This window comes from Tauraco erythrolophus, chromosome 14, assembly GCF_009769465.1.
Source record: "Tauraco erythrolophus isolate bTauEry1 chromosome 14, bTauEry1.pri, whole genome shotgun sequence".
Classification (NCBI taxonomy): domain Eukaryota; kingdom Metazoa; phylum Chordata; class Aves; order Musophagiformes; family Musophagidae; genus Tauraco; species Tauraco erythrolophus.
In genome coordinates, this window is record NC_141478.1 from 23,915,205 (window position 1) to 23,986,341 (window position 71,137).

General features: G+C 48.1%; 4 protein-coding genes across 4 annotated transcripts; 2 read left to right on the forward strand and 2 right to left on the reverse strand.

Annotated features, from left to right (window-relative positions):
• Positions 1-28,045: 28,045 nt before the first annotated feature.
• On the forward strand, positions 28,046-28,984 carry LOC104370098 (olfactory receptor 11L1). The gene has a single exon (XM_009987335.2). The coding sequence runs from the start codon at positions 28,046-28,048 to the stop codon at positions 28,982-28,984; it is 939 nt and encodes a 312-aa protein (XP_009985637.1).
• Positions 28,985-37,724: 8,740 nt separating this feature from the next.
• LOC104378822 (protein VCF1-like) lies at positions 37,725-38,124 on the reverse strand. The gene is given in 2 exon segments (XM_086620593.1): positions 37,725-37,896; positions 37,898-38,124. Coding segments are annotated over 2 exon segments (399 nt in total).
• A 3,098-nt stretch (positions 38,125-41,222) lies between these two features.
• Positions 41,223-41,800, forward strand: LOC147527894 (testis-specific serine/threonine-protein kinase 6-like). Its single transcript, XM_086620594.1, is given in 2 exon segments — positions 41,223-41,583; positions 41,586-41,800. Coding segments are annotated over 2 exon segments (576 nt in total).
• Positions 41,801-57,750: 15,950 nt separating this feature from the next.
• Positions 57,751-60,174, reverse strand: LOC147527895 (acrosin-like). Its single transcript, XM_086620228.1, has 5 exons — positions 60,104-60,174; positions 59,596-59,793; positions 58,990-59,255; positions 58,566-58,711; positions 57,751-58,098 (listed from the first exon to the last, which is right to left on the reverse strand). Exons 1-5 carry the CDS (start codon positions 60,172-60,174, stop codon positions 57,751-57,753), a joined length of 1,029 nt encoding a protein of 342 aa, XP_086476354.1.
• Positions 60,175-71,137: the final 10,963 nt, after the last annotated feature.

Here is a 71,137-nt window from a genome sequence, read left to right on the forward strand (position 1 = left end):
TGGAGGAGGTGAAGGCACTCAACAACATCTTTGCCTCCATCCTCACCAGCAAGTGCCCCAGCCACGCCGCCCAATTCACAAAATCCAAAGGCAGCGACTGGGAGAATGACCTGATGAGACACATCCGGGGGTCCTGAAGGAACTGCCAGACGAAGTTGCTAAGCCACCGTCCATCAAATTTGAAAAGTTGTGGCAAACTGGTGAAGTTACCAGTGACTGCAAAAAGGGAAACATAACCCCCGTTTTTAACGTGTGAAAAAAGAGGACATGAGCAACTGCAGGCTACTCAATGCAGTCGCCTTTGTTCCTCAGAGAGATCATGGAGCAAGTGCTCCTGGAAACCACGCGAAGAAAGAGGGAAAACAGCGAGGTGATTGATGACAGCCACCATGACTTCTCTATGGGCAAATTGTGCCTGACAAACTTAGTGGCCTTCTGCGACAGAGTGGATAAGGGAAGAATGACCGACATCGTCTACTTGTGCAAAGCATTTGACACTGTCCCGCACAACATCCTTGACTATAAAATGGAGCGACGTGGATTTAACGGGTGGACCACTTGCTGGATAAGGAATTGGCTGGATGGTCACGCTGAAAGAGTTGTGATCAACGGCTCGATGAGGTGGGCCCGTGCGAACTTGGTGAAGTTCGGCAAGGCCAAGTGCAAGGTCCTGCACCTGGGCTGGAGCAATCCCGAACACGAACAGAGGCTGGAGGATGAGTGGATTGAGAGCCGGGACAACAGTTTTAAACTGAAGGAGAGGAGATTTACAATAGAGCTAAAGAAGAAATTTGTTCCTGTGAGGATGGTGAGACACTGGAACAGGTCGTCCAGAGAAGTTGTAGATGCGCCCTCCCTGGAAGTGTTCAAGGCCAGGTTGTTCGGACCTTTGAGCAACCTGATCTAGTGGAAGGTATCCCTGCCCATGCAGCGGGGTTGGAGCTAGGTGGAGTTTACAGTCTCTTCCAACCCAAACTGTTCTATGATTCTGTGTGGCCTCTTGCAGCTGTTCACGGGCTGCTAAACGTTCTGATGACTCAAAAAAATCTTATTCCTGTGAGACTTCTGAGTCATGTGCGGTAGCAACGGAAGCTGGAAAACAACGTGCAGGAGGTGACTGTTTAATACAGTATTTGACTCTGATGGTCTGTGCCACAGGCAATGAAGAGAATGAGAAGAATGGTGACTGTGTGTCTGTCTGAGTGCTTCTGTATGTATGAACAGTAACGCGTCCAGCAGAAAGAAGAGCATAGGCACAGAATCGTAGAATCAAGGAATAGCTTGAGTTGGAATATCAAGGAATAATAATAATAATCAAGGAATAATAATAATAATCAAGGAATAGCTGGAGTTGGGTCCCCCATAAGGATCATCAAGTCAAACTCCCTGCTCCTCGCAGGACTACCTAACGCTAAACCACATGATTAAGAGTGTCGTCCAGACGCTCCTTAAACACTGGCAGTCCCCTCCAAAATTTTTCTCTCTAAATTGGACAACTATGGGTAGTTCTCCAATTTCTCTATTGGTAGTTCTCTACCCAAAGATGGGTAGACTGTTTGGTGGCCTGTTCTGTGCCCCCTCCCAGTTCTGGGAGTACTTTGCTGTGAAAAGTTAACTGTATCCCAGCCAAAGCCGGGAAACCCGGCCACTACCCATGGTGCTGACCATCTTCCTCTTCAGTGGCTAGTCTGATTTCAGACTTTTCTCTCTTGACTTCTGTCCTCTTCTTTGTTGGCAGTTACATGAGAGGGGAGAAGAGAAAAGGCATATGAACAGGAAAGAAGCAAGCACACAACTTCCCATTAAAGCTATGTGCTTTCCAGTTGGACAGTGGTAGAGAACAAGACAGAGAGACAAGGAACGCTTTCTGAACCGTAGGCAAACAAGGAACGCTTTCTGAACCGTAGGCAAACACGCCAGGTTCTCAAACCATGACTGCCTGCCCTGCCACTCGACATCCCTGCTGCTATCTGCCACCGTGCCCCCTGCCTTGTGGAGTACAGGGTGAGGTCACAGTGCTTGCCCGGGGCTGTGACACTTGCGGCTTCCTCTGTGTGACAACCCCTCCAACTACCTCTGCTCCACATCCACCCTTGCCAGTACCACTGCCACGATCTCACACAGGACTGGCGTCTACAGACGCACCGGGACCCATTCAGGACTGCTTGTGGCAACTCAGGTCCCTGGCTTCCACTTCCACAAGCCCCATGGAAAGGCGAGGTCACAAGTAGAGCCAGTCTAAAAGGAGATGGAGAGAGGAGTCCCACTTTAAAAAGTCCCAGGGTGCACCTGGGAGCAAAGGGACTGTTGGCAGCTACTTCTCCCGCCTCTGTTAGTCATGAGGCAAGGGAGGCAGTGAATGAATGGGGAAGTGCTCCTGTCTCAACCTGGGATGGTCTCCTTCCTTGCAGCCTGTTCCCAAGGGAGCAGAGAACCTGCTGCAGAAATCCACCGGAAAGATGCCCCCTGTCTTAGGAAACATCTAAAGGCTCGGTTTGCGGGCTGACCAAGAAGTCCTCTGGGCTCAGCAGCTGCAGGATCTGCTCACACATTCGGAGGCATTCACGAAGGCCTCTGCATCTTTGCCTGTGACCAACTCCTGAAGCAATGAGGCTCCGTGGGTGAGCTGCTGGGAGTGCGCAGACACTGGGCAGGGTGTAGAGGGCAGAACGTGTAAGAATCTGCTGCACCTTCCCCGCCTCCACCTGCTGATGGGGGCCCCAAGGAAAGCGGCCACTCTACAAGGCTGCTGAAGGACAAACATTGTCATACATATAGACAAGACTGAGAGTGGTGGGAGATTCAGTCCTATTGACCACAGACTTCCGAGCAAGATGGGATTCCTGGGCTGAGGCGTAATGACGATGCCTGAAATCAGTATCCGCGGAACAGGCAACTGGATATGGAGGTCGCAAGGACTTTGCAGCTGCCGTGTTCTTGCCAGTGTGCAGGAGCACAACAGGATAGCGGGGAGCATAGCCGGGACAGAGGGTCCATGACTCTCCTTATGATTTGTACTTAGGATTGAGGGCCAAACTGGCCAATTAGTATTCCATATCATGCAGCATCATGTCCAGTATAAAAGTGAGGGTCAGCTGGAAAGAAGGGCCTTTGCTCTTCTTGGGCTATCACTTTCGGAGTCTCAGAGAGCTCTCTCTGTCTCGCTCTCTATTTTCGGGCCTCTTGCTCGTCTGGGATTGCGGTATCGGGATTCATCTGTTTCAGGATCGTTAATTTGGGATGAGAAGGGCCTCGGTCAAGGAGTAGTGAGCAATTACATGGTACATCATTCGTTCGTATATATTTATCATTTCACATATCTGTATATATTTATGTGTTAGTAGCAGTAGTAGTAAATTGTTCTTATCTCAACCCACGGGTCTTTTTTCCTTTTCTCCTTAAATTCTCTTCCTCATTCCAAGGCGGGGGGGCGGGGGTGAGCGGCTGTGAGGAGTTTAGTCGCCGGATCGGCCGAAACCACAGCAACCACCATATCCCGGGCTGCATCAAAAGAAGTATGGCCAGCAGGTCAAGGATAGTGATTCTTTCTCTCTACTCCGCTCTGGTGAAACCCAACCTGCAGTACTGCGTCCAGCTCTGGAGTCCTCAGCACAGGAAGGACATGGACCTGTTGGAGCAGGTCCAGAGGAGGGCCACAAAAATGATCAGCGGGATGGAACACCTCTCCTATGAAGACAGGCTGAGAGTTGGGGTTGTTCAGCCCGGAGAAGAGAAGGCTCTGAGGAGAACTTCTTGCAGCCTTTCAGCACTTGAAGGGGGCTTATAAGAAAGATGAGGATAAAGATTTTAGCAGGGCCTGTTGTGACAGCACAAAGGGTAGTGGTTTTAAACTAAAAGAGAGTAGATTTACACTAGATACAAGGAAGAAACTTGTTATGATGAGGATTGCAACAGGTTGCCCAGAGAGGTGGTAGATTCCTCATCCCTTGAAACTTTCAAGGTCAGGTTGGACGGGGCTCTGAGCAACCCGATCTAGTTGAACACATCCCTGCTCATTTCAGGGGTGGCTGGAATAGATGACCATTAACGAACCCTTCCGACTAAAACTGTTCTATGATTCTACGGATTTGGAGGATACTGAGCTTATCGCTGTCCTCTTCCAAGTCTCTGACAGGATTACAACCTTGTATGTGGCGGAGGTAGCTGTGTAGCCCAGGGGTTGATTGATGCTGGGTCCAATGCTATTTAACACCTTCAGGAATGACCTGGATCATGAGCAGAGCGCACCTTCAGCAAGTTTGCAGATGATACAAAACTAGGGAGAGGGGTCGATGGACCGAGCGGGTGGCTGTTGCACTGCAATTCAGCTGGACTTCAACAGACTGCAGAACGCTTTGCTCTGTGGCTGCAGAGCGTACCACAGGAGACAGGTGGATGGGCCTGTATCATAGCCCAAAGCGCCGGCTCTTTTGGGAACACAATGAGAAAGACATGAACATTTTCAAGGGAGAGAATGATTTTATTACTAACATAGCAGTGGTGAGAGCCAATCATAGAATCCGTCATCCCGTCTGATGCTGGGAACGCCAAGATGGTGCAGCCATCGGTCGGGGCATGGCATGCTGAACCGATGCCGTCTGTGGTGATGTTCACCAGCTCTGTATTCACTTGCACTCTTGCAGAGCCTTGATTACAGCACAACTCCAGTGTGTTATCAGTCGCTGATAGCCATCAGGCCTAGAACGTGGACTTAGCTCTGAAGGCTCCCTTGGGTGGCAGATCAAAATATTCTTAACCTATTAATAAAGCTAGAGTTCTGGGAACAGTGCACACAGTTGGTGCTAGAAGCCACTGCATGGGGAGTCTTGCAGTAGACATTGTCGCGCTGGTGGATGTCACGACAGAGGCAACCTGCCAGGAGAAGGCACACGATTCTGTTCGTTGCACAAAATAAAAGGCCCCATGGCATGGCAGGCAGGAGGAACCTCGCCACGGATTGGATCCACGCAGCATGCCGTGGGAAATTCCTCCTGGGGTGCATCCAATGCTGCAAGGCAGCAAGGAGCCCAGCATCTAAAGGGACATAAGATTTACTCACTGTCTGTTGGCCTCTTCTTATTAAAAGGCCTGTGGTATTAAACCACCTTTTTATCAAGCCATTTGTTGTTGGGCCTTTCTGACTGAGATCCAGAAAAGAAACCTGTCCCTGTCTGTCACATCCCTCCCCAACCTGCCTGGTGCAGAACAGCCCCATAACACTTCAAGTGGAAAGAACAAAACGGTACACGCGTGCTCATGATTAAATACAGGCGCTGTCTAAACCTACACCCGTGAGGAGCAAGCAGCGGTCACACAGCGCTCATGATACCGATTGGCTGCAATGCGATCACTGGCTCCACGTGCGATAGCCTTCCAGGCTGATGACTGCATGGCCATGCCTGGGCGAAGCAGAGGCCTCTCCCTGGGGGTTTCTCCCAACCCTTTCACTCTGTCAAAAACAAGATCAGCGCGCCCAAGAAACTCCATTGGTAGCACCTGTGGGAAAATGACTGAAATTGGAGGGGAATGGGAGAATATTGCTCCCCAGAATTCAGCTACATCCCAGCATAAACTGTAATATTAGAGCAGCTCTGAGATGAAGCACAGCTGCTGCTCCCAGGAACAAACAAGGCCTACCAGTACCCTTGAAATGGGGAGTAGAGTGGTACGGAGGTATCATGGCTCATCCCCGTTATCAGGGATGAGAGGCGCCTGGTAAAGATAACCATAAAATGCCCTCGAGGGAAATGAATCACAACTGCTGCCTCAGCAGTGATGGCGAAATTGTGTCCTTCAGCTACCAAATCACACCTCCACCTGCCTCCGAGCTGTGACCACCCCTCACGAGAGCAATTTACACCAATCCTAATAAAAGTTACGTATGACTAAAGTCACTCGAGCTCCACCTAAAAGATATGAAAAAAGGTATAAAATGGCAGCAGAACAAAGGGGATGCTAGGGAGAAGCCCCTCCATCGAAACGTCTGGGATCAGTCGATGGGCTGAACGTCTCTTCTCCCCCCCATAGGGACGCCTATTGGGTAAGAACTCTGTGTTATGTGCACTTACTTAATTACTTACTAGCATCTTGCTAGCTATTTAGTATTATCACCGATCAGGAATTGTTTTCTATTATCACTGCAGTATTTCAATTAAAGTTGTTTTTGTAGTCAGTCACTATCACCGGCTATCTACGAGTCTATACTCTGTCACGAATAAAATATATATTTATATTCAAAAGTCCTGGAGATTTCTTGCCCTTATTATTATGAGGACATCAGTACCAAAACTGATGTACTCTCCCAGTTGCAGACTGGTCGTTTCGACCGCTTAACGTGACAGCACCTCAGATCACACTTTGTACTGGCAGGACTTCTCACTGCACGAAAACGTCACCTGTCATGTGGCTCACCTCGTGCCTGTAGCCTGCCTGATACTCTTAGGACGGCTCACTGACCATGGGTGAGCACCACCCTCCTCAAAGCAGTCACAGCGGCGCCACTTGGACGGGCTCTTTCCTGGGCCCGGCTGTCCCTTCGCTGGCTCGACCAAAACTGCATGCACTGGTTCTGCCTGATGACTGAACACAGAGCTGGTCACAGGGCGGGTGGCAGGAGAAAGAGGTTCCCACAGTCGCCATCGACACGCCTCCAGACGCCCTTCTCTGCCTTTCCCCAGTGGGCCTCGCCACTTCCATCCTCTTTTGCTTATCACAAACGCTTGCTGGGAGACCAAGTGAACGTCCATTTCAAAGCGACCAGCCTGCGTATGGCCAGGGATGAGGCAAGGGCAGTGTGGAACGGCTGAACAGGAGTCTGTGCATCGGCCTGTAGATAAAATCACCAGCCCCACAGCACGCCTTGCCCAGGTGAAAGTTGCCATTTCAGGGGAAAGGAACACGAGGAGACTCAGGACGAGATGCAGCTTTTCTTTATTAAGGACGGAAAGTGTGCCTTTAGAGGGGAGGGGGAGGAGCGCTGACCATGAGAGGTCGAGGGGTCCACGGGGCAAGAGGACATCACCCTTTGCAGTGGGATGCAGAGCACCTGCAAGGTGCTCCTTTCTCCCCGTTGCAGCCGCAGCCAGTGAAAATCTTCTGCCATCTACAGCAAGGGCGGGTGAAGCGTGTTGCCTTGGTCAACGGCAAAAGATATGAGGCCTGAGGGGGAGCACAAGGGGACTACCTGGCAGTAGCAAGGAAAGCAGAGGAAGAATAAGAGCAAGAAGGGCACGACGTCAAGGGATGACACACAACTCCCTTCCCTTCAGGGGTGGAGGCAGGTGTCCCATGCACTGGGAAAACACAGGCATCTCCCCGGTCCCGGGTCCAGATCTTGGTTCTGCGTTCCTGGTTCTTCTTTCCAAGGTGGGTGATTCGCTGGCCCTACCAGTAGAGATTGCACGAACGCAGGGGCCCACACAGACCGCTCCCGAGGCCTGTGAATCTCCCAAAGCCAAGGGTGCCCCCGGAAGAGACGGGGACCCCCCCAGCACTGAGGGAGCTCCCAACAGCAGCAGACAGAGAGGATCCCACGGCTGTGCTCTGAGGGAAAGAGGTGAGGATGGGGCCCGGCAGGGTCACCACGACCGGGGAGGGTTCGATCACAGTGGTGGAGTCAGCGCACCGCAGAACACAAGGCTCGTTGCAGCTGTTTGCAAGGGGCGCGGGTCCGCAGGGGAAAGGGAGGCAGGGTCTGTAGCAAGACATCTCTCGGCGAGGGAGGCAGAGCTGAAACACAGAGCACGGCATGAGCACGAGACGGAAGCTGAGGGAAGAGGACGGGCCAGAACCACAAGCGCGCCTACAGGAAGAGCACGGGTGGGTTCAGACTTACCTAGACGACTGAGGAGACGGCAGCAAGGGCAGTGGATGGCAGGCCTGGAGACGAGTGGACTTTTATTCCCTGTCTCCAAGCCTCGGGGGACCTGAAGCATTCTTTGCGCATGAAGCACTTTGCTAACAAGCAGTGTTTCTTGCAAAGCTCTCCTAGATGGTTACGTGTTTTCCCCTTTCATGTGGGAGGTTTCGCTCCCGTCCAACAAGTGGGCGAGACTGAAATGTGCCCTTTGAGGTGCAGCAGTCGTTCTGTTGCTCCCGGAGGCCACAGGGCGTTGTTGTCCATCTCGTCTCAGCTGCTCGTAGAGACGCTAAGCGGCACGCTGGCCACGCGCGTTCCTGGAGCACGGCCTCCAACACCACCCCTCCACACCGCACACTTCCCTTCAGGCACAGAGGAATTCACCACCTGAAGTCACCTTGCCATTGTTTCCAGCTCAGGGCCTCGACCTGAATAGCAGAGACTCACACGCTTAGCAGGTATGTTTAGATACTCGGGCAAGGGCTGGCCAGCCTCTTTTTGGCTCATCCTCTGCCCGGTTCTTGCAGTCTTCAACTTTCCTGGAGCCAGTAAGGGAACTGTTTCACTCTGACCTTGACCCCACAAAAACACCTGGGAGCTGCGGTTCCCTGCCTTTACCACAGCCCACAGAGGCTGTTAGCCTCCAGGATGAGCACAAGGAGAAAAACAAATCCATTTTGGCTTGGATCACCCTCAGGCAAGGAGTCACTAGGCTCGCTGAACATCTGCCCATGTCATTTCATTTGGTAGACTTCTTATTAAGTAAACAATAAACCTTCTGGGCTGAACTCACATGCCCGATGGGAAGAAGAAAAGCAATGGTGACGTCCTGTAGGAACATCGCCATTCACATCCAGGAGTGAAACAGCTGGACCTTCCTGGAGAGAGTGACCAGCTCAGCTCTTTGGCCTCCCCTTTGATGTAGTGCTGACATCTGTGTATGACTTGGGTAGAGGGTGAGCCACAAGGACTGCTGAACAGTGTGATCATCACAGGCTTCATTGAACATGTACGCCAAGAGATACGCGCTCATGCACACCCGCTGCACACGCAGAGACGCACACAAAGGCCATCGTCCCTGTTGGGAAACCAAGCCAAACCTAACCCAACCCGACCCGGCTCAGCTGCCTCCAAGCCAGCACGGTGCTACATGACCCAAGCTTCCCAAGCAAACCAAACCCAAATTCAAACAATACCATTCCAAAGTCAATCAAATCAAATCGCTTCAGACAAATTGCGTCTATCCTTTGCAGCTCTCCTCTAGAAAGAGGTATTCTGCTCTTTGATGTAAAAAGGCCAGGCGTTGAGTCCTGAGTGAGCCTCTGACGTGCCCTGGGCTGCAGCTATCGTGCTCTGGTAGAATTCTCAAGCTTGAGCGGTGCAAGATGGGTGAAAAGTAGAGTCAGGGCCCTAAACCTCAGAAAGGCAAACTTTTGGCTGTTTAGGGCACTAGTGTTTGGGATCCCTTGGGAAACTGCTCTCAAAGAGAAAGGAGCAAACGAGAGCTGGGAGATATTGAAAGACATTTTTCTTAGGGCTCTAGAGCTATCAGTCCCGACGCGCAAGAAGTCAGGCAGGGGAGGCAGGACGTTGGCTTGGCTAAGTCAAGACCTCTTAGCCAAACTAAAACATAAAACCAAAATGCATAGGCAGTGGAGGCCAGGAGGATACACATCTTCAAGAGATTATAAGGAAGTGGCCCAGGAGTGCAAGGAGGGGGAGTCAGAAAAGCCAAAGCACAGATGGAGCTGAACTTGGCTAGGGACATGAAAAATAACAAGAACGGTTTCTCCAGGTGCATAGGACAACAAAGGAGGATGAAAGAAACTGTACTCACTCCGATAAGCAAAAGGGGAGGCCTGGCAACAACCGACATGGAGGAGGTGAAGGCACTCAACAACATCTTTGCCTCCATCCTCACCAGCAAGTGCCCCAGCCACGCCGCCCAATTCACAAAATCCAAAGGCAGCGACTGGGAGAATGACCTGATGAGACACATCCGGGGGTCCTGAAGGAACTGCCAGACGAAGTTGCTAAGCCACCGTCCATCAAATTTGAAAAGTTGTGGCAAACTGGTGAAGTTACCAGTGACTGCAAAAAGGGAAACATAACCCCCGTTTTTAACGTGTGAAAAAAGAGGACATGAGCAACTGCAGGCTACTCAATGCAGTCGCCTTTGTTCCTCAGAGAGATCATGGAGCAAGTGCTCCTGGAAACCACGCGAAGAAAGAGGGAAAACAGCGAGGTGATTGATGACAGCCACCATGACTTCTCTATGGGCAAATTGTGCCTGACAAACTTAGTGGCCTTCTGCGACAGAGTGGATAAGGGAAGAATGACCGACATCGTCTACTTGTGCAAAGCATTTGACACTGTCCCGCACAACATCCTTGACTATAAAATGGAGCGACGTGGATTTAACGGGTGGACCACTTGCTGGATAAGGAATTGGCTGGATGGTCACGCTGAAAGAGTTGTGATCAACGGCTCGATGAGGTGGGCCCGTGCGAACTTGGTGAAGTTCGGCAAGGCCAAGTGCAAGGTCCTGCACCTGGGCTGGAGCAATCCCGAACACGAACAGAGGCTGGAGGATGAGTGGATTGAGAGCCGGGACAACAGTTTTAAACTGAAGGAGAGGAGATTTACAATAGAGCTAAAGAAGAAATTTGTTCCTGTGAGGATGGTGAGACACTGGAACAGGTCGTCCAGAGAAGTTGTAGATGCGCCCTCCCTGGAAGTGTTCAAGGCCAGGTTGTTCGGACCTTTGAGCAACCTGATCTAGTGGAAGGTATCCCTGCCCATGCAGCGGGGTTGGAGCTAGGTGGAGTTTACAGTCTCTTCCAACCCAAACTGTTCTATGATTCTGTGTGGCCTCTTGCAGCTGTTCACGGGCTGCTAAACGTTCTGATGACTCAAAAAAATCTTATTCCTGTGAGACTTCTGAGTCATGTGCGGTAGCAACGGAAGCTGGAAAACAACGTGCAGGAGGTGACTGTTTAATACAGTATTTTGACTCTGATGGTCTGTGCCACAGGCAATGAAGAGAATGAGAAGAATGGTGACTGTGTGTCTGTCTGAGTGCTTCTGTATGTATGAACAGTAACGCGTCCAGCAGAAAGAAGAGCATAGGCACAGAATCGTAGAATCAAGGAATAGCTTGAGTTGGAATATCAAGGAATAATAATAATAATCAAGGAATAATAATAATAATCAAGGAATAGCTGGAGTTGGGTCCCCCATAAGGATCATCAAGTCAAACTCCCTGCTCCTCGCAGGACTACCTAACGCTAAACCACATGATTAAGAGTGTCGTCCAGACGCTCCTTAAACACTGGCAGTCCCCTCCAAAATTTTTCTCTCTAAATTGGACAACTATGGGTAGTTCTCCAATTTCTCTATTGGTAGTTCTCTACCCAAAGATGGGTAGACTGTTTGGTGGCCTGTTCTGTGCCCCCTCCCAGTTCTGGGAGTACTTTGCTGTGAAAAGTTAACTGTATCCCAGCCAAAGCCGGGAAACCCGGCCACTACCCATGGTGCTGACCATCTTCCTCTTCAGTGGCTAGTCTGATTTCAGACTTTTCTGTCTTGACTTCTGTCCTCTTCTTTTTTGGCAGTTACATGAGAGGGGAGAAGAGAAAAGGCATATGAACAGGAAAGAAGCAAGCACACAACTTCCCATTAAAGCTATGTGCTTTCCAGTTGGACAGTGGTAGAGAACAAGACAGAGAGACAAGGAACGCTTTCTGAACCGTAGGCAAACAAGGAACGCTTTCTGAACCGTAGGCAAACACGCCAGGTTCTCAAACCATGACTGCCTGCCCTGCCACTCGACATCCCTGCTGCTATCTGCCACCGTGCCCCCTGCCTTGTGGAGTACAGGGTGAGGTCACAGTGCTTGCCCGGGGCTGTGACACTTGCGGCTTCCTCTGTGTGACAACCCCTCCAACTACCTCTGCTCCACATCCACCCTTGCCAGTACCACTGCCACGATCTCACACAGGACTGGCGTCTACAGACGCACCGGGACCCATTCAGGACTGCTTGTGGCAACTCAGGTCCCTGGCTTCCACTTCCACAAGCCCCATGGAAAGGCGAGGTCACAAGTAGAGCCAGTCTAAAAGGAGATGGAGAGAGGAGTCCCACTTTAAAAAGTCCCAGGGTGCACCTGGGAGCAAAGGGACTGTTGGCAGCTACTTCTCCCGCCTCTGTTAGTCATGAGGCAAGGGAGGCAGTGAATGAATGGGGAAGTGCTCCTGTCTCAACCTGGGATGGTCTCCTTCCTTGCAGCCTGTTCCCAAGGGAGCAGAGAACCTGCTGCAGAAATCCACCGGAAAGATGCCCCCTGTCTTAGGAAACATCTAAAGGCTCGGTTTGCGGGCTGACCAAGAAGTCCTCTGGGCTTAGCAGCTGCAGGATCTGCTCACACATTCGGAGGCATTCACGAAGGCCTCTGCATCTTTGCCTGTGACCAACTCCTGAAGCAATGAGGCTCCGTGGGTGGGCTGCTGGGAGTGCGCAGACACTGGGCAGGGTGTAGAGGGCAGAACGTGTAAGAATCTGCTGCACCTTCCCCGCCTCCACCTGCTGATGGGGGCCCCAAGGAAAGCGGCCACTCTACAAGGCTGCTGAAGGACAAACATTGTCATACATATAGACAAGACTGAGAGTGGTGGGAGATTCAGTCCTATTGACCACAGGCTTCCGAGCAAGATGGGATTCCTGGGCTGAGGCGTAATGACGATGCCTGAAATCAGTATCCGCGGAACAGGCAACTGGATATGGAGGTCGCAAGGACTTTGCAGCTGCCGTGTTCTTGCCAGTGTGCAGGAGCACAACAGGATAGCGGGGAGCATAGCCAGGACAGAGGGTCCATGACTCTCCTTATGATTTGTACTTAGGATTGAGGGCCAAACTGGCCAATTAGTATTCCATATCATGCAGCATCATGTCCAGTATAAAAGTGAGGGTCAGCTGGAAAGAAGGGCCTTTGCTCTTCTTGGGCTCTCACTTTCGGAGTCTCAGAGAGCTCTCTCTGTCTCGCTCTCTATTTTCGGGCCTCTTGCTCGTCTGGGATTGCGGTATCGGGATTCATCTGTTTCAGGATCGTTAATTTGGGATGAGAAGGGCCTCGGTCAAGGAGTAGTGAGCAATTACATGGTACATCATTCGTTCGTATATATTTATCATTTCACATATCTGTATATATTTATGTGTTAGTAGCAGTAGTAGTAAATTGTTCTTATCTCAACCCACGGGTCTTTTTTCCTTTTCTCCTTAAATTCTCTTCCTCATTCCAAGGCGGGGGGGGCGGGGGTGAGCGGCTGTGAGGAGTTTAGTCGCCGGATCGGCCGAAACCACAGCAACCACCATATCCCGGGCTGCATCAAAAGAAGTATGGCCAGCAGGTCAAGGATAGTGATTCTTTCTCTCTACTCCGCTCTGGTGAAACCCAACCTGCAGTACTGCGTCCAGCTCTGGAGTCCTCAGCACAGGAAGGACATGGACCTGTTGGAGCAGGTCCAGAGGAGGGCCACAAAAATGATCAGCGGGATGGAACACCTCTCCTATGAAGACAGGCTGAGAGTTGGGGTTGTTCAGCCCGGAGAAGAGAAGGCTCTGAGGAGAACTTCTTGCAGCCTTTCAGCACTTGAAGGGGGCTTATAAGAAAGATGAGGATAAAGATTTTAGCAGGGCCTGTTGTGACAGCACAAAGGGTAGCGGTTTTAAACTAAAAGAGAGTAGATTTACACTAGATACAAGGAAGAAACTTGTTATGATGAGGATTGCAACAGGTTGCCCAGAGAGGTGGTAGATTCCTCATCCCTTGAAACTTTCAAGGTCAGGTTGGACGGGGCTCTGAGCAACCCGATCTAGTTGAACACATCCCTGCTCATTTCAGGGGTGGCTGGAATAGATGACCATTAACGAACCCTTCCGACTAAAACTGTTCTATGATTCTACGGATTTGGAGGATACTGAGCTTATCGCTGTCCTCTTCCAAGTCTCTGACAGGATTACAACCTTGTATGTGGCGGAGGTAGCTGTGTAGCCCAGGGGTTGATTGATGCTGGGTCCAATGCTATTTAACACCTTCAGGAATGACCTGGATCATGAGCAGAGCGCACCTTCAGCAAGTTTGCAGATGATACAAAACTAGGGAGAGGGGTCGATGGACCGAGCGGGTGGCTGTTGCACTGCAATTCAGCTGGACTTCAACAGACTGCAGAACGCTTTGCTCTGTGGCTGCAGAGCGTACCACAGGAGACAGGTGGATGGGCCTGTATCATAGCCCAAAGCGCCGGCTCTTTTGGGAACACAATGAGAAAGACATGAACATTTTCAAGGGAGAGAATGATTTTATTACTAACATAGCAGTGGTGAGAGCCAATCATAGAATCCGTCATCCCGTCTGATGCTGGGAACGCCAAGATGGTGCAGCCGTCGGTCGGGGCATGGCATGCTGAACCGATGCCGTCTGTGGTGATGTTCACCAGCTCTGTATTCACTTGCACTCTTGCAGAGCCTTGATTACAGCACAACTCCAGTGTGTTATCAGTCGCTGATAGCCATCAGGCCTAGAACGTGGACTTAGCTCTGAAGGCTCCCTTGGGTGGCAGATCAAAATATTCTTAACCTATTAATAAAGCTAGAGTTCTGGGAACAGTGCACACAGTTGGTGCTAGAAGCCACTGCATGGGGAGTCTTGCAGTAGACATTGTCGCGCTGGTGGATGTCACGACAGAGGCAACCTGCCAGGAGAAGGCACACGATTCTGTTCGTTGCACAAAATAAAAGGCCCCATGGCATGGCAGGCAGGAGGAACCTCGCCACGGATTGGATCCACGCAGCATGCCGTGGGAAATTCCTCCTGGGGTGCATCCAATGCTGCAAGGCAGCAAGGAGCCCAGCATCTAAAGGGACATAAGATTTACTCACTGTCTGTTGGCCTCTTCTTATTAAAAGGCCTGTGGTATTAAACCACCTTTTTATCAAGCCATTTGTTGTTGGGCCTTTCTGACTGAGATCCAGAAAAGAAACCTGTCCCTGTCTGTCACATCCCTCCCCAACCTGCCTGGTGCAGAACAGCCCCATAACACTTCAAGTGGAAAGAACAAAACGGTACACGCGTGCTCATGATTAAATACAGGCGCTGTCTAAACCTACACCCGTGAGGAGCAAGCAGCGGTCACACAGCGCTCATGATACCGATTGGCTGCGATGCGATCACTGGCTCCACGTGCGATAGCCTTCCAGGCTGATGACTGCATGGCCATGCCTGGGCGAAGCAGAGGCCTCTCCCTGGGGGTTTCTCCCAACCCTTTCACTCTGTCAAAAACAAGATCAGCGCGCCCAAGAAACTCCATTGGTAGCACCTGTGGGAAAATGACTGAAATTGGAGGGGAATGGGAGAATATTGCTCCCCAGAATTCAGCTACATCCCAGCATAAACTGTAATATTAGAGCAGCTCTGAGATGAAGCACAGCTGCTGCTCCCAGGAACAAACAAGGCCTACCAGTACCCTTGAAATGGGGAGTAGAGTGGTACGGAGGTATCATGGCTCATCCCCGTTATCAGGGATGAGAGGCGCCTGGTAAAGATAACCATAAAATGCCCTCGAGGGAAATGAATCACAACTGCTGCCTCAGCAGTGATGGCGAAATTGTGTCCTTCAGCTACCAAATCACACCTCCACCTGCCTCCGAGCTGTGACCACCCCTCACGAGAGCAATTTACACCAATCCTAATAAAAGTTACGTATGACTAAAGTCACTCGAGCTCCACCTAAAAGATATGAAAAAAGGTATAAAATGGCAGCAGAACAAAGGGGATGCTAGGGAGAAGCCCCTCCATCGAAACGTCTGGGATCAGTCGACGGGCTGAACGTCTCTTCTCCCCCCATAGGGACGCCTATTGGGTAAGAACTCTGTGTTTTGTGCACTTACTTAATTACTTACTAGCATCTTGCTAGCTATTTAGTATTATCACCGATCAGGAATTGTTTTCTATTATCACTGCAGTATTTCAATTAAAGTTGTTTTTGTAGTCAGTCACTATCACCGGCTATCTACGAGTCTATACTCTGTCACGAATAAAATATATATTTATATTCAAAAGTCCTGGAGATTTCTTGCCCTTATTATTATGAGGACATCAGTACCAAAACTGATGTACTCTCCCAGTTGCAGACTGGTCGTTTCGACCGCTTAACGTGACAGCACCTCAGATCACACTTTGTACTGGCAGGACTTCTCACTGCACGAAAACGTCACCTGTCATGTGGCTCACCTCGTGCCTGTAGCCTGCCTGATACTCTTAGGACGGCTCACTGACCATGGGTGAGCACCACCCTCCTCAAAGCAGTCACAGCGGCGCCACTTGGACGGGCTCTTTCCTGGGCCCGGCTGTCCCTTCGCTGGCTCGACCAAAACTGCATGCACTGGTTCTGCCTGATGACTGAACACAGAGCTGGTCACAGGGCGGGTGTCAGGAGAAAGAGGTTCCCACAGTCGCCATCGACACGCCTCCAGACGCCCTTCTCTGCCTTTCCCCAGTGGGCCTCGCCACTTCCATCCTCTTTTGCTTATCACAAACGCTTGCTGGGAGACCAAGTGAACGTCCATTTCAAAGCGACCAGCCTGCGTATGGCCAGGGATGAGGCAAGGGCAGTGTGGAACGGCTGAACAGGAGTCTGTGCATCGGCCTGTAGATAAAATCACCAGCCCCACAGCACGCCTTGCCCAGGTGAAAGTTGCCATTTCAGGGGAAAGGAACACGAGGAGACTCAGGACGAGATGCAGCTTTTCTTTATTAAGGACGGAAAGTGTGCCTTTAGAGGGGAGGGGGAGGAGCGCTGACCATGAGAGGTCGAGGGGTCCACGGGGCAAGAGGACATCACCCTTTGCAGTGGGATGCAGAGCACCTGCAAGGTGCTCCTTTCTCCCCGTTGCAGCCGCAGCCAGTGAAAATCTTCTGCCATCTACAGCAAGGGCGGGTGAAGCGTGTTGCCTTGGTCAACGGCAAAAGATATGAAGCCTGAGGGGGAGCACAAGGGGACTACCTGGCAGTAGCAAGGAAAGCAGAGGAAGAATAAGAGCAAGAAGGGCACGACGTCAAGGGATGACACACAACTCCCTTCCCTTCAGGAGTGGAGGCAGGTGTCCCATACACTGGGAAAACACAGGCATCTCCCCGGTCCCGGGTCCAGATCTTGGTTCTGCGTTCCTGGTTCTTCTTTCCAAGGTGGGTGATTCGCTGGCCCTACCAGTAGAGATTGCACGAACGCAGGGGCCCACACAGACCGCTCCCGAGGCCTGTGAATCTCCCAAAGCCAAGGGTGCCCCCGGAAGAGACGGGGACCCCCCCAGCACTGAGGGAGCTCCCAACAGCAGCAGACAGAGAGGATCCCACGGCTGTGCTCTGAGGGAAAGAGGTGAGGATGGGGCCCGGCAGGGTCACCACGACCGGGGAGGGTTCGATCACAGTGGTGGAGTCAGCGCACCGCAGAACACAAGGCTCGTTGCAGCTGTTTGCAAGGGGCGCGGGTCCGCAGGGGAAAGGGAGGCAGGGTCTGTAGCAAGACATCTCTCGGCGAGGGAGGCAGAGCTGAAACACAGAGCACGGCATGAGCACGAGACGGAAGCTGAGGGAAGAGGACGGGCCAGAACCACAAGCGCGCCTACAGGAAGAGCACGGGTGGGTTCAGACTTACCTAGACGACTGAGGAGACGGCAGCAAGGGCAGTGGATGGCAGGCCTGGAGACGAGTGGACTTTTATTCCCTGTCTCCAAGCCTCGGGGGACCTGAAGCATTCTTTGCGCATGAAGCACTTTGCTAACAAGCAGTGTTTCTTGCAAAGCTCTCCTAGATGGTTACGTGTTTTCCCCTTTCATGTGGGAGGTTTCGCTCCCGTCCAACAAGTGGGCGAGACTGAAATGTGCCCTTTGAGGTGCAGCAGTCGTTCTGTTGCTCCCGGAGGCCACAGGGCGTTGTTGTCCATCTCGTCTCAGCTGCTCGTAGAGACGCTAAGCGGCACGCTGGCCACGCGCGTTCCTGGAGCACGGCCTCCAACACCACCCCTCCACACCGCACACTTCCCTTCAGGCACAGAGGAATTCACCACCTGAAGTCACCTTGCCATTGTTTCCAGCTCAGGGCCTCGACCTGAATAGCAGAGACTCACACGCTTAGCAGGTATGTTTAGATACTCGGGCAAGGGCTGGCCAGCCTCTTTTTGGCTCATCCTCTGCCCGGTTCTTGCAGTCTTCAACTTTCCTGGAGCCAGTAAGGGAACTGTTTCACTCTGACCTTGACCCCACAAAAACACCTGGGAGCTGCGGTTCCCTGCCTTTACCACAGCCCACAGAGGCTGTTAGCCTCCAGGATGAGCACAAGGAGAAAAACAAATCCATTTTGGCTTGGATCACCCTCAGGCAAGGAGTCACTAGGCTCGCTGAACATCTGCCCATGTCATTTCATTTGGTAGACTTAAGTAAACAATAAACTTTACTTAAGTAAACAATAAGCCTTCTGGGCTGAACTCACATGCCCAGCATGTAGGAACATCACCATTCACATCCAGGAGTGAAACAGGTTTGACTTTGATTTGCTGATTAAGCAGGGAGTTTGACTTGATGATCCTTATGGGGGACCCAACTCCTGCTATTCCTTGATTATTATTATTATTCCTTGATATTCCAACTCAAGCTATTCCTTGATTCTATGATTCTGTGCCTATGCTCTTCTTTCTGCTGGACGCGTTACTGTTCATACATACAGAAGCACTCAGACAGATACACAGTCACCATTCTTCTCATCCTCTTCATTGCCTGTGGCACAGACCATCAGAGTCAAAATACTGTATTAAACAGTCACCTCCTGCACGTTGTTTTCCAGCTTCCGTTGCTACCGCACATGACTCAGAAGTCTCACAGGAATAAGATTTTTTTTGAGTCATCAGAACGTTTAGCAGCCCGTGAACAGCTGCAAGAGGCCACACAGAATCATAGAACAGTTTGGGTTGGAAGAGACTGTAAACTCCACCTAGCTCCAACCCCGCTGCATGGGCAGGGATACCTTCCACTAGATCAGGTTGCTCAAAGGTCCAAACAACCTGGCCTTGAACACTTCCAGGGAGGGCGCATCTACAACTTCTCTGGACGACCTGTTCCAGTGTCTCACCATCCTCACAGGAACAAATTTCTTCTTTAGCTCTATTGTAAATCTCCTCTCCTTCAGTTTAAAACTGTTGTCCCGGCTCTCAATCCACTCATCCTCCAGCCTCTGTTCGTGTTCGGGATTGCTCCAGCCCAGGTGCAGGACCTTGCACTTGGCCTTGCCGAACTTCACCAAGTTCGCACGGGCCCACCTCATCGAGCCATTGATCACAACTCTTTGAGCGTGACCATCCAGCCAATTCCTTATCCAGCAAGTGGTCCACCCGTTAAATCCACGTCGCTCCATTTTATAGTCAAGGATGTTGTGCGGGACAGTGTCAAATGCTTTGCACAAGTAGACGATGTCAGTCATTCTTCCCTTATCCACTCTGTCGCAGAAGGCCACTAAGGCTGGATGCTGTAGAACATCTCCAATAGCATAGACATCTTCTACTAGGTGCATGGGTTGGGCCATGGTCAGAGCAGTCTACAAAGTGATACATCATTTTCTGGACTTCAGTGACTCACTGTTTGTCTACTCTCATACAGACATGCCATTTGAAATACCATAAGTTTAGGAACTGAACTCCTGATTATAATTTTGGATGTCATGCATATGCCATAGTGTCATCTATGCGCTATCACTAATATCTGTGTCATCTCTGATAGACCCACAAGGAAATCCTGGACGTCTCAAGTAGCAGTAAACACGCATGTTCAAGTAAACAAATCAAATTCTACATCTCCTTTCATTCTAATAGGAGCTTAGACACCTAACTTACTTGGCGACACCTATTTAAATGTGATTGGAAAAAGCATCACATTCCACCCCTGCATTGTAGGGACTTACACACAGATGTAATTAACCACGAATGTGGTAGGGAGACAAAAGCAACCTTCAGTCCATCCTCTAATGTGGCAAGACAACATTTCATGCTATCAAACTCCACTTCGCAAATCCTACTTTTTGGTGAGTTTCTTTATCAACGTGTTTCTTTTTCAAAAATGGTATGTTGCATGACATTACCAGTTCAACCAACTGTCCAACCCAAACCATTCTATGATTCTATAAGCATAGAGGGCATTGATCTCCATAAAAATTTGTACTGAGATAGCTAAGATGTCTTGTCTTTGCGTAATATTTTATAGACTGTTTTAAGAAACAAAGAAATCATAGAATCATATAAAATGGTTTGGGTTGGAAGGGACCATCAAGATCATCTTGTTCCAACCCCCCTGCCATAGGCAGGGACACCTTCCACTACATCAAGTTGCTCAAAGCCTCAGACTTCTCACCATGCAGAATACGGCACTCAGCCCAAAGCAAGTCCCCTACCCCAGCTAGCTCCCCCATTATATTCTCTGAGCATGATGTCACATAGTATTTAATAGCCCACTGGGTCAACTGCCTGCTTCAGTGTTCCCTCTCAGCTTCCCATGAAAAAGTTATCTCTTTCCCAGCCAAACCCAGGACACCTGTGCTGATATTCAAAGAGTCTTTCAATGGGGAAAGGAGTTCTTGTGATAAATGACGACAGTGTGAGCGCATGCACCTGTTTGCTAGTGAACATTAAAACTGGACTAGTTGACAATTAAGTGAAGATCCACGTAACAAGTGAGATAGTCCAGTATGTGGGCATGTGTATGAGATGAACTGAGAGTCCATGCTTGTATACAAGGGATCCACAAATGTAGGTATGCTGGTAAATCTAGAGAGTAAATGTTTGGGTGGTTTTGCTACTGAACTGCAATCTCAGTCAGCCAGAGAGGAGGAACCAGACTTGGATGTCTAGACTAATTTTCCTTATGCGTTTTGGTAGTGTTATAAGTAGGTGCTGTTAACGTCAGTGGTAGTTTGCATATTTGACGTGTTAGTGTCCTGTGTGTGTATGCATGTGTGTGGCTTTCTAAGATACAGGCCCTCTAATGAATGAACACGTAAATGGGAAAATAGCAGCTGCATCTATCGGGCTGGTACAGAGAGACCTCTGGATCTCAGAGTGCAGTGGCCAGGAAGAACACATCTCTTGTTTTGGCAGCCTTACAACAACTCTTAACACTGTGATCTGTTTTCCAGAACAGGTCACATCCATTTCACTTGCAGTTACATCCTACTGCCTACAGAGGGATTTTAACTCCTGGCTGAGTTTGTCTCCATTATATCCATTACAAACTGGATAGATTCCCTACCATGCTCTCAAGAAGTATGCATGAAACAGGAGTGTACACTGAAGGCATGGTGAACTGGAACAGTACGTGTATCGGTCTCTATTGGTAAAGAATCATTTCTCCTCAGCAACATTTCTAGTATTTTTGCTCTAGTAACAAAAGCGTGGGTGGGTTTGGGACATTCTTACAGCTGCAACAAATATTCTGTTGCATGCAAAGGGATGACAGAGGTTCAATTTCATCATGGCTTCACTGATCATTTGGGGGGTAAAAAATTTGCATTAGTAATGCACAGTCCATAACAGATTTTACCTCATGCTTGTCTGCTCCCTTATGATCTCATTTCAATGTGAGACACCAATACTAATTTACAGCATGTATGAAAAAGCCATACACATGTCCTGTCTCCATGCACAATTAATACTGGATCCAACTTCATCTTCAGGGATGCCTCATTACTCCTGTTACGTTAGAGGAGGCTACCAACTTTCTTTAAGTAACAGAAACAGCCCTGAGTCTTAAAAGACTAATCCCAGTTACAAAGATGCTTGGAAAAAGTCATTATGTATGGGGCAATGAGGCAATGTGGTTAAGTAAAAGAGCAAATATGGCAGATATGGTTAGGGTAAGAGAGTCGCAGGGCACAGCTGTTATCCAACAATGAAGGGGTTAATTTTTTTTGTGTAAGAATTTCATGAAGGATATAGTACACACACATAGGGAACATAACAAGATGGCCATCCTTGAAGCTGCCAGAAGTGATTAGAAAGGAGACTCTTCATCATCAAGAACTGGCTGCCCTGGAAGGGAACATCCCTGAATATGTATAAACAGGGGGAGATGGCGACTACCGACTCATGGACCACCTACCCTAAACATACCCCAGACTCAAAAGAAAGGGGCGGAGCAGAGAACTGAGCATGCGAAGTAATTTACACATAAAGTGAGAAAAAAACCCACAATTGTTTAAGAGAATAACTATGACTATGTAAACATGTTATGAATATGCATGTTCGCAGTGTATAACTATGTTTCTGCCCAGGGGCCAGGTGTGCAGCCAGGAGGGGACATCCCTCGTGCACCCGGCACCGCAATGAAGTAATGCTGCTTTCTAACACTGCAAACTGTGTTAGAGAGTTTCTATCTGAGTTTTCGGTGACACAGCCAGAGCACTGGGAAATGTCGCATTCATTGCTTGGTGTCACACTAACTCCCAGAGCAAAGGGAGGCACAGAGGCAATTTACACTGAAGTTTGAAAAACCCTTAAGAAAGCTAAGCAGCACAGCTCTTGCACATTTAATAAGACCCTATACTTATCTCTGCCAACTAACTCAGTGTCTGCAGGAATATCTCTAGCAGGCTTTGGTCCAAGATCAGATTGCTGAGCTTTATGTAGGACATATCTGGGAACCAGGTCTCTCAGTTTCTACAATAGCCCCTGCAGATCACACAAGTGCCAAAAAAAAAAAAAAAAGCTATAGAGTGATTGCTTTTGTATGCTTTATACCTCTAAAGTGGGACTCAGTTCCCTAAGCCTAGGCATCTAGCATTTAGCAACCTTGCCTGGGTCTAGGTAGATACACCACCATTGTCTGTTACTTCACTAGGCTCTGAAAGGGGAAGTTGGACACTACTATACCGATAAGCTTTACGTGGGAACATCTACGTGTTGGTGTCTGAACTGACAGCTTGAGTCCTCCCTGTAATGCTGGATGAGACGTATCACCCAGCCCATGTTGTCAGTTTTCCAGTTTCAGAAAATTTGTTTCATATTACCTACCTATGAGGCATTTCTATAGAAATAATAGTCTTTTAGCCACAAATTTTGCAGCAGTGCGCAGAAAAAGATATGAACACTGAGTCACTAAGTGCTGATCATAGCCAGTATGCAAGCAGTGTAAGCAAAATTAAGACCACTCATCATCATTCGAAGCAATATCAGCTACTAATTTACTATAGTGCACATGGAGAAAATAGTTTCAAAGAGAGTTAGTAAGAAGATGATAGAGTAGACTGCAGTGACCAGTCATGGGGCTTGATCAAATAAATGTACTTACCAGTAGTCTGCTTATGCACAACTGGCCCCTTTTCTCCCCTTTTCTCTGCTTTCCCATCCCCACTCCGTCTTCACCCTCTGCTTCTCTCCACTTCTCCCTTCCCCTCAAAAAAATCTCCCAGGTGCTGTAAGAAGGGGGATGTACATATTTATGTATACTGACTGATGGCCAAACCTGATTTGTGGAACCTTCAACAGGACAAAAGTATGAGGAATTGCAGAACGTTACAGGTAACCAAAGTACACTACTGCATATGCAGATGGCCAACTCCAACCTATGGAGATATTAACAAGACAAACATGAGAAATGGAAGCACATTACATGTCAAAGAGATTTGTAGCTTTAGAGTGCTGATGTCCAACACAGAAATGAACAGGATATTCATATAAGTTTCAAATAAGAGTGTAAAGTCACCAGATCTTTAACAACATTCTTCAAGTACAAGAACTGTCAATCCTGAGCCTCAGGAAAAAAAGAAAACAGACACATCAGAAGGCCAGCTTGGCTAAAGAGGAAACTCATAGCTACATTGTGTAGCAAGACACTCTGCCTAAAAGGGGGGATGAGGTAAAAGCTTCGCCCTACTCGATGCCCTACATACAATGGCCAGATGTGGTAGAAGGTAATGCTGAGTTTGGTGTATGAAAACACTACTAATTAGCGACCATAACCACAAGAAAAAACAACCAGTGTTGCAGGGGAGGAAGTGAATCCGGATGTTTCCAAAGAGGAACCAAGGACTGATGAGATTGCTGAGTCAGAAGGCTTAGTTTAGCAATAGATGACTGACAGTCAACCACTTTATACTATAAAAACCCAATTCCATCTTTAGAGATCCTAATACACCTCTCCAAGAAAAGTATGTATGAGATTTTTCCTTTGAGTGGAGATGCTCCTCAAAGTTGTTCCTTGATGCTGAACAAAATATATTTACCCACGGTCACTGTTGATATGGGTGAGAAACATCAGTCTCTACAACATAATTACTTATTAACTTTGAACTATTATTTAGTAGTGATCACTTCGAGTATTTGAATAGCTATAGCTATTGTAACGTGTAGTAAATATTCTAATTAATGTCTTTTAGCCTGGAACATATTGTTATCAATTGCAACAAACTTTTTACTTTACGTATATATTATTAATTATCAATTACAGTAAATGTTTTCACTATATATCATCTAGTCTGCCATCCTCAACCCTGTGGAACAATTACCACTAAGATCTTCAATCTAATTCCTAGTCATAAAACATTGACCAAGTCTGAGACTAAGTTTGGATCCAGCCACACGTAGACTCCTCCGTGAGAAGGAGTTTAGAAAGCAAGGGAGGGCCCATTCTGAACCTTGTGACTCACTGGGAGGGTCTTCCTTATCTTTTCCCTAATCCTTGTGTAAATCATTCCAGCATTGTTACTAATATCTTTAACGGTGACTCTCTAAATAACTTTAAGCCCCCATGACACATTGCAAAACACTGGTGGGAGCCAGGACAGGCTACAAATCAATAACCTAGAAACAATGTTCAGGCACACAGGGTTTGTGTCAGGGAAGCCAAAGAGTTGAAACTTGCAAGGGAAATGCAATAAGAAAAGCTTCCATTTACTATTCAGGTAGTAAAAGGCTGAAAAAGGGAACTGTAGGACTATTCCTGAAAGAGCAGCAGAAACAGACAAGACTGTAGCATTTAGTACTTTCTCTGCCTCAGTCTTCACCAACAAGGTCTCTGTGATTAGTTAAAGGGTTCAAGAATGAGAAGTACCTGCAATGGCTGAGAATTGAGTCAGGGAATGCCTGAGACAACCCAACTCATTCAAGTACATGGGGTCCAGCAGGCTCCACTTAATGACAATTAGAAAACTGGCCAATGTCCCTGCAAGGCTGCTCTCCATTAGCCTGGAAAAATCTTGGAGATTAGAGCAGATTCCCAAGAACTGGAGGAAGGCAGATATCACACTCATCTTAAAAAATGGTGCAAACAACAACTGAGGGAGCTGAAGACCAGTTAGCCTCACATTGGTCTTGGGGAAAATCACAAAGTGAGTCCTCTTGGTTGCCATTTTAGCAAAAATGAAGAGACCAGGAACTCTCATAATCGATCCAACTGGTGATAAATCATGCCTAATCAACCTGATAGCCTTATAGGATTCACAGACAACAGAAGAGCAGTGGATATAATTTACCTCAATGTCAGAAAGATTTTCAATGCCGTTTCCCAAAATTTGTCGTATATGATTTGGTATATTACAGTCTGGGTAGGTGAACAATCAGATGGGTAAAAAAATGTTGCAACCCTTGATCTCAGAGGGTGATGCCTAGTGGGTATTGCTGTGCCTGAAGTCAATAATAAGGGAAGCAATATAGGGATATAACCTGTCCATTCATCTTGTTTAATGTGTTTATGAATTACTTAGAGGAGACAACAGATTTTACTCCTTTCAAGATGGTGGATGACACCATATCAAGGTAACTAGTTGGTATTTTCATGTGCAGAACTGCCACCTAAAGTGACACAGACAGACTAGAGGAATGGGTCAAGAGAAACTTTACTAAACTCAGCAAGAGCAAATGCAGAGTCCTGCTCCTGGGAAGGTAGAGCCCCTCTTTGCAACAGCATGGACTGCAGACTGAGTGACTGGGGATTGGCTCTGCTCAAGAAGACTCTCAGACAACAAGCTTTTCATGAGACATAAGTATGCCTTGACAGCAAAGATGACCAGAAGGATCTGGACTCCATTAAAAGGAGTATAGCCAATAGATCAAAGGAACAGTTTATTCTCCTCTCTTTATTCAGAACTTGTTAAACCACATGTAGATACTGCTTCCAGTTTTAGGCCTCCCCGTAAAGACAAGTAAAATATCAACAAGCTGGAGAGCTACAGCATGCCCAAGCTACATTACCTGTGAGGAGAGGCTGAGGGAGCTGGGCTTTATCACCTTGGAGAAGAGATAGCTTTGGAGGCACCTCATGGCAGCCTTCCAGTAACTCTCTTTTGTACTGTTAAATCTACTTGCAAGTAGAAAAATCGTAAGAAAATTCTCTTTAAAGTTTTTCTCATCAGTAAGTTTTCTGTTTTCATAAAAAAACAGCTGAAGAATTAGGAAGATATGCTTTCATATTTTACTCTTTCTAGATCACTGATTAAAAAAATCATAAATAGGAAATAAGGAAATAAGTAGGAAAACGTGTTTTTTCACAATTCTTTCTTTTTTATTTTTCTAATTTATTCCTCTAACATTTGTGAAGGCAATCAGAAATTATGACAAATACCCTTGAAAGTTCATCCCTGGTGAACATACAGCAACATGCTTTGCCTAGACAACTTTCCCAAAGTGTCACTCAGAAGATGTAATGGGAAGATAGAGCTGGAGTGAAATATACTGTGAAAATATTCTAGACTGAAATCTTTAATACATTTTTGTGCACTTTAAAAAAATTTTCTTTTTCAAAATAGGATTTAACTTCAAAATTATTTGAGCTGTTACATATTTTTGGAATATACTTGAAAAAAGTGCATACACTTTTTACAGAATGCAGTTTCGTTAGATGAAAGATCTGTTGCTGGTGGATTTTGGATGTAGTTTTTCCAGAGGGTTTCTTCTCTTATTAACAAGCTCTTCCTTGCAGATGTGTTATAAGTCTATTTTTGTTAGTGTGCCCCATGGAGTGTCACCACCCATGGGATTACTCCCCTGAGGTCCTCAGCAACGATTGAAATCAATGCTTGGTACAGTTCAGCCTTTATCTGTGTCTGTCTATCTTTATGAAAGTCAAGATTGACCAGGAGGTAGTTCAGTCTGAAAAGGTTTCTATCCAATATGATGTTGTAGTCCTGATCCTGTCATTAATTGTGCCTCAATGTGAAAAACATAAGCTACTGATGCATCCAGTCTGAGACGACGACCTGAATGCAGATTGAAATCTAGCACTACCTACTGTCTTCACAGCTTGGAAAACAGGTCTGTAAAAATTGGACACATACACAATATTATGCATATTGTTTCATATATAAGTAACTGGATGCCACTGCCATGTTCATCAGCCTTATTATGGATATAGGAAATTAAGTTAATTCTTATGAACTACATTGCTCTTAATTTCTAGTAACAGATTATTCTCTATGGTTTCCATTCTTGAGGTGGAAATTATGTCTTTACTCACACTATTTAACAAGAAATTATAAGGTTGCTGGTGAATCTTTGTACACAGTTGTACTCCTCCATGACAGAGAATTTTGAGAGTGTTCTTGTATGTGTCGTTGTATGTGTATGTTCAGGACCATACAAATGAGTATTTACATTTTTATAAAAAAAACATGTGTGCATTAATGAGTGGAATTCTCAATGTAATCATCGCTGTTGATTATGTATATAAGTTTTTATATTTCTTTCAATGAAAAGTAGATCTTTGGGGGGATGTGTGTCTGAATTCGCGTGCTATATATGTGTAAATTTATGTATACCTTTTTACTATGGTTTAGTATAAGCGGTAGCTTTATATATTTATGTACTTTCTTATACATATCCTTCTGTGCAAGTATGGAGAGTGGCCGTCTACTGGACTATTTGCAATTAATTCCATAATTATCTGTGTGAAGTTCATGAAATACATGTAAAAACTTACATTTTAGGAGACAGAGATGGAGGAGGGAGGGAGGAAAAAGAGGACAGACTGGTAGTGACTTTGATGCTGTTCCCAAAGATTTATTTGAGAATCATAATCTTTATAGATACTGCTTTCACCGCTGAAAGTTAACATATTCTGATATTATTTCCTTAGCAGACAAATCCTAGCTCTTTCCAAGAGATGACAAATGCTACAACAGTACTGGAATTCAGGCTACTGGGCTTCAGTAGCAACCCACACTGCCAGATCCTGCTATTCACAGCGTTTTTGGTTATTTATATTGTCACCATCCTAGGAAACATCATTATTATTTCAGTGATAACACTGGATCCACGGCTTCATTCACCCATGTACAAATTTCTCAAGAACCTCTCTTTCCTGGAACTCTGTTACACCACCACAATTGTACCCAAGATGCTGGCCAATCTACTGGCAAAGAGGAAGAGCATCTCTTTCTCAGGATGCATGACACAGCTTTACTACTTCATTTCCCTGGGAGCCACTGAATGCTACCTCTTGGCAGTGATGGCGTATGACCGATATCTTGCGGTCTGTGAACCCCTGCACTATGGTGTGGCCATGACTGCTGAGACTTATACCCTTCTAGCTGTGGGCTCCTGGGTCACTGGTGTTTTCACTGGTTTTCTGCCCTGTCTGATGGTCTCTAGATTGCATTTCTGCAGTTACAACTTCATTGATCACTTCTTCTGTGATATCTCTCCACTGTTGAAGCTGTCATGCTCAGATACCACTGTCACAGAAGCTGTCATCTTCATTCTCTCTCTCCTGGTCCTTTCTGGCTGCTTTGTGTTGACTCTTGTCTCATACCTACTTATAATTCTTAGTATCCTGAAGATACCCTCTGCTTCTGGAAAAAGAATTACCTTCTCCACCTGCAGCTCACATCTCATGGTAGTGACTATATACTACGGCACAATGATTTCCATGTATGTCCGTCCCACCTACAACCTGTCCTCAGAACTCAATAAGGCTATATCTGTGCTCTACACAGTGGTCACACCCCTTCTGAACCCAGTAATCTACAGCTTGAGAAACAAGGCATTCAAGAAGGCCTTGGAAAAAGTAGTCGTCAGATACCATCGTCTTCATTGTTTATGAGTCGGGAATACTTCAAGACTGACTCTTGTTGATATTCTGACTCTTTGTTGTATTTTGACTACAGAACAGGTTATTATCATGAACATGAGCAACAGCAAGAGTTGTTGCTACCTTTTTATAAAAAATATTTCAAGACAATTATTGCTGTAAACTGAAAAGAGTCCTGGAACTATACAATGTTTCACTTTCCTCTTTTTCTTCTTTTACCTCTTCCCCTCTTTCTTTTCCCATCATTTAGTTTACTATTTTTACTATTACAATTAATATCTGAATTTCACTTTTTTCTGGTCAGTGCACAGATACAAATACACATGAACATTCAGAAGCTAAGATATTATTTTAAATTTACAAATTAGTTATGTGTTTACTTGCTTGTAGGTTTGTTTCTTGGTCTGCCAGGTCAGGTTTTTTGGATTCACTGATTCAGAATAAATGTCATTCTGTTTTTCTTATGCTTCATTTGGAGCATGTGAAACCAATCTCTTGACACAGTGCAGAAAAATTGTATTTACATTTTGTGAGGAAAATGTATCTCAGAAACACATTTTTATTTTTACTTTACAATTTAGCACTGTAAGAAGTTAATATGGTATAGCTAAATTTATTAAGTGTATTGTTCCTTTCCCTTCACCTTTAGGGAACATTTCAAGTGCTGAGACATCAATGCATACTCTTCCATTACTAGATGTAGAGTATTTAGAACAACTGTGGGAGATTGTGAGATATGACAGAGAAGCCTTAGCAGACTTGCATCCTTCTGCAGCAGCTCTTTAGTCTATTGAATGACCCACGGACACAAAAATGCCATTGGATGTGACTAAGAAACCCAGGCCAGTTGCTATGGCGTGTGGCTTCAACCAAAGAACACATCATGCAACCGTATGTTAGCCCAGGGCAGCATGACTGTGAATCCGTCTGGGGCTAGTGGTGACCTGCAGTACCTCAGTGTTACAGCTTCCCACTGGACCACTTAGCATAACAAAGTTCAGGCATTGCCCTGAACTTTTAAAGAATTACAGCAATTGTTTAAAATGTAAAATGTGCCTAAGCATAGACATTCAGTGCTATCCTAATGACTGTAAGGTATCTAAGATATTTAAGGGCTGACACAACTGACTCTTTAAATGTGGGAGACGGGCACCTTGCTGAAGGAGCATCTGAGTCTAGATAGCTTACTGTAGGTATCTAAAATGAATTAGACAGCTTAACTTGGGAAAATGCAAGGTGGGACTCAGTTCCAGATTGGGTTATCTTCAATATTAGGTGTGCACAGGTGAGCTGTTTACTCTATCTTCCATTGTGGACAAAGGAGACCTAGACAAAACAGTTAGTGGGTCATAAGGAGGATACAGCCTATCCAAGCTCACACTGAGGGCTTACTTGAGGTCTTCAAACACAGGCATCTAGAACAAACTCAGACGTCCTATGCTATGCTTCCTGGTCTCCTTCTACTTCTCCATAAGGGGCACAAGGCTTCCATAAATCCAGTAATGTATCTGTCTGTCCCATGTCGATGTCTCAGAAACTCTGGTGCATTCTGACAAGGTGTTACATGTCTGTGCATGCTTCCAGTTTTGGTCAGATAAATTGCATCCAGAATTGCATTCACTGTATTGGAAGATCTTCATTTTACATGCTGGGAATTCAGGCAATTAAGTTCCGTAGGATCAGGCTTCTTCCTTTTTTGTTCCCACTTCTTATCTCCTTTATTAGATACAAAATGAGAAGCAACAAGAGTGATTGAAGCTACACCAGGCTTAGGTCTTTGACACAAAGAAGGCAGATCTTGAAATAAGTCCTGTGGTGAAAGATGTAAGAACTATCACCGCAAGTGATGCTTCTGCTTTTCCTCTGAGTGAGCTTGAAGTGAGCTGAGTCACAGTACACATCCCACTGTTGCAGTACATGTGAAATCTGTGCAGGTAGTGTAGGAAAAATTATTGTTGCTGGTTGAGAACCACTCTTCTGTCCCATACTGCCTCCCTTAGAATAGCATAAGCACATGAGTAGTCCCTGTTATCTATTACAGAATATTATCTCTCTTCTAGAGATATGTTGGACAAACCAGTGAAACAAATCTGATTTGCACATAGCTACTCATTGGTGAGTATGAAAATTTTATCTCTTTTTCTGAATTGAGGTGGTGGCAATAGACAAACACATCTGCTTTGTTTCACTGAAGAGTTCATGAAAAATGACAGACAAGTGAGGATGTTCAGAAACTTTCAGAACACCATAAGTCTGCAATGGTTCAGATTAAATGAATTACACTTTTGAAGCATCTCTTTTTCTTATGAATGGCACTGTGATTCTAGACAAATAGTTCATCCATAGCTTCCCCAATTCTAGCTGGCCATACCTTGAGTGCTATGCAAATTGGACCCAGGATCTCCTGTGCCATAGCTAGTCTAGCTTGAAGTTTTCTTGTAAGCTGCACACACACACTTAAATACACACATGCGTGTGCACAAGGTTTGGGGACGATGTAAACCTTCTGCTGTCTCCCCTAGCAGCTGGCATCAGGCATGTAGGCTATGACCCAATGGTCTCATTCCAGTCACTGGTGCCGAGACTTCACTCACTTCATTCATCTCTGTTCCTCCTGTAGCTAGTACTTTGGATGCAAAGTCTGTGGGACCTGAATATGTTTGGTCCCAAGAGTTACGACCCCTCCAGCTACTGACTCTGAGACCCTACTCGCTCCAGGAGCTGACACCATCGGCAAGGAGCACCCACACTCCCACTCTGATGCCAGTTGCTGGCCCCGTATCAACTCATGCCTGGCTACCTAGTAGCTGACAGTTCTTACAGCATTGACACACACCTGGAACAGATAGTGATTACACAGACACATAGTTAAGAAATAATTTAAAAAGAGGATAGACAAACTGTGGTGATCAGGCACAGACTTGATCAGACAAGTGTATGACACACGAGCAACAGCTTATACATTAATGGTCCCTTTTATACACCTTTCTGTCTATTCCTTTCTGAGTTTGTCCATGATCCTGATGTGTTCACTCCCTGCACGTTCCTTTGCTTATCTTCATAGCTCTACCCACCTCTCCCTTAAATACCCCAAATCCTCATGTTTCTCTTGTTTCCTCCTTCTTATCAGTTACAAAGTCCAGGTGGTCCTCTCCAAAGCTTCACCTGGAGTTTATTAATGGCCCATCAATTATTAACTGGACACTTGGTCTTTGGCATTGTCTCCCTTACCGTTTGTCTATCGGTCTCTTTCTCTGAGTGTTCTTTTTGGTTTCTCCCTGTATTTATTAAACCATTCAAAAGGCATTTGAAAGGTCTTTCACTGGATAACTTTAATGAATCAGATGCTCTCACCTTCCACATATCCCTACTATAACTTCCATAATTACAGGCAAATCTCTTCACTATACAGAGCTTATGAATGGTAATGTTTGTCTCTCATAGGCAGAGAGTTCTTAGATATTTTTTTGGTTTAAGCACAATAATAATAAATTTGGTATTTCAAATGGCATTGGGTTTTCACAATGTAGGTGCCCATTTCTTTGATGATTTTTATCTTCTTTTAAACCCCTCGACCCCAATTTCTATGGCCAATCCTCTCGCTTACAATCTGAGGAACACAGAATCCGAAGTTGTTCACAGAAAATCTGTGAGAAGGTTCCTACTACTTTTCATGACTTTTCAGTAAAAGAAAAATACAGTGACATATCTCCACAATGTAATGTCAAGTGTTGTTTTGCTATTCCAATATAACACTGGGTAGAAAAGTCATCTCATCTACATATTTATGACATAGAAATCCATCCCTAAGATAGCTTCTGCCTTCCTCTTTCACTGGAGACAACTAGTTGCAAATCTGAAATTATTCTATCTGACACATAAATAAAATAATAATAAAGGATTAACTACTGTCAGGAGGTGATTTTATAAAAAGGAATCTAGACAGCAGGCTTAGACTTTGAGTGTGTCTACATTACTAAATAACGTAACCCCAGGGCTTCTCTAAGGTTATTGTATTTTAGTCATTCAAATCACACAAATGGTAGTTTATTCTTGGTTGCCCTATTAGATGGAAAGAATGAAATGTTAGTCTCTGAAATGAAATCTGGCTGTGATTCTACAAATAGCTCACTTAAAGAACTATTTTTAAATTAGCAGAGCAGATGACATCAGGCTAGATTATACTCTTTTCACTAAGAAAAGTCTTCCACAACTACTTCGTCAGTCATTTGCCCTCTGACACCTGCACACAACCCGTTGCTATAACCTTAGGAATGATGCACATACCCTAGGCATCAGATTATATATAAAAACATTACTTTGAAGGGCTGCAGTCTACCATTTATTCTATTTTAGGAATTCTAAATTAAAAAAAAATGAGTATACAGCAGAAGTATTATGTCTGAGAAACAGAAATATCACAGGAGTTCTAAAAGACTCTTGGGCTAAGAGCTATGCAGTGTGGATACAACATTAGAAGGCTACCCACCAGCATGGGTAGACATGGGAGACTGCACACCAGGACTGGAAGAAAGTGATCATGCTCTGAAGCAGATGCTTTTAGTTGTGTAGGATCTGTTAGTTTCTGCAGCAGGGCTAATCATCAAGGTACACCACGGAGAGAAGCAGGCACTTCTAACTCATGATTACTTTCATTCTGATGCAGAGTTGTAAAACATGCAAATTGAATGCCCTTACAGAAGTTACTTTTTCTTTCTGTTGATTATAACAGAAGTCTTGGTGACTAACTTTGTTGTAAAGATCTAATTTTCTTTCACATTGTATATGATATGCCGTGATCTGAGATTTTAATGGTTCTTTAAGTAGTCATTGAGGAAGATACATCTTTCTAAGCTTGACCCATATGTGAGGGTGAGGTGAAATGCTTGACAGGTACTCTTATCCTTCTCCACTGACTAGAAGAGGGATGTGAAATGTTCAGCTGAGACTATACTTCTGGCTCGTAAGTAACAGATGTTAGGCAAAAGGTGTCTTCTCCTAGGTGATATATAATGATAATATATATGTTATACATTTGTTTATAGAATAGTTCAGGTTGAAAGGCACCTCTGAAGGTCTCTAGTCCAATATCATACTAGAAGTACCTGATCTCCACCCCTGCTTGACTGTCCTTGTCATGCAGTTTTTCCTGAACTACTTTGCTTCAACTTATACCTGTTGTACTTTGTCCATCGTGAAGAACCTAGCCCCATGATCTTAATAACCTCTTTTTCGATGTTAGAGAATGCTGCTAGGTCCTCCCACCTCCTTTTCTTCTCCAGGTTGCACAAGGCCAGCTCCCTCAGCCTTTCCACTAAGGGAAAGTTTCCAGCCCCAGGACCATCTTGGTGGCCTTCTGCTGAACTCACTCCACTTCATTGATATCTTGTACTGAGGAGTCCAAAACTGGACACAACATCCTATTTACGGTCTAATGAATGACGAGTAAACAGGGAAATTCTTTTTCCTTAATCTACTGTTCATGTTCTGTTAACACAGCTCAGGATGCTGTTGACCTTTGTTGCCAGGGTAAAACGCTTTATTACCAGGGTTCAGCTTGATTACCGGGAACTTCAAGACCTTTCGCAGCCACTCAGTCCTCAGCCTATATCACTGCAAGGGTGTTCTTCCTTCTGAAGTGCATGACTTCCCATTTGTCGTTGTTGAAATTATAAGGTTCCTCTTGACCCGCTGTTCCAGCTTGTCTAGATCTTAGTGACTGTTAGTTCTGTTGTGGTTTAGTCATAGTTTAGGCAGCCCAGCCCCACACAGCCGCCTGCTCACTCGTCCCCAGTAACTTGAGGGAAGAGAATTGGAAGGGTAAAAATGCGAAAACTCCTGAGTTGAGATAAAGATGGTTTAGTAAGTAAAATAAAAGCTACGTATGCAAGCAAAGCAAAATAATTTATTCACTACTACCCATCAGCAGGCAGATGTTTAGCCATTTCCAGGAAAACAGGGCTTCATCACATGTAACGGTTACTTGGGAAGACAAACGCCACAACTCTGAATGTCTCCCTTTTCTCCTTCTTCTGCCACCTTTTATTATTGAGCATGACATCATATGGTATGAGATATCCATTTGGTCAGTTGGGGTCAGCTGTTCCCTCTCAACTTCTTTTATACCCCCATCCTACTCACTGTGGGGGGACAGTGAGACAGAGACATCCTGTATGTGAAAGACTAATTTATTATCAAATAATTAATGTTTTGTGAGGTAATTAATAAAGTGTACTAAAAAAGGGCTTATCCAACACAAACCTTGTAAAAAAAATCAGATTTTTTTTTTTACACTTTTAATTAATTATTTTTTTTTCATGAAGTGATTCTTCAAAATCAATCTGCATGCTGGAAATAGTTCCCACACTTCTGTAACTATTTCCATCTGTTGAAAGAAATGTTTTTTGTGTACCTGATGAATGCCTGTATTCTTATTATTTTGACTAGATAAATAATCAGTACACATCTGCCGGATCTTTCTTTTATAAAACAATACATTTATCTGTTTACTTGTCTACCTGTCAAATATTTTTTCAAACCATATTTGTCTTACCTAATATTCGTCTTTTCGATTCTTGAACAAATACTAACAAAGACTATTGTCATTAACTCCCATTTCTAATTATCTTTCTCCCCACCTTATTGTATCCACATCTATCTGTCTGTGTATCTTATTTATCTGCCTCCAGTAATGTGACCAGTGTCGGTTGTGTTGGTACATTTTATAGTCACGTGAAAATATTTGAAAAATCATCTTCGAAACATTATGAAATCCTATTCATTTTCTAGATTATTTTATACATGTTATAAATTTTACATGCTACAAGTAACTACTACATCCTGACTGCATAAGCAGTTAATTTCACCAGAAAAGCACCAGAGGGCACTGAAGTTGACACAGAATTTCCAGAGTAGTTTTACTTTTTTACTACTTTTTTTTTCACCCTGTGGGAAGCATTGATGACAAGGAAGAATTTACTTTTACACCTTAATCCTTGGATTTGAACAGACTGGATCATTGGGCTGAGGCCAATGGCATGAGCTTTAATAAGGCCAAGTGCAGAGTCCTTCACTTGGGGTATAAAAGCCCCAAGCATCACTATAGGCTCGGGGAAGAGTGGCTGGAGAGCTGCCTGGCGGAGAAGGACCTGGGGGTGTTGGTTGACTACCGGCTTGATATGAGCCAGCAGTGTGCCCAGGTGGCCAAAAAGGCCAATGGGATACTGGCGTGTATCAAGAATAGTGTGACCAGCAGGAGCAGGGAAGTGATCCTGCCCCTGTACTCGGCACTGGTGAGGCTGCACCTGGAATATTGTGTCCAGTTTTGGGCCCCTCACTTTAAGAGAGATATTGAGCTCCTGGAACGGGTCCAAAGAAGGGCGACTAAACTGGTCAAGGGGCTGGAAAATAAAACTTATGAGGAGCGGCTGAGGGAGTTGGGGCTGTTTAGCCTGGAGAAGAGGAGGCTGAGGGGAGACCTGATTACGGCCTATAAATACTTGAGAAGGGATGGTGGGGGAGGGGCTCTTTACATTAGTGATGGGTGATAGAACAAGAGGAAATGGGTATAAGCTTAGTCAGGGGAGATTCAGGTTGGATGTTAGAAAGTATTTCTTCTCTGAAAGGGTTGTCAGCCACTGGAATAGGCTGCCCAGGGAGGTGGTTGAGTCCCCATCCCTGAATGTGAAAAGGGTGAAGAAAAGAGTGGATGAACCAAGGGATATGGTTTAATGGGGGATTAGGGACGGTTGGACTGGATGATCTCTAAGGTCTTTGCCAACCTAGAAATCTAAGTCTGCACCTGTTACAAGCCAACCTCACCTTGGCTTCTACCTTTTGGTGCTAATACCTAGAGAGTGTTGTGTAGCTCCACAGGGCTGCAGAAGAATTCACATCTGCAGAATTTTCACCAGCCTTCAGCACCTGCACGAACTCCCTGCAACATCCAGGTGGATGGAAAATAGTGCTAAAAGCAATGGGTTTCTTTTCAGCCCAGTGCTCTCTATAAAACAACTATATATTAAAAAAATCAAATACAGGGTAAAACATCAAAAGCTTCTGTTTAAAGAGCTCTTTCTACCCATTACTGGCAAGAAAATCTTGGTAACTTCAGTATTAGCTAGCAAAAAATGTTTTTAAATAAACTTTAATTATGACAATAAATAGGAAAAATCAAGGCAGTATTAAAAAACTGTGCAGAGCAAGTAGATACGAAAGCTGTTGCACAATGTATCTGCTGAATCTCTTACAACCTGCAAATGCAACAGTTGCAACACCGAATCCAACTGCTATCCTAGTTCTGGCCAGCCCTCCATCCAGCTCAGCTTGGCCCTTTTTTTTGTTTGTTTGTTTTATTTTTCACTAGTTTATTGAAATAGAAAAAAGACTTACAAAACTTAAGATGAATGTTTGAGAGAACTTTACATAAAGCAACAAATTGCTAACAAACAGATTAGGCACTCGATTGAAATTGGACATTTTGCAATCCTATAACACAGATGTGGCTTCCTCGGTCTCCTCTTGACATTTACTTTTAGAACCACCCCAAAAAGAATCCTGTAAAAATTGCTTCAAAGCCCCTTTTGCATTGCAATAGTGTAGCAAAGCACATGTAAACAATTTCCTGTTAAATTTCAAATATAGACTGAAAAGGCAACAAGCGTTTTGTGCAATTCTATTTTAACAAACTTTTAAGTTGAAATATCAGATCTACACAGGGCTGCCCCTTCACAAAAGGCAGGGAACTGCTGGTTCACCATGTTGGAAGGCATCCCCGGCTCTGTAAGCTGTGGCAGTGTGCCTCCTTCAGGATCTGGTTGATGTGGAAGTGAGGACCTTGGCTTAGTGCAGACTGCTCATGGAAGGACTGAAAGGAGACGGGACTGGATCCCGCAGTGATGGGGTGTAGGCTGGTTTCTGCACCGCACTCTGTCAGGGCTGTTGATGCTACTGCTACTACAGCTGCTGCTGCCACTGTCACTGCTGGAGGACTCAGTGTCCCAAGAGTCCTGAAGGACAGTCCTGGTACTACATTTGGTCTGGGGAACATGGCTGTTATCTTCATTGCCATTCCGTCTCCTCTTCCTCCTTTCCCTCCCAAAGCTGAGAAATGCCCCTCCAGCACACTGCAAGGCTCCTCGTATCCTCTGCATCCTTTTGATCTCCCAAAAGCAGCCAACCACTCCTTTGCACTGTCTATAAGAAGGTAGTCGGGTAAAAATATGAACATTAGTGGGTTTTACTTGTGCAGCTGTTCACCTGTTCCCACATTCACTGGGTGCAAGCAATAACGTCTGGTCATAGACTGGCCACAAAGTGGGGCACCTGGGAGTTACTTGACTGCTCTTGAAAGTTACAACCCCTGCGCAAAGCATCTCTGCCTGTATGGAAACAGAGGTATTTAAAGAGATATCAAGGGCTCTGTGCAAATACAGAGGTTGTTCTACACATTGTAACTTGCAGCCTTGTGGCGTAAGGTGTAAAACTGGGGATTGTTTTGGCTTCTAGACCATCTGTATTAACAGGAGTTATATTTCACTACACTTGTTCCAACAGGACCCACATTATGCTCCAGAGACGGGTGATTTCCCAGCTACCAGCTCCAGCCCAGCCAGGGTTTTTCTGCAAGAGAAGACCTATTTATTAGTGAAAAAAAAAAGCTACAGGATGACATAGAAAGAAGAACATCTTTCTCTGTTACATCTCATGGCTTGTTTGGCTCTTCTCTGGTAGCTGTGTACAGGGCAGAAGGTTGGAGACCTTCAGCTGCATCTCAGCAAGGTGAGTTACAACCTGAGGAACACCATACTATGTAATTGTAGAGGACTCAGGACCTGGGCAAGGTTAACTCAGAGCTCCTCCTGGTTTTGGTGTAAAGTGATGGGGTTTTAACCCTTTTTGGTAGATAAGTAGATCTGGGGCCTCACATTGCTGGTGTTCAGAAGCTTGGTCTCTGGTGAACAGTCCAGCCCTGGATGATGCAGGACTCACCCTGGGTGAACTTACCCAGGGAGGTGCATTAACTTATGCTGAGTCTGAGACAGGTGAGTTGTTTTCTGGGGCACCTGGCAGCTCTCCGGTGTTCATGCACTGTGCAGCAGCGTGAATGGTCCTTCAGGGGTTCATCAGCCCTTTGGCAGAGGAACTGACTGCGCAACCACACCGCTGGAGTCAGAAAATATCCCCATACTGAAAACCTTGACAGGGAGCTCCAGTAATTTATACCTCTGCAGACCAGCTCCTCCTGCTCACATTCCAGATGGAACAAACCGGTAACTGCTGCCTGATTTCTAACTGCTCTCAATTACAAGAGCAATGGAACCAGTCCGTGCTACAAACACAGCTTTGATGTAAAAAACACCCCAGAAAGCTCAGTAGCTCAGTGTACTCACCTTTTATAGGTTACTACTGAGTTCCCTACTAAAGCACATTGGCACGACCTAAATATTTATGCCACAGGCAGCAGTGCTTGAGGTGGAGGGATTGCAAGCCAAAGAGATTTTTGGTGCATTTTTATACTGATAAATATTGAGACAGCAGCTAATGAAGCAAAATGATGTCCTGAGCTTCTGCATGTGTGTGGAGTTCCTTCCGCTCGTCTTCCCTATGGATATCAGCCCCAGCAAAGTCCTTGCCATCAAATGGGGCCTCCGCTCTCTTTGTCGTGCAATGTGCATGCTGTTTACCCGGCCCTTTGACAGCATCCCTGGTCATACAGGCCTGAAACATGCCTGATGATACACGCCTGATACACGCCTGAAACATGCCTGGTGATACACGCCTGATATGAGCCTGGCAACTCGCACTCAGCCACAGCACATTGGATTCCCATCCTTCAACTTGCCAGTAGAAACAGCATCTGAAAGTGAGAAGGTGCCTTGATTTTGACCTGCCACTTCCACAGCAGATGAAACGTCACGACAGCTCCTTGCCCTCTGGAGTCAGGGCAAAACTTGCCCGCAGCGCATATAGACCCATGTTTGCACTTGCTAATTAGTTTCATTTCCTCCAGCGACTTCAGAGTACTGACAAATGGTCTCACAAGAAACATTCTCTTCAATCTTCAGTTGAGTCTTAGCCCTCTTTAGAACTGACTTGCAGAATGAAACATATATTCAAAAATTAAAAATAGTCTTTGGGTTGGTATTTAGGAAGACAGATGTTTTGTGGTCCTAGGCTAGCTGGAAAGGAAACACAGGCTCCACAGGGATGGCAGGATCCTCAGGAAGCTTAAAAAAACAGCAAAAATCAGAAACAACTGTTTTTGAGAGCCAAGAAGGCAGCAGCTGGAGGAAGGAGCCGACGCCGGCCTGGGACGCGGTGTGCGATGGGAGGGATGCTTCGCTCAGGAGCGGCTGTTGCCAGTGAGCGCAGCTGCCCTCTGCTCCTGCCCCATGCTTAATTCCACTGTCACCTTATGGCAACTGAAAACCGACTAAAAGCATCTAACAGCTAAATTACAGAAGCTCTCCGAAGGAGCTCTGGTCTCACTTCTCTGTAAGTCTCCAAAACATCATTTTGATAAAAATAGAGACAGAGCAATTCTGAGTTCAAGAAACTGAAAAGCTGTTTCTTCTGAAAGATGCATTCAGAGTTCCCCGTTCACACCACACAAAGTCAGAAAGCCCACCTAGTAAAATAACTCCCTGCACCATCATAATAAAAAAGGAAATGTTTACAGCCAGCCAAGGTGGTTTGCAGTGCGGGACAGTAGAAATCACTCCTTTGCGCTGCTTTGTGCAGTTCTGATTTTAACAGAACAAATAGATGATCTTTAAGGTCCCTTCCAACCCAATCCATTCTATGATCCTGCAGAAAACTGTTGTACGTCCCCAAATGGATTCCTCATCCCAGAAGGCTGACATTTAAACTCTTGGCAAACAAAGACCCCCTATTTCGAAAAACTTAAGCGAAGAGGCGGAAAAGGTGAAAACTCTAAAATATCCAATGGTGGCAGGTCCCCAGTGTGTACATGGGCACGCCTGGGAAACCCGTGAGCAGAGAGGATCCTCCGGACAGCTTTGTTGTCTCACAAAGGCGCTGCCACACAACATTCCGTGTGCCCCATCACAATAGCTGGGTGAGCTCTGGAGCTTACGGAGGCACTTACGGGCTTCAATTAAGCCCATCAGGATCACACATCATGTCAAGCCCATTGGGATCACATATGACATTAAGCCCGTTGGGATCACACATGATGTCAAGCCCGTCGGGATCACACGTGATGTCAAGTCTGTCAGAATCACACATCATGTCAAACACCGAAGCAGGAGAGGAGCCACTTTGTGAGCTGGGCTACAGGCTCAGTCACAAGTTAGGGGCGAGCAGTTTCTCCAAGGTGAAAGTGGCCATCTCCAACAAATACAAGGGCCCCTTAGCCATCAAGGCTCTGGACCGGAAACAAGCAGCCCCAGTCTTCGCGTACAAGTTTCTGCCCCGGGAGCTCTCAATCGTGTGCAAGATCCAGCGCCCCAGCATCATGCACATCTGCGTGGTCATCGAAGGCTGCAACGGGAAGGTCTACATCGCGATGGAGGTGGCAGCCACTGACCTGCAGCAGCTGGTGCAGCAGCTAGGGAAGCTGCCCTGCATCCCCAAGGCCCGGGACATCTTTGTGCAGTCGTGGGGGCTGTGCACTACCTGCACGACCGCAACTTGGTGCACCGGGACCTCAAGTATGAGAACGTGCTGCTCACTGCCGATGGCTGCCAGGCCAAAGTCAGTGACTTTGGCTTTAGCAAGGAGGTCAACGGCTATCCTGAGCTGAGCACCACGTTCTGCGGGACAGCAGCATGCATGTCTCCTGAGGTGCTGATGGGCATCACCTGAAGTGAAATGTTCAGCGAGCACATAAGGCAATAATACTGCAGTATGCCACCATCTAGCTCTTGTTGGCTGACTGCATGGGCTGAGCATTACCCCATCTTTAGTCCTGTCCTCAGCTGTTGTCACACCTTACGTCACCCGACGGGCTTACTCTCTCTTTCAGGTTTTTTGAATTCACATCTTGAAATCAATTAGAGGGATTCTCCAAATGATGCTTCACAGAACAGGGAGTTGAGTATTTTCTCAACATGTTTTCTAAACATCTTGAAGGTCTGCTGTCAGAGGATGTAGGGAGGCAACGAGGAAAGCTAAGACCTCCTTGGAATTAAACCTTGCAAGAAAGGTCAAGGACAACAGAAAGGGCTTCTTCAAATACATTGCAGATCAAACTAACACTAGAGGTAATGTAGGCCCACTGGTGAATGAGGAGGGTGCCCTGGTGACACAGGATAAGAAGAAGGCAGAGTTACTGAATGCCTTCTTTGCCTCAGTCTATACTGCTGGAAGCTATCCTGATGAGTCTCGGAACCCTGAGGCTCCTGAGGAAGTCAGGGTAGAGGAGGAGTCTCCCCTGGTTGATGAGGACCCGGTTAGGGACCAGTTAAGCAACCTGGCCATCCATAAGTCCAGGGATCCTGACCGGATGCACCCGTGGTTGCTGAGGGGAGCTGGCGGACGTCATTGCCATCATCTTTGTTAAATCGTGGGGAACGAGAGAGGTGCCTGAGGACTGGAGGAAAGCAAATGTCACTCCGGTCTTCAAAAATGGCAAGAAGGAAGACCCAGGTAACTATAGACTGGTCAACCTCACCTCCATCCCTGGAAAGATAATGCAACAACTTATCCTTGATGCTGTCTCTAGGCATATCAAGGATAAGAGGGTCATTAGGGGCAGCCAACATGGCTTCACTAAAGGGAAGTCATGCTTGACAAACCTGATAGCCTTTGATGAGGACATCACCCAGTGGGTGGATGATGGTAGAGCAGTGGATGTGGTCTATCTTGACTTCAGTAAAACATTTGACACAATCTCCCATGGCATCCTCACAGCTAAACTGAGGAGGTGTGGTCTGGATGATCGGGTGTTGAGGTGGATTGTGAACTGGCTGAAGGATAGAAGCCAGAGAGTAGTGGTCAATGGGACAGAGTCCAGTTGGAGGCCTGTATCCAGTGGAGTCCCTCAAGGGTTGGTACTGGGACCTGTATTGTTCAACATATTCATCAATGACTTGGATGAGGGAATGGAGTGCACGGTCAGCAAATTTGCTGATGACACTAAACTGGGAGGAGGGGCTAGCACACCTGAAGGCTGTGCTGCCATTCAGAGAGACATGGACAGGCTGGAGAGTTGGGCAGGGAGAAATTTAATGCAATAAACAAGGGCAAGTGTAGAGTCTTGCATCTGGGTAAGAACAATCCCATGTACCAGTACAAGTTGGGGACTGAACTGTTGGGACCAGCACAGGGGAAAGGGTCCTGGTGGGCAGCAAGATGACCACGAGCCAGCAATGTGCCCTTGTGGCCAAGAAGGCCAATGGCATCCTGGGGTGTATTAGAAGAGGTGTGGTGAGTAGGTTGAGAGAGGTTCTTCTCCCCCTCTACTCTGCCCTGGTGAGGCCGCATCTGGAATATTGTGTCCAGTTCTGGGCCCCTCAGTTCAAGAAGGACAAGGAACTGCTGGAGAGAGTCCAGCGCAGGGCCACGACGATGATGAAGAGAGTGGAGCATCTCCCTTATGAGGAAAGGCTGAGGGAGCTGGGTCTCTTTAGCTTGGAGAAGAGAAGATTGGGGGGGACCCCATCAATGTTTATAAATATGTAAAGGGTGACTGTCATGAGGATGGAGCCAGGCTCTTCTCAGTGGCATCCAATGACAGGACAAGGGGAAATGGATATAAGCTGGAACATAGGAGGTTCCGCTTAAACATGAGGAAGAACTTCTTCCTAGTAAGGGTAACAGAACACTGGAACAGGCTTCCCAGAGAGGTCGTGGAGTCTCCTTCTCTGGAGAAGTTCAAAACCCACTGTCACGTTTTGAGATTCATAGATTCATAGATTCATAGATTTCTAGGTTGGAAAAGACCTTAGAGATCATCGAGTCCAACCATCCCTAATCCCCATTAAACCATATCCTCAAGTAGATCATCCACCCTATTCTTAAACACATCCAGGGATGGGGACTCAACCACCTCCCTGGGCAGCCTATTCCAGTGGCTGACAACCCTTTCAGAGAAGAAATACTTCCTAACATCCAACCTGAATCTCCCCTGACTAAGCTTATGCCCATTTCCTCTTGTTCTATCATCCATCACTAATGTAAAGAGCCCTTCCCCCACCTCCCCACCATCTTTTCTCAAGTATTTATAGGCCGTAATCAGGTCTCCCATCAGCCTTCTCTTCTCCAGGCTAAACAGCCCCAACTCCCTCAGCCGCTCCTCATAAGTTTTATTTTCCTTCTACCTCTCCTATCCCTCCTGAAGAGCTTGTAGCCATCCATGGTAGCACTCCAGTTATACTAGTCATCCCACCATGTTTCAGTGATGGCAACTATGTCATAGTTTCCCCGGATAACAAGAGCTTCCAGTTCCTCTTGTTTATTGCCCATACTGCGTGCGTTCGTATAGAAGCACGTAAGTTGGGCTTTCGACCCCACTGCACCCCTAGGGGGGGAAGTTTTATTACCTGAGCTGTTATTTTGGGGATTCTCTTTAACCTCTAGGCAACTTGTGTGTTGCTCTTGACTACACATATCACCCCCTACTATCACTGAGGCAGCAGGCCGAAGGCACCTGCCTACACTCCTTTCATCAGACAATGGAGGGCCGTCCTCGGCTGTTAATCCTCTAGGTCTGAAAATACCCCCCACCCCCTTCACATCTAGTTTAAAGCCCTGTTGATGATCCCAGCTAGTTCTGTAGCGAGCAGCCTTTACCCCCGTGGAGACAAACCCGCCCCATCCCTAGATAGAAGATCTGGCATTAAGGTCAGCCCGTGGTTAAAGAAGCCTAGGTTGTTTTCCTCACACCACTTTTGCAGCCAATTATTTAAATCCTCGATCTTTGTTTTCCATCCTGTGTCATGTCCCAGAGTCGGTATGATAGAAGAGAATATTACTTGGGCCCCCGATCCCTTCAACATTCTTCCCAAAACCCTGAGATCTTTCTTAATAGTCCGGATGTTTCTTTTCCTAATGTCGTCCATTCCAACTTGGAAAATAAGAAGAGGGTAGTAATCGGTGGGCCTGACTATAGATGGGAGTTTTTTTATCACATCCCTAATTGTTGCCCCAGGAAGGGAGCAGACCTCCCTGTGTAAAGGGTCAGGTCTACAAATCTGGCCCTCCACACCCCTCAAAAGGGAGTCTCCTAAAACAATCACCCGCCTTTTCTTCTTAACTGAGGATGTCTTGATGATATGTGTGGTCCTAGGGAAGGATACTAGCGTGTGTGTATCGTCATCCTCCCTGGGGGTTGGTTCCACTTGCAGAGCTTCATATCTGTTGTGTAATGGAACCTGGGAGGTAGTTGTGAGGTCAAAAGACAAGTCTATCAGTGTTCCAAGTCAGGCGAGACCCTTGGGTCCAACTCCCTCTGCCTTCCCTTGGCAGCCCAGTGAATCGGAGGGTTGTTCGTCTGGCTTATCTTGGGACCCAGCACTAATAGACGAACAGGAGGTAATTTGAGCAGTATACCAGTTCCCAAGTCAGGCGAGACCCTTGTGTCCGACTCCCCCTGCCTTCCCTCGACAGCCCGGTGAAGCGGAGGGTGATTCGCCCACTTATTAGAGACTGTCACTAGTAGTACTATGGGCCAACTACTTATAGTAATTCAAAAGTTTCCAGAAACATATATATATAATTTTATTCGTGACAGAATACAGGTTCAAGGATAGCCGATGATAGTGACTGACTATGAAAGTAACTTTAATTAAAATACTGCAGTGATAATATAAAACTATTACTGATTAGTGATAATACTAAATAACTGCAAGGTGTTAGTAACTAAATGCGCAGAACACAGAGCTCTTACCCAATAGGCGTCCCTATGGGGGGGAGAAGAGAGGTTCAGCCCGTCGACTGATCCCAGATGTTTCGATGGGGAGGCTTCTCCCTAGCATCCTCTTTGTCTTTTTCCATTTTACATTATTTCTTTACTTTTAGGTGGAGCTCAAGTGACTCTAGTCATACATCACTCTATTAGGATTGGCGAAAATTTCTCTCGTGAGGGGTGGAGGTGTGATTTAGTGGCTAATTCGCCATTACTGCTAAGGCAGCGGTTGTGATTTGTCTTTCACCAAGCACTCCCTCATCCCTGATAACAGGGATGAGCCCTGATACCTCCGTATCACTCTACTCCCCGTTTCAAGGATGTTGTGTGGGCCTTAATTGTTCCTGGGAGCAGCAGCTGTGTCCAGCAGGCCGTGTCCGTCCTGGGAGCAGCAGCTGTGTTTCAAAGCTGCTCCAATATTGCAGCCTTGAGACTAAACTTTGCAAAGCTGTATTTCTCCAATTTTCGCCAATTTCAGTTATTTTCCCACACTCACCTGGACGGGTTCTTGTGTGATCTGATCTAGGTGGTCCTGCTCAGGCAGGGGGATTGAACTAGTTGATCCTTTGAGGTCCCTTCCAATCCCTGACATTCTGCGATTCTGTGAATTTTGCACCATTTAATCCAAGAAGAGCGTTAATCATTTCAAAGACATCTTCCAGATTTTTAGCACAGCTTTCCTCCCACTGCTCCTTTGTCCAAATTCAGCATCGTCTTGCCTGAAATACAGCCTTTATTTCAGGCAAACGAAAGGCAGGGAGATAATTCACCGCATGTTGACATTAACGCTCCCTTTTCAGCTAAGCAAAATTTTCTTTCAAGATTTTAGGTCATAGCCAATGTGTCTGATGAGCTTTTGGAGTCGGCTATTTAAAAGCCTCCACATTACAAAACTCTGGAGACAGATATAGTCATGAATTGTGGGAAAACACTCCTGTCATGGAGTTCCCACCAGAGGGAGCCGCAGCCCGGCTTTAAAAATAGCCGCCTTTTCGCCCTTTCTCCCCGCCCCCCCCCCCCCCCCCCGAACCCCCGGGGGTTTCCGCCCCACTGGGTGTTCCCCTCCTGCGTTCCCCACCGCCTGCCATCGCGGCGCTCCCGCCAGAGGGACCGCGGCCCCTTGGCCCGTGAGCGGCTCCGCGGGCAGCGCAGTCCCTGCGCACCGGGCTGTCGGTGTGCGGGGCTGGGGCTTGAGTCCCTCTGCGGGCGCAGTGTTCCCTTTTGGGATTTTTGTCCCTCTCTCGCGCCGAAGACTCCGTTTGTCCCCCCCGGTGCCCCATGTTCTGCCCCTGCCCGCGCCAGGGTCAGGGTCTGGTTCGGGTTTGGTAGTGGAGGTGGCACGGGGATGTGGAGGCTGCGCGGTCCCCTGGTGTCATGGTGAGCACTCTGGGCTCTGAATGTAGGGATTCCAGTTTGAATCTTGGTGGGACTTCGTGGTTTTGGGACACCCCCGCATGCCTGGTCAGCCTTTCCACCCCCCTCCAGTTTGTCCCCCCCGGCACTTGCAGGGGTCCCCTCTCTGTGTCCCACCTGGTTTAGGCACCACAGGAGACACTAACACCCCATAGGGGACCATGTGTGATGTCTCACGTGTGACACCCTTTCAGAGATGACATGTGATATCCCATATGTGACATCCCACTAGAGACCACGTGTGACATTCCGTGTTTGACACCCCATTGAGGACCTTGGGTCACACACACACACTCTTCTTTGGTGGCTGCGTGTGACATCCCATGTGTGACACCCCATCAGGGACCACATATGATATCCCACGTGTGACACCCCTTCACGGATCATAGAATCATAGAATGGTTAGGGTTGGAAGGGACCTTCAAAGGTCATCTAGTCCAACCCCCCTGCAAGGAACAGGGATATCTCCAACTAGATCAGGTTGCTCAGGGCCTCGTCCAACCTGGCCTTGAACGTCTCCAGGGATGGAGCATCCACCACCTCTCTGGGCAACCTGTTCCAGTGTTCTACAACTCTCATGGTAAAAAATTTTTTCCTAATATCCAATCTGAATCTACCTCCCTCTATTTTAAAACCATTACCCCTTGTCCTATCACAACTGGCCCTCCTGAACAGCCTCTCCCCATCTTTCTTGTAGGCCCCCTTGAGGCACTGGAAGACCGCTATAAGGTCACCCCGGAGCCTCCTCTTCTCCAGGCTGAACAGCCCCAACTCTTCCAGCCTGTCCTCATAGGAAATGTGCTCCAGCCCTCTTATCATCTTTGTGGCCCTCCTCTGGACCCTCTCCAACTGGTCCATGTCCTTCTTATGTTGGGGGCTCCAGAACTGGATGCAGTACTCCAGGTGAGGTCTCACGAGGGCAGAGTAGAGGGGGAGAATCACCTCCCTCGACCTGCTGGCCACACTCCTCTTGATGCAGCCCAGGATGCGGTTGGCCTTCTGGGCCACAAGAGCACATTGCCGGCTCGTATTGAGCTTCTCATCCACCAGTACTCCCAAGTCCTTCTCCTCAGGGCTGCTCTCGATCCATTCACCACCCAGTCTGTATTTGTGCCTGGGATGACATGTGACATCCCATGCATGCTATCCGACAAGTGATCACGTGTGACGTTCCATGTTTGACACTGCACTGGGGACTTCGTGTCACCCCTCACACTTCTTTGGGGGCTGCATGTGACATCCCACATGTGCCACCCCAGCAAGGACCACATATGATGTCCCACGTGTGACATCCCTTCAGAGATGACATGTGACATACTGTCACATTAGGACACAAGGTCAGGTCAGTAGAGGTCAGGGAACAATGTGACCAGTCTGCTGGCTTCCCAAGAAAGACGAGACCCTTGTACCCGACCCGCCTGCCACCCTGGGCACCCCGCTGTGTCGGAGGGTGTTCACTTGTTCATCCTTGAACACAGGCAGCGCAACGGGCCAAATCCCTATATCCTCTCTATCGATTATGAAGTTTCTGGAAACATATAAATTTTATTACTGTTGCTCGTGACAGGATACAGATTTGAAGACAGTCAGTGATAGGGACTGACTGCGGAAACAGCTTTGATTTAAAACAATATAAACCAGAACTGGTCATTGATAATAATAAATAGCTGCAAGGTGTTAGTAACTAAGTGCGCCTAACACAGAGCTCTTACCCAACAGGCATCCCTACGGGGGGGGGAGAGGTACAGCCAGTCGACTGATCCCAGACGTTCCGATGGAGGGCTTCCCCCAACACCCCCTTCTCTTAAACCATTTTTATACTTTTAGATGAGGCTTGAGTGACTCTGGTCAAGCGTGTCTTGGTCAGGATCAGCACAAATTTTCCTCGCTTTGATTTAAAGGTGCAGGCAAGGAGAATTTCAGGACACATGCTCAGTGAGAGGTGGTCGCAGCCTGGAGGCAGGTAGCTTTTGCAATGGAGGTGTGTTTTGGTATCCTAACGACATTGTAATGAACAAAGTTCACCCCAAAGGCCAAACATTTGGCAACTTGTTAGATATCGACATGCCCAAATGGTCTGGGTGAATGCCTCTATCCATCACCATTGCTGAGGCCAGGGCCGCAATCCGTCTTCCTTGCCAGTCGTGCAGTTCCCTTTGCCAGCCATTCTCTATCCCTGGGAACAGGGAGGAGCCGTGGTACCTTCGTACCACTCTGCTCCCCATTTCGAGGACATTGTACGTTCCGTTCTGCCAGGGCAGATCCCATCCATGCCAACTGCATTCTGTTCCTGGGAGCAGCAGCCGTGTCTCGCCTCAGAGCTACCGTTAACATTACAGGTGTGAGCTGAACTTTGCAAAGCTGTGTTTCTCCATTTCCCCAGTTTCGGGTTTTTTCCCACACTGTTTTACAGTTCATGCAGTAGCAGGTGACGAGATGATTTTGCATATTTTTGTTGGGGATGAATCCCAGCAAATGAAATCTAAAGCTGGTCACTGATTCCTGGTGTGATGTCATGCTTATCATTTGATTCTCATCTACTGCAAATTTCCATATATCTTTTTTGGAAAAACAAAATGAAATAAAAACTCCTTCCTATTTCCCTTCTTGCCCATTTTGATGGTGACTGTATTGTCTCAAGAGTATTCATAGTAACTGTTGCCAGCACATGATCATGAAAGAGAAATAACTCTTAGACACAAACAGATCTCCTTCAAAAAATGCACATTGTGTCTAGAGAAGGAAAACAGAAAAGAACATTCCGTTCTGGCAAGTTCCTGTCAAGCCACAAGAGACTCCATGAGAAGCAATAAGCTAAAAGTGGCAAAGCTGACAAAAAAAAAAAAAACATCAACAAGTTGTGTGTAAGGCCACCTGTAGAAACTGTTGGCAAAAAAAAGTTCCAACAAAGAGAGACCCCAGCAGGAAAATCAAATTAGTTCTTCGAAGTAAGTATTGAATTAGTATTTCTTATGAAAGCAGAGCTGTTTTTAACATGGAAACTTCTGGAATTGAACTGTCTGTAGAAAGCATAGGAAAAATCAATAAATAGTATCAAAGCACATGCATCAGTAGGTCTTCACCTAAAACTCTAGTGAATCTCAAAATAAGATATCACTATGTGATTAACTGTGATGTGGAAATTGTCTTTAAGGTAAGTCCTAATACTGAGCAATGGGAAGTAGTAAACGTGACACTAACATTTGCTAACAGGCTCCATGACAAATCCATGGAAATACAGACCCGTAATTCTCACTGTGTTACTAGATAAACCAATAGAAGTGCTATCTAAAAAAGACACGTGGCTGTATCAATTGTATCCCTTATATTGAGGAAAAGTGAACACGGATTATGGAGATGGACGTTACGCCTCTCATTTATCCGAGTTTCTGAAAAGACCTGATGACCTGTCAATGACTGATGCCGATGGTGTAGTGGTTTTACACTTGAAAAACCCTAAAAGCTCATGTTGAAATCCTTCTACACGATTTTAGAAAACACAAAAAAAAGCAGCTTTGAAACAAGCAGCAAAGGGTTTCTAATACATTTAAATCTATTTGAAATGAGACTGGTTGTACGATTGGCTTTCACAGGGAAGGCAGGATTGCTGCTAAGGCTCCACAGCGGTACGTTTTAGGGCTCAGGCTGTTCAGCACAACCAGTGATCACCCGAAAAAGGGCTGGACAGTACAAAGAAAAACATTTTTTAACAATCTAAAAGTAGACAGAGTCAAAACTGAAAGCCCACTGAGAACACTCTGTGATCCATGATCTGGGTGCAGGAGTCGGATGCACAGCTAGTACGCTTGCTGCTGATGCTAAACTGGGAGGTGCTGTTGGCTCTCTCGAGGGACACGGGGCCTTGCAGAGGGATATTGATAGACTGGAGCGTTAGGCAATCATCAATGGCGTGAAACTGAACAAATGCCGGATTCTGCACCTGGGATGGAGTAACACCAGGCACAAATCTGAATTGGGAGAGGAGTGGCTGGAGAGCAGCCCTGCAGAAAGGGGTCTGGGGGTGCTGGTCGACAGCAGCTCAAGGGAGCCAGCAGTGTGCCCAGGCAGCCGAGAGGGCAAAACGCATCCCGGGGTGCGTCAGACACAGCACAATCAGCCTGTCCAAAGAGGGGATTGTCCCGCTGTATTTAGCGCTGGTGCAGCCTCTCCTTGGGCATTTTATGCAGTTCTGGGACCCATAACTTAGAGGGGATGTTGAGGTACTTGAACATGTCCCGAGGAGGGCACCAAAACTGAGGAAGGGGTTGGCAGATATGGCCAGTGAGGAGCAGCTTAGGACACGAGTTTTGTCTGCTTTGGAGAGAAGGAGGCCGAGGGGCAACCTGATTGTTCTCTCCAGCTTCCTGAGAAGGGGACGTGGAGAGGGAGGTGCTGACCTCTCCTGCCTGGTACCCAATGCCAGGACATGTGGCAACGGCTTAAACCTGCACTGATCAGGGGAGGTTCAGACTTGATATGAGGAAACATTGCTTTACCAAGAGGGTGGTCAAACCCTGGAAGAGGCTTCCTGAAGAGGCGTTCAATGCCCCATGCCCGTCAGTGTTCAAGAGGCATTTGGACAATGGCCTTAACAACATGGTTTAACTTTGGTCAACCCGGAAATGGTCAGGCAGTGGGACTACATGATCGTTGTAGGTCCCTTTCAGCTAAGCTATTCTATTCTACTCTATTCTATTCTTCTGCCTCCTCCTTTCCCTAACAGCACCTGCTGCAGAAATCTCCGATAACATTTCTTCCCAGCCCTGCACTAGCAGAAGGCCGTGAATACTCATAACCACATCCCAGCCCAAGCATTGGCTCTGTCACATTGTGGGGAGGAGATGTATCCTTTCTGATGGGGGTGAGAGCTGTGGATCCTCTGGAGATCATTTGACATCTGGACAAATTTGCAAAAAGCAGGTGTAAAGTATTGTTTCTGGAAGTCTTCTGTGTTCATCCAGTTTCGCTGGTTTCCAGAGGTGGCAAAACCCCACGTCTCCGACACTAATGAGGCTCAACAATCAAGCCCTCAGTCTAAAGCAGGACATGCTCCTAACTAAATGGTTGCAAATCTTTTGGAAGTGAGCAATCCCTGTTCATTACCCGTGGAAATATTTCTACTCTTTGTACTCATTTCTAGAAATGCCTGAGCCGTTTCCCTTGGAAAATGATGTTAAACCAAAAGAATCTGAGAACTGTACTGCGCCAGAGCGAAGATCCATCCAGCCCAGTACTTGGTGTCCAAAGTGGCCGACCAGAAGTGTCTAAACTGAGCACATGAGCAGGGCACATCTGCTTCTGTCGGGGTCCTGGGTGTGCTCATGGGCCTCGGTGGCTGGGACCGGGCTCCCCTGGGACCTCACCAATTCCTGCCGAGGGCCCAGGGGACGTGTCTCAGCTCAGCCTGAGCCATGTGTAGGTGTGTCTGTCTGCGCCCCTGTCCCCGGGCTGGGCCTGGGGCTGCACTGCAGGAGCTGCTCTCCTGGATGGAGCCCCCTGGCTCAGGTCAGAGCTCGTCAGGCAGAGCTCTAGGTGGAACAGCAGAACTGTTCTGTCCTGTCCTGTTGTGTCTCTGCGCTTCCCAGGAGCCGAGTTCCCTGACACGCCGGGGTCTGTCAGCTCCAGAGACACTTTCAAGAACACAAACCACAAAGGTCACAAGTGGAAACAGATGATTCTTTTTATTTTGATTTTTCTGACTCTGTTTCATAGCCGATGCTCACAAGCATTAACACAAAGCCCATGTCAGCCAGAAGCAGGCTGATGCCTTCTTCAGCTGAGCTGGAAAAGACATGCCTTGAGTGTGGCCAAGGCACTGCACAGAGCTACGGAAAGAAGCAGGAACAGAGCCAAGCAGTCCCTGTTTGCTGAAGAGGGAGAACATGAAGAATGAGGATCAGGACTGACCACACACGAAAGAAGAAGAGGTGTGTGGTACCCTGTGGTGTTTTTTAAAGCAGGACAAACAGTGATGACAAGCACAGTTTTGGCCTTCCAGAACCTGCTCCGCTGCTGTGCTCCTTGGCCAGGGCTGCAGGACAAGCGCTCTGGTGGCTCAACGGTGCCTTGGAGAGAGGAGCAGAAGGTGAACAATACCTCTTCGTTTCCAAGTGGAATGTTTCTGGCTCCTTCTGTTCCTTCTTAGAAATGCCTGATTGATTTCCTTCGGAAAAACATGCTGAAACAGAAGAGCCTCACAACAGCAGTTCTCCATCAGAGAGGAGACCCATCTGGCACATTCCCCTGTCTCCCAAGTGGCCAACAGTCAATGTCTAAAGCAGACGAGATGAGCAGGCCATGGACAGAGCTTCTCAGGCAGAACTCAGGGCATAACACAGCACAACTGGACTCTTCTCTCTTTTCTCCCTTCACTCAGCAGCAGCTGAGTAACAAAGCTTGTTCCGCTGTGCTCCGTGGCCAGGGATGCGGGAAAAGCGCTCTGGTGCTGCCCTGCGCTTGTCGTGCACGGAGAGAGAGCTGGGAAGTGGCAGCTCCGGATGGGGCAGTGAGCCTGGGGCCCTTCCCAGCACGGGCTGTTCTGCACAGGCACCAATCCCTGGGGAAATGCATCCCAGGGAAGAGCAGAGCTCGGGCTCCAGCCTTGACACGGAAAAGAGAGGCCGAGAGAGCCGGGGCACGATGGCACCCGGGAGAGAGGGGCAGAGCAGCAGTGAGAAGCGGCCGGAAGGGCTGGAGGAGCCCCGGCATGAGGTCGTGCTCGATGTGACACAGGACAAGAAGCAGCCCCCGGGGCCACCCTGGGAGTCTAAGAAGCTTCCTCCCCCCGGATGCGGGGCACGAGGGCCACCTCCGTGGAGCAGGAGCAGCAGCCCCTGGCCCAAACGGGCCCAAGGAGCCCCGGCAAGGGGCCGTGCTCCGTGCTGCAGAGGAAGGCAAAAACCCCGGGGACACTTGCTGGCCCAGCGTGGGGGAGAAAAGCCTTTGACCCCCAGCTGCAGGGCACGAGAGGGGATCTTCGTGGTGCATGAGCAGCAGGCAGCGAGCCAGCCAAAAGGGACTGGAGGAGCCCTGACAAGTGGTCTTGCTCAATGCTGCAGAGGAAGGCAAAAAAACCCCGGGGACCAGGGCCAATTTGCCCCGGGGAAAGATTCCTTCCTGACCCCAGCAGTGCTGGCGATCGGCTGTGCTCACGCCTCCCAGGAGATGTCCGAACCCTCTTCTCCCTCAACCTGGAGCCATCTCAAGGGCTTCTGAGAGTGGCCAAAGGCCCCGGCTTGATCACCTTGGGGGCAAAAATCATTCCCATGCCTGGCAGGGCAACGGTGGGTGCTCCAAAGCCCTGGGACCTCTGGCAATTTCTCTGTACCTGGCTCTGTAGGCGAAGAGGACGGCGAGTTCTGCAGTGCTGCTCAAGAAGGCATTTCCTTTGTCTTGCCACTGCTGTCCATCTGAAAAATCCTGACAGGCTCAGGCACCTCCATTAGTAGTTGGTGGTTGTCTCCTCCAGCAGCCCTGTGCAGCTTCTGATCTTCTCTCAGACTTCTCCCAGTAATCCCACCGGCTCCTCAAGGCCTTCCTCTGGGATGCCTTCAGGCTGCCCTCGGGCCAGCTCTGGCAGCCGGCACAGGGGACGCTCCCGTTTATAGTGCCAGGGGCATTGTGACTGCTGCATTGTGGGGTGCTAGCACTGTGACATGGGGGGGAAAGGCCCCGCCCCCTCCCCCCAGCACCCTTCCGAGGAGGCTCTGGGAGCTGCCGCGGGGCAATCCCTGTGCCCAGGGGCTGTCCCTGCCCTTGGTGTCCCTGTGCTGGGCACAGCAGGTGGGTGTCCCTGGCACACCCTCTGCCGCTCGGCTCCTGGGCACGAAACCAGCACTGTTCCTCTTCTCTAGGGCCGTGGCAGAGCCATCCCTGCAGCCCAGAGACCACCCTTATTGGCCATCTCCTCTGGCACCAGAGCTAACGGCCATGAGGGCATCTTGGGCTTCCCTGAGTTCCAGGACCACAACTGTGGGAACAGCACCTTTCCATTTGTGGGCACTGAAATTGTAAGGAACCAGCTGTATCAGCTGAATTTTCACGAGTCCATTTGTCCTGATGGGATTCCTCCTAGAGCAATGAAGGTGCTAGCAGGTGTTAGAGCAGGACTCCTCTCAATCATCTGGGGAGGTCCTCCCCGACTAAAAGCTAGCCACTTCATTCCAGTTGACAAGAAAGACATGAGGGAAGACCCAGGGGACTACAGACCTGTTATTCTAACCTCAGGACCTGGAAAAATTATGGAAAAGATTATACTGAGTACTATTGAAAGACATTTAAAAACAATGCAATCATGAGGCACAGCCAATATAGGTTCAAGAAGGGAAAGTCCTGTTTATCTAATTCAGTATCCTTCTACAATAAGGTCACCCGCCTAGTGGATGAAGAGAAGCTGGTGGATGTAGTTATTCTGCATTTCAGGGAGGCTTTTGATACTGCCCCTCACAGCACCCTTCTGGACAAGGTGTCCAGCTGTGGGATGAGTGGGTTCACAGCGCACTGGGTTACCCAACAATAAAGGGGTTAAAGTTTTTGTGTAAAAGTTTCATGAAGGGTTTAGTCAGCAGCAGGTGATTTACGCATAGCTAAAGAAACTAACGAGATATTCATCCTTGAAGCTGTCAGGAGTGATTAAAACGGAGACTCTTTATCCAGAACTGTCTGTCCTTGGAGGGAACATCCCAGAAACTGCATAAAATTTGTTCTCATGTTTTTCTAAACTGTGAACATGCAGTGACTTGGAGGAAAAGGTAATTTCAACAGGGGGAGATCGTGACCACTGACTCATGGACCACCTGCCCTAAATATACTCCAGACCCAAAAGAAAGGGGCAGAGGAGGAAAACTGAGCATGTGAGGTAATTTACATGTAAAGCGAGAGAAAATTAACCAATGGTTTAAGAATATGTAAACATGTTATGAATCATGCATGACTGTAGTGTATAACTAATTTTCTGCCCAGAAGCCGGGTGTGCCCGCTAGGAGAAGAAATCCCCCACGCACCCATCGCCGCGATAAAGAATACCTGCTTTCTAAAACTCCAGAACGAGTCTTGGAAAGTTCAGTTTCTTTTTCAGGTATCAGTATCAACTGGATGAAGAACTGGCTGAATGGCACAGCTCAAAGGATTGTAGAGAACAGGGCTACAACTGGCTGGCGATCAGTCGCCAGTGGTTTTCCTCAGGATTCAATTCTAGACCCATTTCTGTTCAATACATTGAACAGAAACATGGCTCCCTGATGCCTTCTTCTCCCCATTTTCCATGCTAATACACCCCCCTTCACCTTCCTCGAATCCTCCCTCTCTCCGCTCTTGTCTCCTCCCAAACAAGGGACCTACCCCGGTTATTTTTTCCCCCTTACTCCCAGGTTTGTCAAGCCTGGAACAGACTGGGGGGTTCAGGTGCTGCTAGCTGCTCACCTGGGACTTCCCTGGCATTACTGATGCAGTTTCCTGAGCACTGCTGTGCCTGCCAGATTCCTCTCCCCAAAATAACCCCAACTCTTCCTTCAACCATTGGTGAGGTGTGACCACCTCTCACATCAATGCCCCTTAACTCTCCGTTGAATCTGGCTGTTCCTTAAGGCACTGTAACTCCTGCCAGCTTCTCACTCCCTTTCCTACGCTCAGCAATTTCTCCAACCAGAACGACGCATCCCGCCAAGTCCCAGTCTGTCCGCATCTCCAGATACATTCATTAGCTGTGTCCACCCCTCAAGCTGCGTTTCACCACAATCAGGTGCACATCTCCTGAAGGCTGAAGATGGTACTAACACTTTTGCATATATGAGTGAATATGAAATGGGCAAGGTGCCTGTGTTCAGAGATTACAAGGCTGTGTAGTGATAGGACAAGGGGCAATGGATTTAAAGTGAAAGAGGGCAGATTTAGGTTAGAGATAAGAAAGAAATTTTTCCCTCTGAGGGTGGTGAGGCACTGGAACGGGTTGCCCAGAGAAGTTGTGGCTGCCCCATCCCTATGTTCTATGGCTCTAGTCGTGCTCGGGAGTTTCCCACAGTCTGTTCCGTGAGCTCAGCCGCACGCCCAGCCCTCATCATCAGCTCATCTGCCTTAGTGCGTACCCCCATGTCTGCATGTCACATCGTTTTTCCCATCCTCGTCCTAGCCTCCACGTGCCAGTCTGCCCCATCCCATGGTGGCTCTGAGCACCGTCCTCTCTGACCAGGCGCTTTCAGCCCTTTGGAGTGACTCTTCCCCTTTGTGCCCACCTGCAGCCTCATCCTGCAGGTGCCGGCCGTGGCAGTCCCTGCCTCGCCCAGGAGACTGAACTGGACGGAAGGGTGGTTTGCGGTGAAAAGTGGCAACTTTATTTCAAGAACAAAGTCCCCTTCAGCATTTGTGTGCCCTCAGAGGAGAGAGGGCAGCACAGAGCAGGGCTTTGCCACCAAGGCTGCCTTTGGATCAGCAGACATTGCCCAGAACCAAGTGGTCGTGGTACCCTGCAGCCCGCGGTGGATCCTCTTCATCCTGCTGCTCAAGCCTTTTTTCCCCTTAGGAACTGCAGGAGCTCCTGCAGCAGGTTAAAGAATTGCAGCAGCTTCTGGCGTGGGAACGGACAGGACCTAAACCCGCCCGATTGTGTTGGAATTGGCTGCGGCCTCTGCACGGGGGTGGAGGTGAAGACTGGCTGCGGCGTTGGAGCAGCCGTTACTGCCGGGCGCAGCCCCATCTGTGCCAGGATCCAGTCGTAAAAGTGCTGGGTGGAGGTGTAGACTCCGGGCCGTCTGGCTCTCGCACAGCCCTTCCCCCAGCTGGTCACGCCAACGAGCCAGAAGTAGTCGGCACTGCTGTCTTTGCAGACGAGAGGACCACCGCTGTCACCCTGCAGCGGAGGAGAGAGGAGTGAGGTGGTGTTGGTGGCCACCGTCAGCACTAGGGTTGGCCGTCTTCTCTCCACAGCACCTGCCAGCGCTGCGTTCAGTGTCCAGAAAGGCTCTGCTCGGGCGCTGGAGCCTACGGAACCTTGTCTGGGAGGGGGTGGTGGGTCTGTAAGGTAGGGCTCTCTCCCCTCTCTGCACGGCGATCCGGGATGTGTGGAAGAGGGATGTTCCAGGATTGGGATCTGGAGCCGTGGACTGCCCCGAGCAGCAGCTGGGCTTTCTGGGCCTCTGGGACGAGGGGGGCACTGGGCAAGGACCTGCAGCTGGGGAAGGGGAGGTGAGCCGCAGAGCCATGGGGATCCCGCGGTGGGAAGGTGACTTGCTGGGCAGAGCACGTGCCGGGGTACGTGTGGGCTGGGACAGGGCTGCCGGTGCTGCTGCTGGGGCTGGGCTTGTGGCACGCTCCTACCTGGCAGGTGTCGATGCCGCCCTGCGCGTAGCCAGCGCACAGGTTGTGGCTGTGGACGGCCCCTCTGTACCACTGGCTGCTGTTACAGAGCCTGGCGTCGATGAGGCCGACCTTGGCCTCCTGCAGGACATCAGGTGATCCTCCAGCTGTGAGCACAGAAAGCAATTAGCACCCAGCAGCTCCTTGCCACTTCTCCTCCCCGGTCTGGGCGAACCCCTTCCCCAGGGCTTGGCTTTGCATCCTGAAGGCACTGTCCCGGGGTTTCCCTTCCGTCTGGCTTTGGGGAATGGCTCAGGCCCATCTCTCCAGAGGCGTACGTCCCCCCCAGCCTGACTCTGGCTTTCACCTCCATGGTCAGGAGCCCAACCCGTCTGCCCAGCGTGCCAAGCTGGTGCTCAGGACATGGCGCTTTTGGGGAACTCACATCTCGCGGTCGTGGCACCCCAACCACTGACGTAGCAGGTGCCCAGCTGGGACAGTCTCAGCGAGGCGTCGGGCACACAGGCGAGCTGGACGTAGTAGCCGCACTGCACGGGCTGGTCCAGCTCCAGCAGCGCGATGTCGTTGACCTCCGTGATGTTGCTGTAGTGTTCGTGCACCAGCAGCCGCTTGATGTGGCGCACTTGGGTCTCGGGGCCCGGCTGAGTCAAGCGGGTGGCCCCGACCACCACGCGCCAAGTCGCGATGTGGCTGGAAGGCGGATGGAGAGAGGGGTCAGAGGGAGCGGGGCCACGTGCTGCAGCAGCCCAGCAGTTCCCTGCCTTCTGCTTCCCGCGGGAGAGAGGAAAGCAGCGCACGGAGGCTGCGACTGCCCTCGCACGCCTGAGGCACAAGGGCTGCGGAGCTGGAGGCGTCTAGGAAGCAGTGGCAAGAGCCCAGCCTTCTCCTGAGCCGTCTCTCAGCCGGGCTCAGGAGCGCCCAGGCACTGGGTGGACCGCAAGGAACGGGGATGGGAGGAGCACATGGTGCTGCGGGACAGGGCACCTGCTCTACTGTGGTGGGGCTATGCCTGTTCCCTGGTCCTCCTTACCTGGCCTTGACGAAGCAGTGGGCTGCCGTGAGGACCCACTGTGAGCTGATGAGGGACCCTCCACATACGTGCGCCATGCCTATTTCCAAAGGGACCTGGATGCTGACGATCCAGGGCCAAGCCCCCGGCTGGGCATCTCTGCCACCCACCACGCGCGACGTCCCGTAGTAATAGTCCATGGGTCGGAGCCCGCAGGTCCTTCTGTAACAGAAGCTCGTTACTGCCCTGCTCCGCGGCTTGCTGCCGCTCAGGCTGAAGGTCAGCCGTCTCCCTCCCCACCAGGTGTTGCAGGGACAGCAGGAACCCCGTGGGACGTGCGTCCGTCCGCCCCTGTTCCTGCTTTAGCCCCACAGAGGAGCTGTGCCAGCAGCCTGAGTGCCGGCGAGGAGCCAAGGCTCCCAGGCGGGGCTCGGCAAACCGTGGCGTGGCCACAGGGGACACGCGGGCCCCCTCCAGTGAGCCCCAGAAGGGTTGCCCAAGCTCCCTGCCAGAGCCTCGGGCCGCTTACCCGCAGGTTTCCCACGCGCCATGCGTGGGCCAGCACAGGGCCAGCAGGACGAGGACAAGGAGCACTTTCATGCTGCCAGCACCACGTGTCAGCTGCAAGAACTGAGGGCAAGTCAGCGCCAGTGCTGCCGTGCTCCCCTTGCCCAGGGTGCCCTTGGCCCTGGGGCTGTGATGTCACAGAGCCGCTGGTTCCGGCGTCAGAACCAGCACGGTGGGCTCCTGGGGGGAGGGGCAGGAGGGCAACACGGGGGTTCCAAGCAGGATGGGAAGCAGAATCCGGATCAGACACCCCATGAACGTGCTGTGCTCGCGGCTCTCGGCAGTGACGTGTGTGTGTACGTTTCACTCCTGAACATCAGTCCCCATCAGCTGGAGAGGAAGACACGGACCGAGTGGTGCTTTCTGCGTGCAGTGGGTGCTGGTGACGGTGCTGCTCCACCTGCGTTATTCTGGTTTGCCATTCGTGCCAGCCAAGGCCGTGCGCATGTTCGGGAAGGTGATCGGCTCTTTGGAAAACAGACTGAGCCTCTTGTACCTGTCCATGGGAATGGCCGTCACATCCATTGGACCGAGACGGGAGAAACCTGGAAGAAGTGACAGTTCTCCCAGTTCAGCTCCAGCTCTTCTGCACGGAGACATTCTCTGGGAGGAACAGGAGCTGGATTGAGCGTGCTCAGAGCCGCACACATGCACATGCACATGCACACACGCGTGCACAGAGGACACGCACAAACACGCTGTGCACGCGCACACGGCGTTCACACACGGGGTGCACGTGCACACACACTCACGCAGTGGAGACACATGTGGGGTACAAAGAGAAAGTGCGATGCACACCCAGAGAGCGTGCACAGCCCTGCTCGAAAACACACGTCTGGAACACGGAGCGCAACACGCAGCGTTCACGTACACACGGAGCGCACATGTATGATCAGGGGATGGAGCACCTCTGCTATGGAGACAGGCTGAGAGAGTTGGGGCTGCTCAGCCTGGAGAAGAGAAGGCTCCGGGGAGACCTTCCAGTACTTCAAGGGGGCCTAGGAGCAAGCTGGGGAGGGATTTTAGACAAGGGCATGTGGTGATAGGATAAGAGGTAATGGCTTGAAAGTGAAAGAAGGGAGATTTTGATGAGATTAGCTGGAAGGAGGAAATTATTCTCTTGGAGGGTGCGGAGGCAGTGGAAGAGGCTGCCCAGAGAAGTTGTGGATGCCCCATCTCTGGAGGTGTTCAAGGGCAGGCTTTATTGGATTGAGAGCAGCCCTGAGGAAAAGGACTTGGTAGTGCCTGTGGATGAGAAGCTCAACATGAGCCGGCACTGTGCGCTGGCAGCCCAGAAAGCCAACCGTATCCTGGGCTGTATCAAAAGGAGCGTGGCCAGCAGGTTGGGGGAAGTGATTCTGCCCCTCTACTCAGCTCTTGTGAGACCCCACCTGGAATACTGTGTTCAGCTCTGGAGTCCCCAACACAAGAAGGACATGGACCTACTGGAACGAGTCCAGAGGAGGCCACGAAGATGATCAGAGGGCTGGAGCACCTCTGCTATGAAGACAGGCTGAGAGAGTTGGGGCTGTTCAGCCTGGAGAAGAGAGGGCTCCGGGGTGATCTTATAGCAGCTTTCCAGTACCTAAAGGGGTCCTACAGGAAAGCTGGAGAGGGACTTTTTACAAGGGTGTATAGTGATAGGACAAGGGGTGTCATGGTTTGATGTGGAGGTGGGGGGTGGTTCTGATGGCAGGAGAGGGGTTTTGCTCCCGGCGACCTCCCTGATTTTGGAACCGGGTTAGGCTTAGTTCTGGCCACCAGATCAGACTGCCATCCCCCTCGGGGTTGAGCCAATAGGGCGCCTCTGTGAATTGCCCTATTTAAGTCAGGACAAAGGAACCGGAAAAGGTGCTTCGCCCAGGAGCGAGCAGAGAAGGGAGGAGGGCACTGCCCCCGCTCCCTGGCTCCCAGCCGGGCGGCTGCCTGCATCGGGCCGGCGCCGCCCACGGAGAATGGCGGCGGCGGAGCCAGCTGGGGAACTCGGGGGCACCCCACTCCCGGGGTGCCCACTGGGCTGAGTTCACTTGGAGAGGACTGAGATCTGAGAGAAACAGCCGCATCGACAGCAGGTCAGTGAGATTGGAGCGGGAGGAGGTGTGCCGGAGCCGAGTTTCCCCTGCGGCTGATGGTGAGATAGCAGGCGGCCCCCTGCAACCAGGACGGCCTCGGTGGAGCAGAGACCCACTCACAGCCCGTGGGGAGAAGATGCCTGAGCCTGAGGATGGTCGTGTTGGGACGCACGACAAGGCAGAGAGGCATCTGGAGTCTGCGTGACGACCCATGCCGGAGCGAGTGGCTACAGCTCCCTAAGTATCCGAGACTGTGGTGAAGCCCACACCGGAGCAATCTGTGGGGAAGGATTGTTTTCAGTGGGCTGGACTCACGCTGGAGAAGTTTGTGGATTTTTCCTCGTGGGTAGGGGATCCATTGGAGCAGGGGAAAAGGGTGTAAGGACTCCTCCTCCTTTAAGAAAGAAGCAGCAGTAACAGCACGGAATGAACTGACCTGCACTCCCCCACTCTCTGAGGTCCCTTCCAACCCAAACCATTCCATGATTCCATGCCTCTGCTGCTGCTGACCTTGGGGCGAGAGCCACGAAACCTCAGGGCAGAGCGATCCTCTACTGAGCAAATGCCCCCGGAGCCCCGAGCCCGCGTCTGCACGCACAACTCTGCCCGCTGCGAAAGCCCAGTGCAAAGAGCATGGCGTGCCCAGGCTGACTGAGATAAATATAAGTGCTATTTTTAAACAACAAAAAAATTAAAATAAGCTTTTTTTTTTTCCCCTGGTGTTGAGCAGATGGGTGTAGTGCTTCAGGGGTCGGCAAAGGCGCTGCCTGCCCGTCCTGCCACCTGCCACTCACCTCCTTCAGCCCGGACTTGGACTGCGGTGGTTTGCCAGCTAGAGAACTGAGAGGTGGAAAAGAAATATTTGGGTTTTTCACCGTGGATATGTTTTTAAGTACTACTGTAAAACTGTTCCTTGTGTGTCGTGCCTCTGGGCTGGTTCTTACCCTGTAAAACTACCCACAGCTGTCAGTATATAAGGATTTTTTGTACTTAGTGTTAAACTTACAAGTCTCATGAATTGCATTCATTTAGTTTGTTTGAAACTCAGGACCTAATGTGGCACAATGATTGAACAGATGTGCTGTTTATGTGTATTCATGGAAATAAAAGGAGATTTCTTGTAGCGTTAGTCCTTCCCATTATCCTGTATCCTCCTTACCCTACAGCTGTCCTTTCTTTCCCACCTCATTGCTGATAGCTGAGGGATTTTCCAGGTTTGCAGGCACTTCAGGAGAATGCAAGCTGATACCAGTAGTATCAAGAAACTGGTGTTTGAAAAGGGGGTTGTATTGTGAGATGTTCTTTATATGGATTAAAATCAACCACTGAAAATAAAATTTAAGATCTATATTAAAAAAAAAAAAATAGCACAACGACTTTAGATTTGCTTGCAGGATAAGTTGGCCATGATAACATAGAGGTTGATCTTAGTTTTAAGCCATTATTGGCCGTATTTTTTGCTGACTCTTTGCTAGAAGGTGCAGAGATTGCAGATAGGTGTTGGGGTTTTTTTTTAATTATTATTTTTTCCAACCAAGAATGTCCAGAATTGTTTCTCCCCTCACTTTGCTGGGATTACAAGGGAGTTGGCTCTGCGACTGTGTGTACGCGGCGTGTACTATGTATTTTTACAGAATCAGAAACTTGTCCCTTTTAATGTCAGGAGTTACCGTTTGTAATGCACATAAATTTATAAAAGAAAAAAATACCAACTGTGATTCCTCTTTTTGCAGGGTGCAGAAATTTGTACAGTTTGAAAATAGAGACAATATTGTGAAGAAATATCTAACTGTGTCAAGTCGATAAATGTGTTACAAAAAATTACTTACCCTTATGACTGCAAATTTGTATCCAATCCATATTGATAAAATAAATATGCAAAGCTGGCATGTAGAACTTGAGAGTTTGGTAAGCTGAGCTTGATAACGGGTTGTGGTGGGAAAGGAGGAAATATGTCCAATTTGTAAGTCTGTCTCCTAACGCCAAACATTACCCTAACCGAATCACTTTTTTTTTCTTTTTATAAAATAACTTCAAGATCTTTGAGACGTTTTTAACCTCCTTTACAACTACTTTAGATTTTTCTTCTAATTAGCTATTATTTTCCTTAGTAACACTGGTTAGCTACATCTATCATCTTTTAAATGATGACAGAAATACTGATGTTTCTTACTGGGAGATCTAGGCTGCTCAGTTTTCTTCCCTGAATGGTTGCCACTTTTTCCTTGGAAGCACATCTTAAATACATTTCTGACAGTTGTGGGTATTTGAGGAGTCCCTCAGAAATAATGTACTTTAAAAATCAGATGTTCAGTCCTCAAAGTAGGCCAGTAAGAAGGATACAGGCAAAGGATACAAAGCGTCGTAATAAATATATGTTCCAAAATAGAATTAATCTGCAAACGTTGTGAGTTATTTCTAATTTAAAGCTGGGCTCTAGACTTCCTTGGCCAAGGAAGCAATAGGTGTAAAATCAATTATTGATGTAGTGTAACCGTAGATGGTGCTGTTGGAGTGTGTTCAGTCACCGGAGGAGTTGAAGTGCGGGCTGAGGCACATGGAATCAGAGCTCTTGGGGTTCCTGGGACGCAGCCAGCAGCTCCGTGTTCCGAGATGTGCTGTGCTGAGCAGATGCTTGGGCCGTAATTAGCCTGGGCAACTTCTCGTGGTTGCTGCTAATTTATATTCATTCTTGCTGCAGTGCACAAAACTAGAGGGAAAACTTGCCGTTGGCCTGTGCTGCCATCCTGGTGCTTGAGGAGTGTGTGAATTGCGTGTGGGCAAAGAAAATCACTAAGAGTGCTTGCAAGATACGGTGTGTGACTATTTCTTCAAAGGGTGTATAAAGTAAGCTGAGAATAGTGGCCAAGTCTGTGAGGAAATGAGATTTGCAAGGATGTTTTTGGTGCACAGAGATTTTCATGCAATATTTTTTTTATTTTTTTCAAAAAAGCAAGAGTGAGTTTCTTTTGTGTTCTGTGATCAAGCTCTTTTTGTCCTCTTTGTCCTTTTCCCAGCAGCTTTCCAGCTTATCTCATTATCTTTGGATACTGGTTGGTTTCTGGGAAGCAAGACAGCGGTGAGGAAACAAAAGTGGGGCTCGTTGGAACGACTAATAATTCCTCCGAACGTGTCCATCTAAGGCTTAAATTACAGAGGTTTTCTTTGTGATACCTATGCATATTCCTAAGATTCTCAGGAATTTGTATACATATTTAAGATATTTCCCGTAACTTCCATGTTTGCATGCATGCTCCCTCTCTCCTTCATTGAGTCGGAGGGATGCTTTTGCGTTTCCCTGTGCCCTCTGGTCTTCATCCAAGGTTGTTTGTCCGTATTTGGCTCGTTCTTAGCTTATCTTGGGGAAGGTACTGGTCTTAGTTGGTACGTCCCGCTTGTCATGGAGAAGCCTCAGGCCAGCCTGAGAAAGTATCTACCAAAAGAAGCAGATGCTTTAACCCCCCATTTCTTGGTAATTCAGTAAAATCAACCTGCCAATATTCTCCCGGTAAATGACCTTCTCTATTTGTCCCTAATTAAATTTTGTTCTGGGTTTTTAGATTATTTTTAGAGCACAACCCCCATTGTTGTGGACTCCCACAAAGCACAGAGGTCTTCTAGCTGCTAAAAAGAGGAGCTAACTCTGTCCCAGCTGGAACCAGGACATAAGGTGGACATCTCAGTGCCTTTTTCTGCAGCCGCCTTTGCCGTTAAATCGGCTCATCTATTTCAACAGCTTCCGGGCCTTTTACACTTTCTAAGAAGTTCAGGATTTGTTCCGCATTCTTGATTCCAGTCCCTTGAGCTTCCAGATGGCACCGTGAGCATGTACTGCCCCAAATGCATGAGTAAAATCAGTCCAAATATTTCCAGCTTTTCCAGTGCCTCGCTCCAGGGCTCATGTCAGGGCTGTTAATTCAGCCTTCTGGGCAGATGTTTTTGGAGGTTCAGCCCTTGCCTCCACTACTTTTTCCAGTGTGGTTACCGCGTATCCTGACAGGCGCGTTCCATTTTGCGCGAAGCTGCTACCATCAGTATACAATTTCCAGTCTGGATTTTCCAAAGGCATGTCTTTCAAATCTGGTCTGCTGGAACATGTTTCCTCGATGGGTTGCAGACAGTCATGCTGTGGTGCTCCTTTAACCTGCCTAGTGGAGAGGAGAATTGCCGTGTTAACAGTAGCAGTTGTTTGGAATGTGACATCATTTTGTTCCATCAGGACTGCTTGGTATTTTAACATCCTGCTGGGAGGCAGCCAGTGTCCTCCTTTTTGTTTCACTACTGTGATGACCGTATGTGGAACAAATACTGTCATTTTCTGTCCCAAAGTGAGCTTCTGGGCCTCACTCGTCTCCAGAGGATTTTTAGGTGAAATCTTTAATAGTTCATGTAAAGATTTACTAATAGTCTGTAATTTGCAATCCACAGACGATGCCACCCGACCATTCCCAGGAACATACATAATTTCTGCGTATCCTCAGGGTCTGGAAGCTGACACAGAGCTGCTTTCCTGGCCGTGCTCACTTGCCACTGACCTTTCAAACTCTCGAATCCTGGGTAAGTCTCCTGCAGATAATTTAAGCAGAGAGGATGTGGCAGAATGGAAACCATCCTTGTTGTGGATGCCAAACGTCAGAGGTGCAGCTACATTGCTGATGTTCCCCTGGCCTGGAGATGTGGGGAGTTTTGCCAACGGTCGGGTCAAGATTCTGTTTTCTGCTGGAGTGGGTTTCCATGTGGACTTAACAAAGGATTGCTTTTCTGCTTGCCGTGGCTCTCTGCAGAAGGGCCCTCCTGTTTGTTTGGCTTTAGGAGCGTAAGGGCTTTGGAGGAGAACTGGCTAAACCACCTTTCTCTCTACGGAGATCACTGGTGGTTGAGTGGAAAAGTAGAGGTGCAGTCAGTGAAGCTGACAGCGTAGTGCTGTGCTCGGACCATGGAGCTCTGTCTCCTGGAGATACGTTTCATTTGGACTTGTTATTTTCTCAGCTGCGCCTGCCCGAGTCGTACAGGCTGGAGCCCCTTGGGATGGTGACGTTGTAGTTGGAGTGCTCAAGGAGCCACGTTTGGTTTGCCATTGCTTTGCCAAGGCAAAGCCCCTTGCAGGATAAGGGTCCCACAAAAAGCCTGGGACTGCAGTCTTCTGTAGCCCTCCCGCTGCCAGGGTGCTGGTGCTGCTTTGTCAGAAGTAAAATTCACCCTAATCCTGGGGTGTCTTTCCTGTCCTCTCTGGACCGAGTAACCCCAGTCATGCTCTGCCTTCAACTGAGGCAGGTTATTTTCCCTCCTTGCCCTCTTTTTCTGAAGGAAACTGTGGCGAGTTAACGCACGGACTCCATAGACGTGATCCCAGAGACGTTTATTACAATTTACAAGCAGCTTTTATAGATCATTTTTCCAGCCACGATGTGTCCACACGCCCTTTGCTTAGTTATGATGGGTTACAACCAGTAGTGCACGTGCCTGTTTTAGTTTGCTATTGGCTATGCCTAAAAAAGCATTATTTTTTATCTGCTAAGCTAAATGTCAGCTTCTCACACTCCCTTTTCCTTTTTATCAGCATTCTTCCTCTTTACCAGTGTTTCCCAACTTCATCAAGAACACAGACTGAAATCATCAAGGTCAAACCCCAACTGTAACTGTGTATATGATTCCACATAGTAGGGGTCAGGGGGCTCTAGGAGGGGTCAGAGGGCTCTAGGAGGGGACAGGATGGCTATAGAATGGGTCTGGGTGATCTGGGGGTCTCTAGGATGCATCTGGGGGCTTTAAGAGGGATCTGACGTCTGTAGGATGGGCCTGGGGGGATCTAGGTGTCTCTAGGATGGGTCTGTGGGCTCTAGGAGGGGTCTGAGAGCTGTAAACGCACCCTGCAGGCTCTAGTATAGGCCTGGAGGGATGTAAAATAAGTCTGGGGTGATCTGAGGGGCTCTAAGAGAGGTCTGGGGGCTCTAGGTGAGGTCTGTAAGGGTATGAATGTCTCTAGAATAAGTCTGGGGGCTTTAAGAGTGGTTTGGGGGCTCTAGGATTAGGCTTGGGGGATGTAGAATGGATCTGGGAGGATCTGGGAGTCTCTAGTCTCTAGTCTCTTTCTTTTTTTGCTCCAGTTGCTTGTGGGGTGCAAAGCCCATGGGACGGAACCAGAGTGATTCTAAAGCAAGGCAGGTAAAGCATCTGTAACGCAGACACTGAATCTCCAGCACTAGTTGCTTTGCTGCACTCGCACCACACCGCTCACTAATGCCAACTTAGCCAGACATCACTTTTCTCTGTGTTTCAATACCAAGAAATCACTCCAGAATATGGATTTCCGCCACCTCACTCTGGTATGGTTGCACCAAGGTCAGAGTGCGAGACAGAGATTTTAATTTCATCACAGGAAGGTTTTGTGTTAGGTATTTTTGTCTGTCTGTTTTTTTCTTGTGTTTTTTGGTGTGGAGTTGCTTTTTTTCCAGTTGTTTTCTCTTTTTATTTTCACAGTTCCATCACATGATGGAAAAATTCACAATGCATATATTAAAAAAAGCTGCAAAGAGTTATATTCATTTCGTTGTGAAAACCACATGAAGAGGACGTAAAGGAAGTCTATGCACTGGCTGGCCCCGTGCACCTTTCCATGCATTGTTTGCAGCGAGCCATCTCATTCTCATTTACAAGGACATCGTCACCTTCATGTGTGTATCAAGTCATTGTGGTGCCCAGGGTTCTCAGAATAACATCAGCTATGAATTTTCTCCTTCATCGTCCTTCTCAGACCCGACCATCTGTCATTCAGTGAGATTTACTGTTTGAAGGGAAGCAGGAATTGGACTGTTGCCTTCTCAGGATCGCCACTACCTTGAGTACGGGCTTCTTTTGTACCACTGGTAGCCTGACGAGCTGAAATTGTTGCAGTGTGATGTTCTCAATGACAAATTTTGGCAGAGTGAAATCCTCGATTCTTTTTGCTTTCGTGCCAACGACTCTGTGGAAAATCACAGGAATTGGGGGGAATGGGAGAATATTGTCCCCCAAAGTTCAGCTCACATCTTAAGCAATGAGCTGTAATATTAGAGCAGCTTTGAGGTGATACACAGTTGCTGTTCCCAGGAACGGAGTGCACGGGAATGGATCTGTGAATGGGCCAGACGTGTGCCATGGAAAATGAGGGATCCAGTTTCACTTCTCCTTCATGCTCAGAGGAGGAACGCTAAACTGGTGTTACTGGCTCCTTCACCAGGGAGAGTTTCCCATCCCAGTGCAGCGTGTGCCCAGTGATGCAGACCAGCTAGCCTGGGGCCGGGGATCCTGTGCGCGGTGAAGGCTGGCACGGCTGCCCGGAGCGAGCTGCCACCACGGCAGAGGGGCAGCATCTGACACCGGGGGACGGGAAGGGAAGGGAAGGGAAGGGAAGGGAAGGGAAGGGAAGGGAAGGGAAGGGAAGGGAAGGGAAGGGAAGGGAAGGGAAGGGAAGGGAAGGGAAGGGAAGGGAAGGGAAGGGAAGGGAAGGGAAGGGAAGGGAAGGGAAGGGAAGGGAAGGGAAGGGAAGGGAAGGGAAGGGAAGGGAAGGGAAGGGAAGGGAAGGGAAGGGAAGGGAAGGGAAGGGAAGGGAAGGGAAGGGAAGGGAAGGGAAGGGAAGGGAAGGGAAGGGAAGGGAAGGGAAGGGAAGGGAAGGAAGTTAGAGGAGGCAAATGCTGAAGCTGTCTTGTGTCCGCAGCAATTTCAGATGCACAGCTTAACCTTTCCTGGAGCAACTGGCTTTGTGTCAGGTGAGAAGCAAAAGAAGGTAAAAGAAAGTCACATGCCTGTGGAAGTTTTTAATGGTATGATTTATTAGACCTTACACAGAGACCTTCCAGGGACCTGTAGAATGTGGTATTGCTTGGAAATGTCTAAAAACAGATTCTAGAACTCTAGACAACATGGTAGTCCTGTAGGGAGCTGCTCTTTAGTGACAGGAGGGAGAATTAAGTAACTTCATGTTTCTTCATCTCTAAATCACAACAGGTTTTGGGAGAGAAACATTTTGGCCACAAACAAAATATTTTTGGAAAACTGCTTCTCACATCTAAAAAATTGTATTAAAAATACCATAATAATAAGACCTTCCCTGGAGTTTGTAAATTATCATCTACTTCCCCACAAGTATTGTCCATATTACAATTTACCCTTCAACTATTTGTTTGTATTTTCCCACAATCCTGTCTTTTGTTTCTCTTCCCTTCCTAAATCTCACAGTTTACTATAAGAAATCAACACTTACTACACCGTGTCAGGCCAAAGATCAAGTTCGTAAAGCCTTGTTAGAATTCACTATGGCCTTTTCAGATGGAGGAGTTGGGGTTCTTGATTTCGTATGGAACTCAGCAAGTGGAGTCACTAAGGAAACGTGCAGCAGAGTGATTATTTTGCGTTGTGTTCCCTCCGCTCTTCATAGCAATCCGCTCATGTGGCTTGCTCTTGGACTGCTCCAGCTGTCGGACAGACATTTTTTCCAACTGCATATGGTGACTCCCAGGTCCCAAACTGCACAGACCTAGTATAAAATTTATCATTGTCTTTGCATTATTGGTTTGGTTTTTATTTTTTTCCTCTTGTATTAAAGAAATTAGGTGAAAATATATTTAAATCTTTGCCAGTCACAGGACAAGGTCATTTAGGATATGTTAAAGTAGCACAGAACAGGGAAGAACAGAACAGACTAGCTCAGCTGGAAAGGACCTACAGCAACCAGCTGGTCCAACTGCGTGCCCACTGAAGGGCCGACCGAGGGCCAAAGCAGGGCGTTAAGGGCATTGTCGGAATTTTGCCCTGGCCGGAGAGAAGAGGAACAGTGTTGGGTTTGTGCCTGGGAGCCGAGCGGCAGAGGGTGTGCCAGGGACACCCACCTGCTGTGCCCAGCGCAGGGACACCAAGGGCAGGGACAGCCCCTGGGCACAGGGATT

Coding starts and splice junctions, on each gene's coding strand:
- LOC147527895 (XM_086620228.1), bottom strand. CDS start 60,174: ATGAAAGTGCTCCTTGTCCTCGTCCTGCTGGCCCTGTGCTGGCCCACG. Junction 59,256..59,595: donor CACTGCTTCGTCAAGGCCAG/GTAAGGAGGACC, acceptor TCCGCCTTCCAG/CCACATCGCGACTTGGCGCG. Junction 58,099..58,565: donor GCGGCATCGACACCTGCCAG/GTAGGAGCGTGC, acceptor CCTCCGCTGCAG/GGTGACAGCGGTGGTCCTCT.
- LOC104370098 (XM_009987335.2), top strand. CDS start 28,046: ATGACAAATGCTACAACAGTACTGGAATTCAGGCTACTGGGCTTCAGT.